This window comes from Macrobrachium rosenbergii, chromosome 36, assembly GCF_040412425.1.
Source record: "Macrobrachium rosenbergii isolate ZJJX-2024 chromosome 36, ASM4041242v1, whole genome shotgun sequence".
Classification (NCBI taxonomy): domain Eukaryota; kingdom Metazoa; phylum Arthropoda; class Malacostraca; order Decapoda; family Palaemonidae; genus Macrobrachium; species Macrobrachium rosenbergii.
In genome coordinates, this window is record NC_089776.1 from 4,036,882 (window position 1) to 4,089,381 (window position 52,500).

The 52,500-nt window shown below is 35.6% G+C and overlaps 1 long non-coding RNA gene across 1 annotated transcript; it reads right to left on the bottom strand.

Moving 5' to 3' along the window:
• Positions 1-2,481: 2,481 nt before the first annotated feature.
• On the bottom strand, positions 2,482-39,798 carry LOC136856460 (uncharacterized). Its single transcript, XR_010858343.1, has 2 exons — positions 39,678-39,798; positions 2,482-3,110 (listed from the first exon to the last, which is right to left on the bottom strand). It is a non-coding gene; the product is annotated as an uncharacterized lncRNA (long non-coding RNA).
• Positions 39,799-52,500: the final 12,702 nt, after the last annotated feature.

Consider the following 52,500-nt stretch of genomic DNA (forward strand, 5'->3'; position numbering starts at 1 on the left):
TTTTTAATCTTGTAATTAAATTTTATCATTACTTTTATTTCTCCTAAAAATTTCCATTTGTTGTCATTATTGTTTTCATTTTATTATTCATTTTCATTCTTATTCTTTCCTATTACTTTTATTTTCTATTTATAATTTTCATTGTTATAAAACTATATATAAATTCAATGTTATCATGTATAAAGTACCATCATTATCTTTATTGTTTTCAATATTTTCATGGTTTTTTTATATCTTTTTATTTACATTTCTTTATTTCTACTAATATTTCTTTAAACAATTTTTATAATTTTTCTATTTTTCATAGTCGTCGTTTTTATTTCATTTATTTTTAGAAATAGTGCTATTTTTCTTTTATTTTGTTTTAATTTTTTTGTATTAATTTATATTTGGAAGTTATTTTTGCACTAAATATACTTCTCAATTTTATTTTCTATTTTTATTCTTTTTATGTTCATATTTATTTTTTTTATTCTTATTATCTTCTTTTGTCTAATTATGTTTATATCTGTTGTTTATTTCATCATTTCTATTTTTATACCTTAAATATTTAATATTTATATATTTATTTGTCTTCAGTTTTATATTTTCATTTTAATAACTTTTATTTTTTCAATTCTTCTATTTTTCTAGTTTTATTTATTCTTTAATTTTAAAATTTCATTACTTTTCTACTTGTATTAATTTTAACTTCTATCATTTCTATTAGTTTAATGTTTTTATCTTTATCAATGCCATTTGTCATTTTCTCTATTGCTGTATCTTATATCTATTTTATTTAAGCCCCCATTGACTCTTTCGTTGGTAGGCAATGGTTGTACTTAATAACAAACCTATAAAGTAAACCCTATATTCACGTTATTTTGATTTATTGGACTCACCAATTCGTAGATTTCTATGAAGTATATATATATACACACATTATTTGCGGAAAATTCACCTATTTGCGTTATTTTCCACTGAGAAATATTCACTAATTACCGTATTTTTTTATATAATTTTCATGACTAAATGCAATTTTTATGATAAAACTATTAAAATACTCAGGTATAAGCATTTTTAGAGCTTTTTTTTGTGTTTGAACTATCAAAATAGGCAGTTCTAGGTGTTTTTGGAGGGTTTAAGTATTCACAGACTTTAGCTATTCACGGGTGTGGTACACATCACCCACGAATACGGGGTTTACTGTATTTGGTATGTTAATCATTTAGGAGATTATGCGAGAACCAATTATCTACTAGGTTACTCAGAAAGGTCACCAGTATAAGAAAAATATTTGCCCTGTAACAGATTTATCCTTGGAATCAAGCCAACTTTTGATAGCACCACATGGTCATAGGGTAGTGGTATGCTGGTCAGTCGAGCGTACGACCAAGACCTGATGTCAAGTGATGCACGTGGCTGGAAGCTGCCCCTGTGGATTACAAGCCTTATCTGACAACTCTGGGAATCATGCTGAATCATCATTATTCATTATCACACAATAATCTTTAATTATAATAATAGAACAAATCTCCATCACAATACAAAAATACACACATAAATAGCTCAACATAAAATAGGAGATATCTGCAAACATAAAGAGCTAAAGTAAAATATCTCATCAAGTGTTAATGCAAAGCAAGAAAGCTGCCTAAATTGCACAAAGGGTGGACAACATGAAAGCACAGTGTAAATTAATAAATAAAAACATTGTACTATTTCATTTACACACCATAGTATTTGTATCATAAATGGTAACACATACTCTTTTTGGAAACTAAACAAGCATGAACACCCCTACAATATTCCTGTTAACTTTATACGAAAATATAAGCCAAGCCAAGAAAATACAGAATAAAATATAGAATAAACACTGGTGATTTTCCTGGGATGGAAAATCTTGTAACTAAGATCATTTAGCCATACCGACTGAAAGGAAACCAGCGATACTGATCAAAATAAGTGTATTAGAAATTATCAAATGTGAAAAGGTAAACAATCTTTCATAAATCTTTGACAGGTCAGGGAACTGAATTGCAGGCGTGCGCACCCTAACAAAGAATGAGCTAGGTGGACAGCTGAAACTTACTGGCCCTCATATTGCAGATTTACTAATCACCTATTACGAACAGTTCTTTCTTAAGAGTAAGTTTATTTGGGATCGTTTTACGTAAAAGGCAATGGTCACTAAAAGATATAGGTCTGTTATTAAACATGATTAATGTCAAGAGTACTTATAATATTATAAGAAAAACAAAATCCAAAAAAGGCATTGCAAGGTTAAGTTTTGAATAGAGTAAGGAATTATTTTGCATAATCACCAACACGTTAAATGAATGCTACAGGTTGACAAATTTACTTCTATTTTCATCACGGGAAAAAAATCTGTTTTCATATGGACTTCGTGACACATTTAAAAGAATATTCACGTTTGTTCCAGAACACTGTAATTCTATATGTGAGGCAGCTTGATTTTTAAAAACTAGGCCAATTAAACAATTTATAGGTTGTGAGAGTTTTATTCACCATAAAGACACAATACTTACGAATAGTAATATCAGCCTACAATTCCAACAGTCATCAGGATGATAGCAGTCATTATTTTTTTTTGCCAAAATAATGTTCAGATTTTACCCTAGTCTATTACAAGAATAAAGCTGAATAATTGGCTGCAAAAATGTATCTATTAGAAATGCATTCATATACCTAATGGCTACTTAAAACATTGAAAAAATGATACACCTCTTCTTTATCATAAACTGCAACTTTGGTATTACAAATACTACATAAAACTGGATGGAAAAGTTCATCATCCCTATCACCTACATTACTTGAATTACATACATATTCATGCTCCTCTCCTACACAGTTTGCTTTAGAAGTAATGTCTTTTTGCAAGAAAGCTTCTTTCAAGAACTTCTTCAGTCTTTTCTGATGATTTTCCATCAGCTACAGAATCAACCTGGTGTCCTGTGGAGCTCAACAATTCATGTTTCTGCAAAAGTTTCTTGCTTTTGGAACTTTTTTTTTTCTTCCCGTCCTTCTTAGGAAACTTTAAAAGCTCATTCCATTTCACCCTACAATTGAAGACAAACATGGCCCGATACTGATTGTGATACACCTCATGTCTGAAATGGGAAATGAACTATTAGCCTACTTAGTAATTAATCATGATAAAGAACAAAGCTATCAAGTTTCAACATGAAGTAATTGAGATTGAAACATCTATCCTACCGGAAATTCTCAGAAAAATGACTAGATTTAAAGGAATATTTCATTACTTCAAGAGCAATATTCTAGAAAAATCTTGAACAAGGATTCTCCTGAAAAAAGTATTTTAAAAAAACCATGAAACTACAGAAAAATTAAAACAGTAGGAAGTACTACCTTAAAAGAAGAAAAAGTAACTGGTTTAAAATAGTATGACTGGAAAACAACGAATTGAATCAATGTTAACTCTTTCACCATTACTCAAAGGGAGGACATGCTGTAAATGATTGAGCCAAACTCAGTGTTCCCGAGTATTTTGGCAAAATATTTCATCAACCTATCATAATGCAAGACAACCTATTAATTTTGCCACCTGAATAACATAACTTTCTCAGTGTAGGTTACAGCTGGCACAAATAAATTTTCTTGCGTTTAACATGTTTGTAGAACTAAGATTTTGATTTCTTTATTTATATTACAAAAAATGGCATTACAACTGTTACAATTACTTTTGTATTTTGGGAAAATACAAAAACTTCTTCACAAAAACAGAAATCATTTTCACATATTCCACATACACATTCTTTCAGATCAAGTATCATAAAAACCTGAAAATAAAAATCACTAATGATTAAAAATGCTTCTGCATCTGATGCAAGCAATCAGCTTTATAAAATTTTTCATTACAAAGTAATGTCTTTGGGACGGGGAGATCACACTGTCCAGACTGCTAAATCTGACACTTAATTATTTAAAGTAATGTTTAGATGCTGCAAAATATTTTCTTCATCTGTTGGTTAATGGAGCTATATACTGAACTTAACTCATCCCTGTTTGGAGTATTATCCTCATATTTGGGGTGACCTTACATAACTGATTGACCACTGTATGAAAGTTTGGTCTGGTGACCTTATTCAGTACAGGTAGTCCCCGGGTTACGGCGGCTCTGACTTACGCTGTTCTTTACTTACGGCGCTTTTGCAAATACATTAATCAAAAAATCGGTTCCTGGGTTATGGCTGATGTTCCCAAATTACGGCCCTGTAACCCTAAAGTTACAACTCCATAACTTGGATTATGGTGTCGTGAACAATATAACTAGGTGAGAAAACCACAGTTTAGGGTTCACTATAAGGAGGTCCCTCCTATACGCAGGCGAGAAAAGCAGTTTAGGGTTCACTATAAGGAGGTCCCTCCCTATACGCAGGCGAGAAAAGCAGTTTAGGGTTCACTATAAGGAGGTCCCTCCTATAAAAAGGGGAGAAAACTGGTTTATTAGCAGGCAAAGCTTAAAACCCGTTTCTTTCCCCTGCCTTACAAAACCTCTCTCTCTCTCTCTCTCTCTCTCTCTCTCTCTCTCATTTTCATAAATTTTTATTATGATGTTCTGAGTTATGGCATTTTCCGATTTATGGCACGTTGCTGGAATGGAACTATTTACAGTAACCCTGGAACTGCCTACAATGATTTAAAATGGTCTGAGAATTAAACTGATAAATAAATTACTAATAATCCAGTAATAACTAAAAATGGTTAAACATCACAAAAAAAAGTCATTAGTTTTTAAAAGGTCGATGACATTGATAACACCATCACTTAAAATTTTTGTATGGATGATCCTGAAATGTGATGTTTCCTTCAGCCATCTACATATTTGGGATAGTTCACCAATAATGAAGACATCACAGTTCACACATTGTGCATCCGGAACATTCGCCGTAAACATTTTTGCTGTAGGACAACTCGCCTCAGGAATTTTCGCTGTAGGAAACTTTGCCATATAGGATTTTTGCCGTAAGACAATTTCGCTGCATTTGTTATCAAGCTTATATGGCTGACACTATTGTTACTTGATTTAAACATTTTAATTATTTAAGTCTCTCGTTATCAAGTATAATTGTAACCTACTATGTTACATTTTGATTGACAAAGTACCTTGTTATATAATTAAAATACCCAAATTGAATACCTAATTTGAACGCTCAAAGAAGGAGTAGAGTTAAACTCTTTAAATTCTCTTTATTCATTCGACAATATTTTTTTGTGCAGTCAACCCATAACAATGGTCTATCAAGTGGAAAGTGGCAGAGGCCGTGTGACACTAGTTGACGATCTTAACTTTGTTTACAGAATAGATAGAAAATACAGTGAAAAACATATTGGAAATGTGAAAATAAAGAGCGTAAAGCTAGAGTGCATACAGTGCTGGAAAATGATAATTTATCTATAGCCTATGTAAAACATTTGGTGAGCATCGCCATCCATCTCATCCATCCAAACCAAAAATGTACGAAGAAAAAACAAAATTGAAGTCACTAGCCACTAATTCACAAACTTCTGCAGAAATTTCATCTAGTTTAGATGATAATGCATTGTCTCTGCTACCGACTCCATCGCATTTGTCTCGCGATATTAGAGGTTGAGGCAGAAGAAAAGCCAAGCCCCCACCCCCGATCCCAACCGGAAGAAGTGGATATACAATACCTGAAGAATATAGATTTCTTGAAAATGGTGAGAACTTTTATTGTAAGATAGTGGTGAAGATGATCCGGATAGAATTTTAGTGTTTGGCACTCAAGCTGGGTTAGAGGACCTTGCTAATAATAAAGATTGGGCTTGTGATGGCACTCTTAAATGTAGCCCAGATATACATTATCAGTTATTCACGTTACATATTATCATAAGACATATTAGCGCATCGCATCTTTTTGTTTTGCTACCTAGTAAATCACAAGTAACCTACAGCAGATTTTTTAGCGTTTTGAAGGACTTTACACCATCATTAGAGCCCGAAACCTTAATGGTTGATTTCGAGAAAACAATTATCAATGCTTTCTGTGGTATATTTCAACAACAAATATAACAGGTTGTTTATTTCATATGGCTAAGAATATCTATCGCCACATTGTGGATATAGGTTTAAAGTCACGCTGTCTTACGGACGCAGAATTTAACAACAAAATCATATGCTTTTACTGCATTAGCATTTTGCCAGTGTACAAGTATGTGATGTTACTGATGGATAGACAGATAGATAGATAGAGAGATAGACTATATATATATATATATATATATATATATATATATATATATATATATATATATATATAAAGAAAATCCACAAAGGAAAGGGAAACACTTTGAGTGTTTATTTAGGCCTTTCGATCTTTTTGTCCTTATTTAGCAGACTGAAGAAATATGTTAGCAAGTACAAAGAAAGCTTATATATATGACAGATGGGATTATAAAGGAAAAATATGTACCTGTTTCAACACAATTGAAGAATTAGTAGAACTGCCAAAACAGGGTTAAATATTAGAGGTTTTATTCAGTGATTAGATCAACTGTCAGAAGTTAGGTTGTCCTGTCCTGCTTCTGAATGGTTGATCCTATTCCTTTGTAAAACCTCTTAAATATTTAACCTTGTTTTGGCAGTTTTACTAACTCTTCAATTGTGTTGGATTCCAGGTATATATTTTTCCCTTATAATCCTCATCTGTCATTTATATGAGCTTTCTTTGTAAACTTACTTTTTATATTTCTTCAGTCTGCTAAGTAAAGGACGAAAGAGTCGAAAGGTCTTGCAGCACTCCAGTGTTCCCTTTCCTTCTTGGATTTTATCTTTATTTATACATTCATCACGTTCCATATTTTCGTGATTCAGTTATACATATATATATAATATGTATATGTATATATACAGTATATATATATATATATATATATATATATATATATATATATATATATATATATATATATATATATATATATATATATATACTGTATAGTCAAACTCCGAACTTACATGAGGTTAGGTTCCAGAAACCCTTTATGCTGGGTGAATTTTTCTAAGTTTGGGATGGTCCCTAAAAATGCTAATAAAAGCTTATTTCTAAAGTTTAAACACTACATATGACCCTAATCATGCTCCCAAATTATTAAGTTAACTTTCAAATGAAATTAAAGTTACTGTAACTTCATTTAAAACTTAGCTTAATACATTACCCTTAAAAAAGAGAAATAAATGGTTTACATAAAAATTGAGAGTTATAAGAGAATTTCTCTCTCTCTCTCTCTCCCCCCTTCCAACCGATCTATTTTTAGAATCGTCTCAACCTCTTTTTAACAATTTTTTATTCTGCGTCTCTTTCTCTTTGTTCTGCAATGCTTTTTCATGAAAAAACAGTGTTTTATATTTTGACTAATACAACTCTTAGTTATTATGTCTCTATGTTTTAGAACGTATTTGCAACACTCAGCGCATTTACACTTTGTAAACGACACAGGTCAAATTAGATCAATTTAAACTATCTACTGTACAGGTTTTATTACAGAGAATTAATAAGTTTAAAAATGTGTGAGCGCTTAACTATGAACCCGAGAGAGAGAGAGAGAGAGAGAGAGAGAGAGAGAGAGAGAGAGAGAGAGAGAGAGAATTACATGAAAAATTTGACCACTGACATGTCTGACAGCTTTTGCCTTCCACCTTCTCACAAAAGATGAAGGAAGAATGTTTTTGTTCAAGATAATATTAATCTTGTATTACAGTTTTTTATTATTATTATATTATTATTATTATTATTTAATTTTATTAATCTTATTAATATTTGAAAATTAGTACTTATTTTTACATAAAAAGTTTATTTTCATACAAATAAACATTTTTGGATGTTACATGTTATAAAAATTCATCTCACTAAAAGAAAGAGAGAGAGAGAGAGAGAGAGAGAGAGAGAGAGAGAGAGAGAGAGAGAGAGAGAGAGAGAGAGAGAGAGAGAGAGAGAGAGAGAAATTATTATTTTAATAATATTTAATGTTATTTAATTTATACATAAAAGCTTGAAACTTATAAATTACATAAAAAATTAAATATACACTTTTGCAGGGTTTCTCAGTGTTTGGAAATGTTCGCGTGTCTGTGAAAAAAAACTCGTGTATGACCATTAGTTAGGTTCCAATGAAAAACTCATGTGTCTGTGAATTTGCAACTCAATTTTATTTAAGTTCGAGGTATTACTGTATATATATATATATATATATATATATATATATATATATATATATATATATATATATATATATATATATATATATATATATATATATATATATATATATATATATATATATATATATATATATATATATATATATATATATATATATATATATATATAGTATATATATATATATATATATATATATATATATATATATATATATATATATATATATATATATATATATATATATTCAGTCTTGTTGACAGTGTAGAACTATGTGCTGGCCTGTCAGTGATGCTTCATGGCTGCAGGTGCATTTCTGTCAACGTTGGAGGTTTGCACAGTTGGATACAGCGAGATGTCTGATGCATGCATTTGTGCTTGCCTGACAATGACCAGGATTTAAGTGCACTGAGACAGTGTGAGTGCATATGTGTGTCGCACTCACTTTACGGTATATTAACAGGGGATAGACTTTGCACAGGGACTTCATTTTTGAGACTGGGTCTGTTTTGGTTAGTGGTGAAGTGTTGGAAGATTGCTGCTGGAAAATCCGTTATTTGTCACCATAGAAAGTGAGTACCATAACTCACAAAACACTTATATCTTTTCCAGACATTTGGTGGAAAGACCTAGTAGTCCTGCAGTGATATCTCACTGTGTCTCCCATATGCATTTTCCTGTTCTATTTGCCATTGTGCATTTTTCTGTTTTGATGTTTTAATGTATGATATGTTTCTTTCAACTGAATTCTGGTTTCGTCCTGTGTGGACGAATATTTTTTGAAGCTGTGTTATTCTTTTACATACTATATGACATTTACTGTGGTCTAGAATAATTATGACCTTATTACTTTACTTGGTGAACAGGGTGTTAGTCACCAGTATAGCTGGTTTAGAATCATTAACCTGAATGTTTGTGAATCAGAATTTCCTCTAGTGATGACTTTCATTTATAGGGGGTGAATACACTCCATTTCATGATCGTAACTTCTGCTGAATCACTTTCGTTAAATTTGCAAATAAAGTCTAGTTTTGTACGTCAGTGTTTAATTCCAATAGGCCTCTGTTTAAGAATAGGTTCAGTGAGAGAAGAGGAAGAGGAAGAAGGAGTTTGCTGATCCAGGAAGGTGAGGGGCCACTGCTACCAGAGACATCTAAGGAAAGTAAGATAATTGATTGTTCTTGAACCAGATACAGGAATAAAAGATTTATTTGACCTGGGATAAGTCCATTTATAACACACACACACACACACACACACACACATTTACACACACATATATATATATATATATATATATATATATATATATATATATTTAAAGGACACATACATGCATTTCATAGCTTCAATGCTTTAAGATGTTATCGTGGAAAGTTGGGTGCGAGAGGTGGTACTGATGGAAGTCGTCAGTTGCAAAATCTTTGTATTCAGCAAATAGTTTGATTCCTCAGCTCTCTGCGCGAGAAGCTCAGCAATATTGGGGTCAGGTGATCAGAGGAATATGGAAGCGTTATGTATATTCGTGAGTACGCGTTACTTTGATCTAGATTATGCCAAAACCTGCCCTAAAAGTGAGTTTGATCGTTCATTAACGTGATAGAACTGCAGTTGTCCAGTCATAGCTTTGGAGTGGTTCCAGGCTTTGAAAATCGGCAGATAAGGTAGAGTCTCAGATCTTTGTTTTTATGGGAGAAAATTGAACTTGTGATTTTTACCATGACTTTCTAATCGTTATGAACTTGTGAACTGATGTGGGAAATTTAATATGAATATTCATACCTCTTTTTATATTATTATTTTGTTGTGTTACGTTTTGCCATATATCTTGCTATATTATGCGTTTTACACTTTCCATTATTGTGTTTTGTATTTCATGTGTTTTGGGAGTTTTCTATCATGTTTAATGGAATGACAGATGTCTCACTTGGGAGTTTGATAAAGACATGCAAGTCATTTGCAATATCAATCTCTTTATGTGGTAGACTTTTTTTTTTTTTGGACATGACTTTTACTTATTGATTTGGGAGTATGTGTGATTTTGGGGATTTCAGGTTATTAGCCATAATGAGACTTCTTTAATCAGAAGTATTTTTTGCAGTTTAGAGTTTAGTTATCTGACTCGATAATTCATTTATTATGCATTTTAATCTTTGCTTTGTTTTATTCATTTCTTGTTGGGTTATTTGAATAATAAGCCTATTTTTGTAGAAACGATAGTTTCTTTAAATAGTCCATTTAGTTGCTTTGAGAGAATGAGTGAGGTTAGGGTGGATGAGCTTTGGTAAACGATCTTGATGAGAGAGAGGATTCAGGTGGAGAGAGAGAGAGAGAGAGAGAAGGGAAAAAAATGCAAGTGTGATCATGGGTTGAACCTTCACGTCTTTTTCCTGAAAAGAGATCGCTTAAGATCACGCAAGACACTTCTAAACAAAGTGTTGATCTGTTCCCTGTAACATATATATATATATATATATATATATATATATATATATATATATATATATATATATATATATATATATATATATATATATATATATATATATATATATATATATATATATATATATATATATATATATATATATATATATATATATATATACACATATACTGTACTATTATAATGGTCTATTATCATCTGTAATATGTATTAAAAACTAATCGTCCCAACATTTTTTTATTGTTAAACCGATGTAAACAACTCATTTCAGCCCCTTCACTCTCTCTCTCTCTCTCTCTCTCTCTCTCTCTCTCTCTCTCTCTCTCTCTCTCTCTCTCTCTCTCTCTCTCTCTTACTGAGATAAGAGAGAGATATTTAGACATATGTAACATGTATCTTTTTATGATAAATAATTTATTTACTAAATTTTCAAATATTAATAGTAATGCAAAAACAGCAAATTATCAGTCAAATATTAATGGAAAATCCCTAAATATCAATCTATTACCAAGTTATATGTACTATATAAAAAAAATGTTAACCCCCTCTGTCTGTCCCTTTCCATGACGACACGCTATTGGCTAAAAGAGTTGGAAGTAGCCAATGACAAAGCTTGTAGCTTGATGCTTTGGTTTGTACTGTCACTAGTGTGAGTTGTATTTCTCTCTCTCTCTCTCTCTCTCTCTCTCTCTCTCTCTCTCTCTCTCTCTCTCTCTCTCTCTCTCTCTCTTACTCTTACGAGAATTTTTATGCATATGTAACATGTAGTTTATTTGTTTTGTATGATATATAAACAATTTACTAATTTTCAAATATTAATATTAATGTAAACACAGCAAAATATCAATTCATTAGAGAAAATATAATGAATTATGTTAGATTTGAGCTCAATAAATTGTTTTCCCTCATCATTTCTGTCTCCAACTTAGGGGAAGTGATGAAGGTATAACTGTCAATCATCTTGACATATTGACCTGTGAAAGGGTTAGCACCTGGGCAAAGTATCTTTCTCTTCTTTCTCTCTCTCTCTCTCTCTCTCTCTCTCTCGCCAAAGGATACTCATAGAATGTGAGATGGATAGATAGATAGATAGATATAGATAAAGAGATAGAAAGGGAGAGTGGTTGATAGAAAGATATACAATATATATATATATATATATATATATATATATATATATATATACATATATGAATGATGAATATATAAATGAAGGCAATGCCAAAAGGGAAACTGAAATAACAGATTGGTGCTAGGCCTTCGACTTTATATATATATATATATATATATATATATATATATATATATATATATATATATATATATATATATATATATATATATATATATATATATATATAGTCACGATGCATATCAAGTACCTGGTTATTACACAACTAATCTCAAAATTCAAAGATATACCTCACTTCAGCCATATATCTGAACTCTCATAACATTAATAATTACGATTGAGTACTCTAAAGGTAACAGTGATCCCTTAAGAAAAACTTATTTATCACTTGAAAAATCAAATTAAGTTTATCAGAATAAGTATGAGGTATCAAAAATTAAACTAGAAATATTCTAGAGTAAAAGAGCATCACTCCATTAAACAACTCTGTTTCCCTGGTCTTAATTCACTTTAGCAAAACTAAAAGAACAAAACATGTTTATCACTTTGCCTTATGCACACACAATCAATCCTATTCACTGGTGATCAATAAATGAAACACTGTTTTTCTAACAATGTTAAATACAAAAATTTATTTTCAAATTCAAAGTTTATAACTAGAATTCACAATCTGAAAAATTTATTATTACTTGAAAATAACACAACACTTTATTAATTCTTGAATTAAATTATGAAACAAAACTAACTCACAAAAAACTTTATCAGGAATTTAAATTAATTAAGCAAAATTTAAACTATCAAGAATTACTCAAGATTTGAAAAGAAAATCTTAATAAATGAAATATTAAATCAAGTATGTAATGTTAAATTACCAAGAAATATTTAAAGTGCTACGTAAATAAATGTTACATTACAAACATAAAAAATGTGAAAATATGAAGAAATTGCAAACAGAAAAACACACAAAAATACACATAAGATTTATCAATAACAATTTCACTTGGTCAAAATTTCCTAACTTATCATACCATGGTATTAATAAGTAAAATTCACGTTACCTTACACAAACTTGTGAAAACCTCTGTAAAATCTCTTGCTGCAGCTGCGTTACCACAAAACACACTTTTTTACCAGGCTGCGATTACAAACTAAATAACTTTACTAAATTCAGATCTCAAAGTTAATGCTAATACATGACCACAAAACACTATGTTAAAGTAATCTCTTCTTTTAAGAAGAGAGAGAGAGGGAACCAAACTAATTGGTTTCCAGAAATCAGAATGAAACAGATTTTTGAAATCCAGTAACTCGTGAAACAATTACATGATGTCATTAAAGCATTTTTGGGTGCAGAGATACAAAGGGAAGTTCTAGAAGTCAGGGAGCTGATGTCATTATAGTTACGTCATCCCAGCAAAACTTTTGAATGCAATCTTACAAAACATGGTGTAACTGATCAAGACATGTATTCTTTCTCTCAAAGTGGCGTACGTGACTCGAACAATGCATGTAACAACATGAAGTCACTCGTCTTGAGCTCGTATGGGACGAATCGGCATTTGTTATTCCAACCTGTCATCACAACCCAAAACAAAGCATTCTCTTATCTCAACTGATGACGATTGAAATGATACAAGTCTTTGCTGGACACACACATGTTCATTTACTACGCTTTTATCAAGAAAGATATTATTCATTCTAAACTACGTTACTATTAAAATTGTATTATCAATTCTAAATTACGCTATCAAGTTATTTAATCATTAGTTCTTTTGAGACCTGATGTCAAACTAAATACAACACTTCAAGAATCATTATCATTACACATAAAAGATGAAAAAAAAGTAAATATGTCAAAATTATAGGAGGATATACTGTACGTATTACAAGGCAACATCATGAAATTCCTCCCCCCAGAAGATTACTTATCCCGGATTTGAATCCAACGATTCACAACGTGATAAATAATCTGCTATGACATTATCTTTTCCTGAAATGTGTTTAACTTTTACATTATACGGTTGCAGGCCTAAAGACCACCTGGTCAGTCTCATATTATTATTTTTCATCTTACTGATGAATGAGATTGGGTTGTGATCCGACAACACTAAAATTTCTTCATCCCTAGGTCGGTTCACATACACTTCAAACTTTTTCACTGCTGTGATTAATGCTAACATTTCTTTTTCGATTGTTGAGTAAGTTTTCTGATATTTTTTCAACTTTGAAGACATGAAACATACTGGAGGAAGATTCTGTTGTCATCTCCTTGAAGTAGAACAGCTCAATTCCACAGTCGGATGCATCAACTTGTATCACAAACTTTTACTGAAGTCTGGAGCTTGAAGCACTGGTCTTGAAGTTAATATGGCTTTAACCTTCTTAAATGATTCTTGACATTCTGGAGTCCAAACAAACTTTCTTTTCGGACTGGTTAAGTCAGTTAAAGGGAGCTACTATGGCTGAGAAATTTGGACAGAATCGGCGATAAAATCCAGCCATGCCCAAAAATCTTTGTAGCTGTTTCCTCGAGCAGGAGGGTAGCCTTACGGATACCTTCTACATTAGCATCAATAGAGAGAGAAGGCCTTTTCCAACTTCAAATCCTAGATACTATACAGTTGCCTTTCCAAACTCACTTTTTTGTAAGTTGATTGTTAGTTCTGCCTCCCGTAGTTTCTTGAACACATTCCTTAATATCTTCAGATGTTCTTCCCATGTATTAGAGTAAATCACAATGTCATCAAGGTATACACCCACTCCTTCTATTGATCCTAGTAGTTGATCCATCACTTGCTGGAATGTTGCAGGTGCATTCATCAGACCAAACAGCAAAACAGTGTATTGATACAGTCCAAAAGGAGTAATGAAAGCTGACAGCAACTTAGCATTCTCATCTACGGGAATTTGATAATATCCTTTCAACAAGTCTATCTTGGAAACAAATTTGGCTTGCCCAATATTATTAAGTGATTGATCAATAAGAGGCAAGGAATAATTGTCAGCCACACTGATGGAATTCAATTTCCTACAATCAGTACACATCCTAAACGAGCCATCTGGTTTTTTCACTAACACACAAGGAGAACTATAATGACTTGAACTGGGTTCTGCTAATCCATGCTGCAACAAATATTCAACTTCTTTCTTCAAAACATCTTGATGAAAATGTGATAAGCGATAAGCTCTCAGTTTAAAAGGTTTTCCATCTCTGATCTTTATCTCATGCTTTGTCAGATTGGTACGCCTAGGTACATCTGCAAAAATTTCAGGGAAACTTTGAATCACTTCACTTAATTCACCACTTGCTCAACACTCAGGTGTTTTAGTTTATCTTCCAAATTTTCTAATATTGAAGAATTGTTCATCTTGCTTTCAGCTCCCAATTCGTAGCCGTCATCGTCCTCTGTAGATGAAGTTGTCTTTGTTATTGACACTGTTTCAGTTTTAGTCTCTGAGAAGTAAGGTTTCAAAAGATTCACATGTATCTTCCTCTGTCGTTTTCTTCTTCCTGGTGTTTCAATCACATAAGTTCGATCACTTAACTTCTCTATTATCCTATAAGGACCTTGAAACTTATTGGTAAGGGAAATCTTTTCACTGGTAAGAACACTAGAACTTGCTGTCCAATACTAAAATTTCTTAGCTTAGTTTTAGCATCATATTTTCTTTTCATTTTCTCTTGACTTATTTTCAAATTTTCTAAAGAGAATTTTCTAATTTCTCTTAACTTTTCCTCAAGTTCTTCACATATTCTCCTTGGATTTCCTCTTGATTTTCTTCCCAATTCTCTGCAAGAATCTTCAATGGACCTCTAATGTCTCGACCAAAAATCATTTCATTTGGTGAACATCCCATACTTTCTTGATAAGCAATCCCAACTTCAAATAACATTAAAGGTAAACCAGCATCCCATTCTCTTCCTGATTCATTACAATACTTAGTTAACATACTTTTCAGTGTCTGATGGAACCTTCCAAGGCTCCTTAAGTCTCTGGATGATAACCAGTTGACAACTGTTGTTTTACTCCTAACAAGTTCATCACATCTTGGAATAATTTTGAAGTAAAGTTCGTTCCTCTATCACTTTGCACAATTTCTGGTATTCCAAACTTGAGAAAAAACTCCACCAACTTCTCAGCAATTACCTTTGCACTTATACTTCTTACCGGAATCGCTTCAAGATACCTAGTCACTGGACACATTAATGTTAACAGATATTCATTTCCTTTCTTTGTTTTCGGAAGTGGCCCACCCAAATCTATAATTACCTTGCAAAAGGGTTCTCCTCTAACTTCTGTGGGTTGTAGGGGTGCTTTCTGAATGGTTTCATTCGGTTTTCCAACTATCTGGCATGTGTGACACTCTCTGCAAAATCTGCTAACATCCTTGTGAAGTCCAGGCCAGAAAAAATACTTCATAATCTTCTCAACAGTCTTCCTAATTCCCATATGTCCAGACTTGTGTGCTACTGCTACAACTTGTTTCCACAATGGATATGGAATCAAAATTTGATGATATTCACCCCATTCAGCATTTCCTGGTATATCTGCAGGTCGATGATTTCTCATTAGCAATCCTTCCTTTTGATCATAACAGGTGGAGGTTTGTTGCATCTCTTCTTGATCAACAACACTGAAGAACAGATCAGCCAACGTTGTATCCCTCTTCTGCAGTTTCATTAGCTTCTCTCTAGTAACTTGACCAACTTCAAGGGCTGAATTCTCCATATCTGCTAACTCTGCTTCTGTAGTTTCACTACTATCTTCAGGAACACTTTGACTACTCGGAGTCTCTTTAATAACAACAGGATTCTCTTCTTCTTGGGAAATCTCTTCATTACTAACACTAGGGGAAACTTCACTTTCCTGGAACAGCTCTTCTAATCTTAAAGATCCTTCACTTGATCCTTCTGGTGCAGGTAAATCCTCAGTATCTTCACTTGCGAACATAGTTCTCTTCATACTCCTGGTAGTTACAATACTTGGAAACAGGTGGGGGTTATTCTTCTCTAAATCTACTGTAGGACTAACCCTTAACGGTTTGTCTGTCACTAAAGGACAAGGAACAAATGGTACACCACCAACTTCATTACCCAGTAAAACATGTACACCTTCAACAGCTAGTGAGTCATTTACAGCAAAATCAACATTCCCTGTCACCAATTCACAGGACAAATGTAAGCGGCATATAGGAGTTACCTCTTCTCCTCCTATACCCTTCAAAATAACTGAATCTCCGGTGAGATTTTTCTCCAGCTGCGGGTGAGCACCACGAACTACCACAATATGGTTACTCCCCATATCACGTAATACTTTGACTGGTACCTGCACACTTCCTCCTTGAGTTGTCAGCGTGCCTTCATAGATATATGTCTTAAAAGCCTCCAAGCTGCTCAGCCACTCACTGCTTGAAGTTACATTTCCACTGGTTGCTAAACACTCTGCTTGTTTAGTCTCAGTCTTCCCCACACTGCTCTTCGTAGTTTGCTTCATCTGGTTACCTTTAACCACTTGACCAACTGGTTTGGTCTGCTGTTGTGTCTGATAACAATCTCGACTGTAGTGCCCTACTCTTCCACACTTGTAGCAGACAACATTAGTCTTCTGTATCTGTCTTGAGAACAGACTGGATGATGAGGATTTAACATTCAATTGCTGAGGGGTGTTACCTGGCTTTGTATTGGCATAACCACTAGAAGGATTTCCAGTTGTAATGTTCCTGAAATTTGGATGAGACCTGAAACCTGTGCGTTGTTGGTTCTGGTACTTAACATTATAATTTCTTTTGCTACAAATGATATTGTAGTCTTCACTCAATGTAGCAGCTTTGTCAAGTTTATTCACCTCTCTCTTTTTTAAATAGGCTCTTATATGTTCAGGAATTCCTCTAAGATATTGTTCTAGGACTACTAACTCCTCAAGTTCGTCCATAGATTTAACTTTAGCAGCCTCCAACCATCGTTTAAAACATCTTCTTACTTTGTAGGCATAATCCAAGAAAGTTATCTTGTCATCCTTTCTCAAAGATCTGAATCTTTCATTGTAATATTCAGGGGTCATCTGGTAAACTTGTAGCACATTGTGCTTAAGTACCTTGTACTCTTTACACTGATCAGCTGATAAGGCTAAATAGGCACTTCTTCCTTTACCTGAAGCCACTTTTTCAAAGTGATAAAAAAACTCATCGGGAGCTTCTCCTGTAAACTTTGGAATTAACTTCTGCACTCTTACTACATCAAATACAGGGTCTGAATCACCTTGAGTAGGGTTAGATGGTATTACAGGTAATGTAGATCAAGCTTTTATTAACTCCATCTCCCTTTCATGTCTTGCTCTTTCTCTTTCCTCTTTTGCTCTTTCTCTTACTTCTTTTGCTCTTTCTCTTTCTTCTTCTGCTGCTTTTTCTTCTTCTCTTTCTTTTCTATCTCTTTTCTCTCTGTCTTCTCTTTCTCTTTCTGCCTGCATTTTCTCTCTTTCAGCCTGCATCTTCAGCTTAATCAAATTTTCTTCTGCTTCTATTCGTTTAAGTTTTGCTTCTGCATCACTTTTCTCTTTCTTTTGCTCATGTTTATTTATAAATTCTGCCTCAGCTGCATTCAACAACTCTTGTGCCTCTCCTAACTCTTCATCTATTTTACCAGAGTCCATCAATGCTTGGATTGCAATATATTTGATTTGTGCCTTAATCATACCACTAGACACATTACCCCCACATGCCACTGCTAAAGCAATCCACTGTGCCTTAGTCAGGTTGGATTTAGATAACTCTTGGATGGAAGGAGCTGCTAAAAACTTCTGCACATTGAACAGAGCCATTTTCTCTAAGTTACTCAACTAAATAATTCACAATACAAAGCAAAAAATAACTATGTGCTCACTCTCCTATCAAAATATATCCCTAACACCACCAGTGTAAACCATAAAACAGAGTGATATTTTGTTTTGTTCCGGGTCTCTTGGCACCAAATAATATAGTGTCACGATGCGTATCAAGTACCTGGTTACTACACAACTAATCTCAAAATTCAAAGATATACCTCACTTCAGCCATATACCTGAACTCTCATAACATTAATAATTATGACTGAGTACTCTAAAGGTAACAGTGATCCCTTAAGAAAAACTTACTTATCACTTGAAAAATCAAATTAAGTTTATCAGAATATGTGTGAGGTATCAAAAATTAAACTAGAAATATTCTAGAGTAAAAGGGCATCACTCCATCATACAACTCTGTTTCCCTGGTCTTAATTCACTTGAGCAAACTAAAAGAACAAAACATGTTTATCGCTTTGCCTTATGCACACACAATCAATCCTATTCACTGGTGATCAATAAATGAAACACTGTTTTTCTAACAATGTTAAATACAAAAATTTATTTTCAAATTCAAAGTTTATAACTAGAATTCACAATCTGAAAAATTTATTATTACTTGAAAATAACACAACACTTTTTTAATTCTTGAATTAAATTATGAAACAAAACTAACTCACAAAAACTTTATCAGGAATTTGAATTAATTAAGCAAAATTTAAACTATCAAGAATTACTCAAGATTTGAAAAGAAAATCTTAATAAATGAAATATTAAATTAAGTATGTAATGTTAAATTACCAAGAAATATTTAAAGTGCTACATAAATAAATGTTACATTACAAACATAAAAACTGTGAAAATATGAAGAAATTGCAAACAGAAAAACCATACCATGGTATTAATAAGTAAAATTCACGTTACCTTACACAAACTTGTGAAAACCTCTGTAAAACCTCTTGCTGCAGCTGCGTTGCCACAAAGCACACTTTTTACCAGGCGCCATTACAAATTAAATAACTTTACTAAATTCAGATCTCAAAAGTTAATGCTAATACATGACCACAAAAACACTACGTTAAGAGTAATCTCTTTTTTAAGAACAAGAGAGAGAGAGGGAACCACACTAATCAGTTTCATAAATCAGAATGAAATAGATTTTTGAATTCCATTGCCACATGAAACAATTACATGATGTCATTAAAGCATTTTGGGTGCGAGATACAAAAGGGAAGCTCTAGAAGCAGGGAGCTGACGTCATTAAAGCATTTTGAGCGCGAGATACCATGGAGAAATTTCTAGAAGGAAAGTTACGTCATCCCAGCAAAACGTTTTGAATGCAATCTTACAAAACATGGTGTAACTGATCAAGGCATGTATTCTTTCTCTCAAAGTGGCGTACATGACTCAAACAATGCATGTAACAACATGAAGTCACTCGTCTTGAGCTCGTATGGGACGAATCGGCATTTGTTATTCCAACCTGTCATCACAACCCAAAACAAAGCGTTCTCTCTTATCTCAACTGATGACAATTGAAATGATACAAGTCTTTGCTGGACACACACGTGTTCATATACTACGCTTTTATCAAGAAAGATATTATTCATTCTAATCTATGTTACTATCCCTTTAACGCCGACTGGATGTATTTTACATTGACAAAAGTTGTCTGTCAGGTGCCAAGTGGACGTAAAATACGTCGACTACAAAAAGTTTTTTTAAATGTTCGCGGAAAAATACTTATAGGCCTCGTTTGCGAAAAATTTTAAATCATGGGCCTTGAGGGATGCTTGGAGTTCACGGATCATGCTGTTGTTTTGTTTACAAGCGTGACCCACCTGTGCATGCGCGAATTTCTTTCTTATCCCAAAAGAAAGCATCAACTAACTGCTGAAAATCTCAGAAATTCTTTAGTCACTTTGTCGTAATTTTTGCACCGTTTTCTATTAGCCTTTACATAAAGTTTTATATATGAAAATATGCGCAATTTCATGTAGAATACAACAAAAAATAAATCATGGTTGTAGCTTTTATCAATTTTGACATATTTTCATATAAATCACGATAAGTTCAAAATTTCAACCTTTGGTCAACTTTGACTCGACCGAAATGGTCAAAAAATGCAATTGTAGCTAAAACTCTTACATTCCAGTAATATTCAATCATTTACCTTCATTTTGCAACAAACGAGAAGTCTCTAGCACAATATTTCGATTTATGGTGAATTTTTGAAAAAAACTTTTTCCTTACGTCCGCACTAACTCAGCTGAAAATCTCAGAAATTCTTTAGCCACTTTGTCGTAATTTTTGCACCGTTTTCTACTAGCCTTTACATAAAGTTTTATATATGAAAATGTGCACAATTTCATGTAGAATACAACAAAAAATAAATCATGGTTGTAGCTTTTATCAATTTTGACATATTTTTGTATAAATTACAATAAGTTCCAAAATTTCAACCTTCGGTCAACTTTGACTCGACCAAAATGGTCGAAAAATGCAATTGTAAGCTAAAACTCTTACATTCTAGTACTATTCAATCATTTACCTTCATTTTGCAAGGAACGAGAAGTCTCTAGCACAATATTTCGATTTATGGTGAATTTTTTAAAAAAACTTTTTCCTTATGTCCGCGTGCGCTAACTCTGCTAAAAATCTCAGAAATTCTTTAGTCACGTTGTCATAATTTTTGCACCGTTTTCTATTAGCCTTTACATAAAGTTTTATATATGAAAATGTGCGCAATTTCATGTAGAATATAACAAAAAATAACTCATGGTTGTAGCTTTTATCAATTTTGACACATTTCCATATAAATCACGATAAGTGCCAAAATTTCAACCTTCATGATAACTTTTGACTCGACCGAAATGGTCGAAAAATGCAATTGTAAGCTAAAACTCTTACATTCTAGCAATATTCAATCATTTATCTTCATTTTGCAACAAACGAGAAGTCTCTAGAACAATATTTCGATTTATGGTGAATTTTTGAAAAAAACTTTTTCCTTACGTCCACGCTAACTCTGCTGAAAATCTCAGAAATTCTTTAGTTACATTGTCGTAATTTTTGCACCGTTTTCTATTAGCCTTTACATAAAGTTTTATATATGAAAATGTGCGCAATTTCATGTGGAATACAACAAAAAATAACTCATAGTTATAGCTTTTATCAATTCTGACATATTTTCGTATAAATTACGATGTTCCAAAATTTCAACCTTCGGTCAACTTTGACTCGACCAAAATGGTCGAAAAATGCAATTGTAAGCTAAAACTCTTACATTCTAGTAATATTCAATCATTTACCTTCATTTTGCAACAAACGAGAAGTCTCTAGCACAATAATTCGATTTATGGTGAATTTTTGAAAAAAACTTTTTCCTTACGTCCGTGTGTGCTAACTGCTGAAAATCTCAGAAATTCTTTAGTTACGTTGTCGTAATTTTTGCACCGTTTTCTATTAGCCTTTACATAAAGTTTTCTATATGTAAATGTGGGCAATTTCATGTAGAATATAATAAAAAAATAACTCATGGTTGTAGCTTTTATCAATTTTGACACATTTTCATATAAATCACGATAAGTGCCAAAATTTCAACCTTCGGTCAACTTTGACTCGATAAAAATGGTCGAGAAATGCAATTGTAAGCTAAAACTCTTACATTCTAGTAATATTCAATCATTTACCTTCATTTTGCAACAAACGAGAAGTCTCTAGAACAATATTTCGATTTATGGTGAATTTTTGAAAAAAACTTTTTCCTTACGTCCCTGCTAACTGTTGAAAATCTCAGAAATTCTTTAGTCACTTTGTCGTAATTTTTGCACCGTTTTCTATTAGCCTTTACATAAAGTTTTCTATATGTAAATGTGCGCAATTTCATGTAGAATATAACAAAAAAATAACTCATGGTTGTAGCTTTTATCAATTTTGATACATTTTTCATATAAATCACGATAAGTGCCAAAATTTCAACCTTCAGTCAACTTTGACTCGATAAAAATGGTTGAGAAATGCAATTGTAAGCTAAAACTCTTACATTCTAGTAATATTCAATCATTTACCTTCATTTTTTTGCAACAAACGAGAAGTCTCTAGAACAATATTTCGATTTATGGTGAATTTTTGAAAAAAAATTTTTCCTTACGTCCCTGCTAACTCTGTTGAAAATCTCAAAAATTCTTTAGTCACTTTGTCGTAATTTTTGCACCGTTTTCTATTAGCCTTTACATAAAGTTTTCTATATGAAAATGTGCGCAATTTCATGTAGAATACAACAAAAAATAACTCATGGTTGTAGCTTTTATCAATATTGATATATTTTCATATAAATCACGATAAGCGCCAAAATTTCAAGCTTCGGTCAACTTTGACTCGACCGAAATGGTCGAAAATTGCAATTGTAAGCTAAAACTCTTACATTCTGGTAATATTCAACCATTTACCTTCACTTTGCAACAAACGAGAAGTTTCTAGCACAGTATTTCGATTTATGGTGAATTTTTGAAAAAAACATTTTCCTTACATCCGCACTAACTTTGCTGAAAATCTTATAAGAGCCTGGCGCCATCTCTTCCAAACACGCGTGTGTTCGTGTGTTCGTCGTCCATCGGAGTGGACAAGACAACAAGAGGATCTCGTTTTCTTTCTCTAAAGGAACGCGATTTCAACCATACAATATTTCCGTCTGTTTCTCCCTAACCATTGTTGTCTTGATGTCTGTACAATCACCACTACTTGCATTGCCATGCAAGCATTCTAATCATGTACTCATAATGTTCCAACGAATCTTCTGTATCAAACTGTGTGTATGTTTCTGTTTGTGAAGACACCAAACGTCTCGCCACTCCGATAGACGACGAACGCACGAACACACACGTGTTTGGAAGAGACGGCGCCAGGCTCTTACAATCTCAGAAATTCTTTAGACTCTGTCGTAATTTTTGCACAGTTTTATATTATCCGTTACATAAAGTTTTATATATGAAAATGTGCGCAATTTCATGTAAAATACAACAAAAACATGGTTGTAGCTTTTATCAATTCTGACATATTTTCATGTAAATCATGATAAGTGCCAAAATTTCAACCTTCAGTCAACTTTGACTCGACCGAAATGGTCGAAAAATGCAATTGTAAGCTAAAACTCTTACATTCTAGTGATATTCAATCATTTACCTTCACTTTGCAACAAACGAGAAGTCTCTAGCACAATATTTCGATTTATGGTGAATTTTTTGAAAAAACTTTTCCTTACCTCCGTCTTGCTAACTCTGCTGAAAATCTCAGAAATTCTTTAGTCACTTTGTTGTAACTTTTGCACCGTTTTATATTAGCTGTTACATAACGTTTTTATATGAAAATGTGCGCAATTTCATGTAGAATACATGAAATGGCAACATCATGAAAATATATATATATATATATCCCCACGAATAGCTAAAATCAGCAAATACTTAAAACCTCTCTAAAAACACTTAGAACTGCCTATTTTGATAGTTCAAACACAAAAAACCCTCTAAAAATGCATATACCTGAGTATTTTAATAGTTTTATTGCAAAAAGTACATTTAGTCATGAAAATGATATGTAAACACAGAAATTAGTGAATATTTCTCAGTGAAAAATACCGCAAATGGGCAAATTTTCCGCGAATAATGTGTATATACGTTCCACAGAAAAATTCGCGAATAGGCGAGTCCGCAAATCGTGAGACCGCAAATACAGGGGGTTTACTGTATATATATACAGTGACCCCCGTATTCGCGGGGATGGTTCCCCCCCCCAGCAAATAGCTAAAACCTGCGAATGCTTAAAACCCCTCTAAAAACACTTAGAACTGCCCGTTTTGATAGTTTAAACACAGAAAAACCCTGTAAAAATGCATATAACTGAGTATTTTAATAGTTTTATCACAAAAAGTGCATTTATTCATGAAAATTGTATGAAAATACAGTAATTAGTGAATATTTCTCAGTGAAAAATACCGCAAATGGGCGAATTTTCCGCGAATAATGGCTAGATATGTTCCACAGAGAAACCTGCGAATGCGTGAGTCCGCAAATCATGAAAACACGAATACGGGGGGTTTACTGTACTGTATTATTATACTGATTTGTTACCATCATATGTATTAAAAAACTATCGTCCCAACATTTTTATTGTTAAACCAATGTAAACAACTCATTTCAGACCTCTCTCTCTCTCTGTGTGTTTTACACTAAAGGATGCTCAAGGATGTGAGAGATGGGTAGATAGATAGAAAGGAAGCTATTGGCTGAAAGGGCTACAAGTAGCGATCACAAGGCAGGGTATGTTACCTCAATGCTGATCGGCTTGTAGGCTTGTAGCAGAGACGCTTATTGGCTGGAAGGATTAGAAGAGCCAATCACAGAGCAGGATATCAGCTCTGCTAGTTGCTGATTAGCTTGTAGTTCCGATGATTTGTGAAGAAGTTTCCCCTCTTATTACAATTGATTTTAGTTTAATGTTTACTGATACTGCATATTCTTAAAACTTAGTTTTGCGAATTAATCTTTATTTACCTTTGTGTACGTACTGTCACTGGTGTATTAAATATTTTTAATGTGCATATGTATTTTTTGTCTCTCTCTCTCTCTCAGGGTAACTTTATTAGTTTCACGTAGCTGTGAGACATTTTTAAGGGTGATGTTGTATAAGATGACTTTAAAATGATATAAAGGTGTTTCAAGATAATAGTTTGAGGTATAATTTTGTTTGAACTATTAAAATAAGCTATTATGTGCTAGGGTTGGAACCAGCCAGTCACACAGCAGGGTACCATCTTTCCTCGATGCTGACTGGCTTGAAATAGGCAATTACATATAAGCATTTTTAGAGGGGGATTCCAATATATCACGAATTTTCAGTATCTGCGGGTGACTGTGGTCCTTAACCCCTCAGTACGGGGGTTGGCTCTATATGTCCCACATTGGACCCCATACCTCTCTTTGAAGCCAAAGCCTCCCACCGTTTGCATGCTTAGTTAGTTCAGATTAAGAACTGTTCTAGTAAAGTGTCTTTTGACTGGCTGTGTTGTCCATGTGCCGCCTGATTGGTTAGAGCAATCTTTAAGCATTTGGGCGTGATATTGTGGTGAGTTAGGATAGCTCGTTGATATATATTTAGGACCTTAATGCATGCTATTCATATAGTTAATTCACCACCTCTCTCTTTCAGAGGGTTGATTTTTATCATGTGTGACATTGGACCACCTCAGCTTGTACACCATCACCCGTCTGTGCTCCACGTGTGATGAAACAAGGGATTTTTACCTCTCTACGGCACTGCCGAAAATTTACAATTTCATTTCACATATTGTATCAACACGTGTGCCAATTGTATAAGTCTTTTGTGAACAATTGTTATTATTTGTTAAGTAAATGTAGCTAATTGTTAACTGAGTATAAGGTTAGTATTCCCTGTCTTTACATTTCTATGTTTTTTTTTTGGTATTACTTGTCAGCCATTTACAGCATTCCGTTGCCAAGGCCAAGGCTGGCAAGTAAAACTGATCTGGCCAAAGATCAATTAACATAGAAATTCCCCTAGTAAAAATGCGTACATAAATTAAAAGCGTAAAAACACAAGATGAGATTCAACGTCACAAATGATACCCTTAAAACCCGTGCAGTTCTGACTAGGAAACCTTAGCGCGTCGTAATGATAAAAATTTTAAAGATTTTGCACTTATTTACAGTGTCTAAGGTGTTCTGTTTGCAATTAATGCGTGCTCTACTTTGATATCTAGAGTAAAATCTGTTTCACTGCACAATTTAGGAAAGTTAGTCCATTTCAGCCAAGCACGTGTCCACGTAAACAAAGGACAAACCTGTTTTAGCTCCACGTTCGGTCGGTAAAGCCAACAGCTAGAGCTAGATTTTGTGTCCGAGCCCTACGCAATTTCAGTGAGGGAAATTTCAGAATTTCGCTGAGCCATGTTTTACATATTGCTACATTGTTAGGCTGTTCTTGTATGCCACAACTTTAAATAGGGTTTGCAAAGTTAGCATTTATTTGCTAGGATTGAGTGTTTGGATGAGCATTATTTCATACAAACACAATCATAATAAACGGTTTCCACGGAGTCTGGCCTTAAAGGCAAAATTTTCTCAGTGCTAGCAGTTAGGTAACGTAAATTTATACATGCTATTTATATTTTGCTTTCTGTTTTAGGGGGATAAGCATATACAATTGGCTAGGAAACATATTGTTGTATTATAATAGAATCATTAGACTGAGAGAGAGAGAGAGAGAGAGAGAGAGAGAGAGAGAGAGAGAGAGAGAGAGAGAGAGAGAGATTTCTGTCTTCTTAAATTTTACCTAGGGTGTTAGCTATTACTTTCAAGGCGGTAAATTATTTAGCCCATCAGAGGGTTATAGGTGTTATACTGATTTCATTTCACAATAAAGAGTCCTTTATAGAATTACATACCGGTATTCTCAGACTAATTGCTTAGCGTACCCCTTCTGTTGTTAACATGCCAATTTAACAGTGCAGACAACATATTTTCTGGGCTCGTAAGTCCTACATATATATTTCAATCTTGGATTCTACAAACCCATTAACTGCCTTGCACTTCTTAAACAAATTGCACTCACATGCTACTCCATGCCTGTGTCCTTACACACCTATTTGTAATTATTGTACCTAAAATTTGTACATATGTGCCCCTTTAACTTTGTATGTTACTAGCACAGCACACCCTTGTGGTGCCTATTGTTGCACTGAATGCATATGATTATTTTTCTTCTGTTCTTTTTGAACAATAACTCTGTTCCATGTGTTCCCCACTGAGTCTGTGGGCAAGTTGAGCCTTACTGTTCCTTGCAACAACTACTGTTCTTCGTGCACAAGCCGCACATTTTGTTCCCATACACCTCTGCTTTTGAGTGCCATTCTGCACCTACAAGCCAAATTCTGTAGCGTGCCACAAATTTAGTTCCTAGGAACTCTCCCTCACCTGCAGGTTATTCCGCAAGTGTGTCATATTTCCATTCTGCAAAATCCATAACCTCTGCACTATAGCCTATACCATTTGCACTTTGTGTGTTCCCTAGCTAGTGCCTAGTACAGTTATTTACCTTTTTATGTACCTAGCCTATGCCATTTGCACTTTATGTGGTACCCTAGCTAGTGCCTAGTACGTTTACCTGTGCCTCTCCACTTTATGTGTAGACAGCCCACACATTTTGTGCCATCTGCACCCATGTGCCAATCCCATGGAGTGCCAAATACTTACTTCTTTGGAACCACCTTGCACAACAGTGCCAGCATTACCCTTATCACAGGGACATTTCCATTCCAGTGTAGCCTATCAAGGTACACAACCATTTAGAGTCACCTCAGGGGTGCTATCCAATTTAATAAGTGTAGCCTAGACAAGCCAACTTCCTTATTTTCCACACGCTTTGACCAGTTCAGAGTGCCATTTCAGCCAAGGATTATAAATCCTTCACCAACATAGAGAAGAAAGGTATGGCCCTGAAGGGGACAGAGCTGACCAATGGGTCAGCTCTGTCCCCTTCAGAGGGTCCCAAGATCAGGTCACTGCCACTAGGAAGGAGAGACAAGAAAGGAAGGGAGTGTCAAGAGAAAGAAAGGGAGCGCCAAGAGAAAAGAAAAGCAAGAAATGGAGCATCAAGAGAAAGAAAAGAAGTGACATGAGGCAGAGAAGCAGCGACAGCATGACCCAGCCCTGAGACAGCAGGAGGTAGCCTTGAAGGAGAAGGAACTCGAGCTCGAGAAATTAAAGTAGGATAGTGCCATGGCACTGGCCCATCACTGGGCCGCTAATCCATCCCTGGCCTCTGCTCCCTCCATTATATCCAACATAAGCCATCTCATGCCCCGCTGGAATGATGCAGAGCCAGAGTTGTGGTTGGACCAGGTGGAAACCCTTTCTCGGAGTACATCCCGACTGACACATAGAAGGCCATGATCCTAGCAAAACCCATGGCTGCAAAGGGACAAGACACCCTGAACTCCCTGGGAAATGGTGAAAAGGGAAAACCTTGAGGCAGTCAGGAAGGCCTTAGCAACGGCATATGAGATTGCACCTGAGCGTTTGGAGGCAAAGATGTCGAGGTCTTCTCAGGAGGTTGGTCAAACTTGGTTTGATTGGTGCTACAAAAGTCTCACACCTAGCAGAGGTGCGGTGGATCGATGCTTTGGAGTGCAAGGAGTTTGAGGACTTATTAAATCGACTCCAACTTGAGGACTTTCTCCATTATGCACCTAGCCCCCTTGGCTCTATACATTCCAAGAAGCAGCCAAGAAATTTCATCGGGAGGCTGACCCTCCCGATGGTCTGACTGAAAGTCACTATGCCCCACAAAAGTAGGATTTGTATGTTAGTAGTAGCCACTAAGATTCCTGGAGGCTATGACCTCCTCCTAGGAAAAGCTTTCTCTCCTGAGCCCCTTCCTGGGCATTCCATGGGTCCTGCCCCTCCCAAGTCTCCGGCAGGCGCTGGTGATCACTCCAGCCCTGCCATTGAGCCATGAACACTGCCTGTGCCTGGCCAGTGTAGTGCTCTGCCCAGTCCGGTCGTTAAGCCCACTCCAGAGCCAGACCCTGGTTCTTTGCAAACTGTATCAACTTGGAAGTCCGACAATCTCAGCCCCGAGATCACTGATGTCTCTTCTCCAACTCCTGTGCCTGAGTCTGCCTCAGTGCCAGTGCCAGCGCACAATGCCAATCTCCCAATCCAGGCACCCCCCTCATCTACCAGTCTGGTCCCGCTACCAGTGTCCAGCCAAGAGCCAGCCCGGTCACTGATGTGGAGGTCATGCTGCACAAGCTAGCAGAACTAGTTGGAACCACCTCTGCCCAGGTTGATACAGCAGCCGAGGCAGTGGCCAACTCAGTTCCTGTTTCATCAATTGACAACAACCACAGTCAATCCAGGTCTAGGTCCCAAGGGTAGTTGTATTGCGGGCCCCAATCTAGCCCAAGAGTCTTCTCGGCCTCCTCTGGAGCCACATGCCCCGGTTCCAGCTAGGAAGCCTAAGCCTAAAGGGTGGAAGAAATCAAGAAGAAAGAGGAGTAAGGGGTGTAGCAGGATTAGGTAGTAAACAGAGCCACCAAGCATGCATGCCTTATTTTAGGAAAGCAATACTGGCACCTTGCCGAGAGAAGGATGCCTAGGTTGTCTCCTGATGTGTAGCCCTGAAATGACCTGTATCTAAGAACCATTTTTATTTTCGTAATTAGCCAAGTCTATTCTTTAGCACACAGCTGAAGACATGTCCTAGCTCCATATATATTTTGTTGCATTCCAGCATGCCCATGTTTGAAATAGTTTATTTGCCTACTTGTGTAAGATTCAACTGCTATACGCAGTTGTATTATATTTGACCTGATTTTTATTATTATTACTAAATTTTGGGATGCAACTCGATATTCCCACATATATTTAACATGTTCATTTACCGCAGGGATATATTCACATGTGTGCTAGTTTATCACTTCGATAGTGCGGCATTAGCTTGAGTCTATGTGGAATTCAGTTAGTTCAACTTTGTGACTTTCGTGTCGAGTTAACTTAACCCTCTAACGCCGAGCCTCTATTTACAAAAGTGTCTGTCGTATGCCGGCGGCGTTCGGGAGTCAGCACCGAAGCGGAAAAAGAGTTTTTTTCAAAAAATCACAGCACACTTAGTTTTTTGATTAAGAGTTCATTTTTGGCTCCTTTTTTTGTCATTGCCTGAAGTTTAGTACGCAACCATCAGAAATGATAAAAAAAATTTCATTATCATATATAAATATTGAAATATATGACAGCGCGAAAAAAAAATTTCATTTATAACTGTATACAAATCGTGCTGTGAGCAAAACGGTTAAAGCTAACTAGTTATTTTTTTTCTTTGTATTGTACACTAAATTGCAATGATTTTGGTATATAACAAATTGTAAAACGATCAAAGCAACACAGAGAAAATATTATCACAAAATGATGCATGAATTCGTAACGCGCGGACGTAAAATATATTTTTTTTTTAAATTCACCATAAATCGAAATATTGTGCTAGAGACTTCCCGTTTGTTGCAAAATTAAGGTAATTGATTGAATATTATTAGACTGTAAGTGTTTTAGCTTACAATTGCAATTTTCGACCATTTCGGTCGAGTTAAAGTTGACCGAAATAGAATTTTTCTATTTATTGTGATTTATATGAAAATATTTAAAAACTGATAAAAGCTACAACCATGAGTTATTTTTGGTTGTATTCTACATGAAATTGCGCACATTTCCATATATAAAACATTATGTAACGACTAATATAAAACGGTGAAAACATTACGACAAAGTGACGAAAGATTTTCTGAGATGTTCGGCAGAGTTACCGCGCGGACGTAAGGAAAAAGTTTTTTTCCAAAATTCACTATAAATCGAAATATTGTCCTAGAGACTTCCCGTTTGTTGAAAAATGAAGGTACATGATTGGATATTACTAGAATGTAAGAGTTTTAGCTTACAATTGCGTTTTTCGATAATTTCGGTCGAGTTAAAGTTGACCGAAGGTTAAAATTTTGGCAATTATCATGATTTATATGAAAATATTTCAAAACTGATGAAAGATACAACAATGTGTTATTTTCTGTTGTATTCTACATGAAATTGCGCACATTTTCATATATAAAACTTTATGTAAGGACTAATATAAAATGGTGCAAACATTACGACAACGGGACGAAAGAATTTCCGAGATGTTCGGCCGAGTTACTGCGCACGGACATAAGGAAAAGGTTTTTTTAAAAATTCACCATAAACCGAAATATTGTGCAGGAGACTTCCAGTTTATTGCAAAATGAAGGTACATGATTGAATATTACTAGAATGTAAGAGTTTTAGCTTACAATTGCGTTTTTCGACCATTTTGGTCGAGTTAAAGTTGACTGAAGGTTGAAATTTTGGAACTTATCGTGATTTATGTGAAAATATTTCAAAACTGATAAAAGCTACAACCATGAGTTATTTTTGGTTGTATTCTACATGAAATTGCGCACATTTCCATATATAAAACTTTATGTAACGACTAAAATAAAACGGTGCAAACATTACGACAAAGTGACGAAAGAATTTCTGAGATGCTCGGCAGAGTTACCGCGCACGGACGTAAGGTTAAAGTTTTTTCAAAAATTCACCATAAATCGAAATATTGTGCTAGAGACTTCCAATTTGTTGCAAAATGAAGGTACATGACTGAATATTACTAGAATGTAAAAGTTTTAGCTTACAATTGCGTTTCTCGACCATTTCGGTCGAGTTAAAGTTGACCGAAGGTTGAAATTTTGGCACTTATCGTGATTTATATGGAAATATTTCAAAACTGATAGAAGCTACAACCATGAGTTATTTTCTGTTGTATTCTACATGAAATTGCGCACATTTCCATATATAAAACTTTATGTAACGACTAATATAAACCGGTGCAAACATTATGACAAAGTGACGAAAGAATTTCTGAAATTTTCGGCCGAGTTACCGCGCGGACGTAAGGAAAAAGTTTTTTTCAAAAATTCACCATAAATCGAAATATTGTGCTAGACTTCCAATTTGTTGCAAAATGAAGGCAAATGATTGAATATTATTAGAATGTAAGAGTTTTAGCTTACAATTGCGTTTTTGACCATTTCGGTCGAGTCAAGTTGACCGAAGGTTGAAATTTTTGTAGTCGACGTATGGTACGTCCACTTGGCACCCAACAGACAATTTTAGTCGACGTATGATACGTCCAGTCGGCATTTGGGTTAATATTCAGGTTTTAAAATTTATTCCACAGACAGTACTTCATTTAAACAAACACAGGCACATTCTCCTTAGCATTAAGTACTGTTATTTATGTAATTGAGAGAGAGTATTCTGCAATGGCCACCCAGCCAAAGCTCCCTTTACCTTGCTTTGAGTCATACAGGTTAAGCCTGTTCTAACAGAATTTCCATCCCGTTTAGAACAGAATCTCTGCTTACATGGTGGGGCTATCTTACGGGCACTTTGGGTTTAACCTAGTGACTGAATTCATGTAAGAAGGGTGACCAGTGCCATGGGAGTGCAATGGTGTCCAATCAGCATTCCTTTCTCTCAATAATTCCTCCTTTTACCCACTCTCTGTGCTGCTGTATCTCTGTGCTTTTACGCTTATGGGTGCAGCCTCCACCATCTTGTGAAAGTTGCACTGAGGTGACCCCACCCAGTCCAAAGAAGCATGGCCCAGGAGACTGGTCATTCTGCTACTAGGAGCCGTTTGAGAGGACGTATATTCCACCTCTACCTCACAGAGACCACCATTTGCCTCGTGCTATGTGACACCAACTCTGGGGCTCCAACTCATAAAGGAGTGATCTTTCTGGATACCCACGGTAAGTCTCTAAAGTGTACATGGTGGGAATACGGCAGCCCATTTTCCTTTAACTATATCCTATTTTCCTTACTTTCCATCAAGAAACCTTCCCAAATTCCCCATGGTCTCCCATGTGTATCTCCTCCCTCTGTCACTATATATCCCATCTTAGACCCCATACCTCTCTTCAACACCAAAGCCTCCCCCGTTTGCATGCCTTCGGGCATGAAGGGTGTGGTGAGTTAGCATAGCTCGATGATATACATTTAGGGCCTTAATGCAAGCTATTCACATAGTTAATTCACAACCTCTCTCTTTCAGGGGGTTTTTATTTTGCGTGACGTAGAGCCATCTCAACTCGCATATCGTCACCTGTCTGTGCTCCACGTGTGACGAAACAAGGGATTTTTACCTCTCTACAACACCACCGAATATTTAAAATTTCATTTAATATATTGTATTACCACGTGTGCCAATTGTATAACCCTTTTGTTAATTATTGTTATTATTTGTTACGTAAATGCAGCTAATTGTTAACAGAGTATAATTATGCCTTACAGTAACTTGACAAAGGGAAAATTCAAGGTTAGTATTCCCTGTCTTTTCATTCTTCTCAGTTTTTTTCTATTACTGTAAGCCATTTTATAGCATTCTGTTGCCAAGGCCAAGGCTGGCAAGTGAAAGTACATATTTGAAATCACTAATTATAAGAATTACCGTACCAACTGTATATTGTAATCAGTATTTCTAAGATTTTAATTTGCTTGACAAACTTCACCATTATTAAAAAGTACTTTTTATATTCCTGTAGGAAAAGAAGTGTGTCATGACAATTTTTCTCAACACTTTGCAACATCATTATCGGCAGAGTAGTACCTGTTAAAGTAGATCTGCATGATTGTATTTCCTTCTATATTCTTTCTATTCTTTAACCCCAATATTAAGGATAACTGGGGAGCATTCTATATCACAAAATCCATTAAGTATGATTATAAATATTACAAAAATATTGCTCTTTAGTAAACATCAAAGGGTGACAAGTCTAGTACAATTGGAAACTGCTAGATAGGAAAAAATAGCACACCAACTACAGAATAGCCTAGTGATCTAATCCTATCTTCTTACCTTTGCAGGAGACCTACTGGCTCCCAAATTTTAACAAAAGTAAGCCTACCCATTAAAATTTTAAAGGACTAAAACCTTTCATTGGGTCTTAAGTCTATGTCATCTTTAAAGTCTTCAAGACAATAAAACAATTGCAGTCAAGAAATTATTCGGTGAAGTCAAGGGGGCTAGGTGAGCTTTGGGGCACACTAGAGTGCTATGAAGAAGTTAGTTAGCTGACACACGCACTGTTGGCACATCTGTGCAAGTAGGATGAGAGGAAAACTAAAGTAGTCACTGAGGACAGGAGACAGACCCCTCTCGTCCTGAGTCCTTTATATTCTATCACTGTGCCAAGAAGCACTGTTCTGGCCGAAACCAACAAGAGAAAATTCTTTGATATTGGCTGTTCTGTCTTATGGAGCCCTGGGGATACCATGAGGGTGTAACTCCTTTGATGAGGAACAGCAAGTAATGTCAAAAATAAAAATTTAAAAATACCACAAAAATAAACTGCCTGAAGAGTTTAAGAAGACACCATACACTTTTCACAATGTTACACTGAAGGGATAACATTAAAATAATAAGAGGGACCCTCTTGCTTTAACTCAGTGTATTACAAGAATACAATCATCCCCAAACTATATACTATATAAAAAATGTATGAGTGTATGTGTTCCAGCATAACTCTGACATGCATTGAGCATTTTCAACCAAACTTGGTATACATATGATTTACTATCTGGAAAAGAATACTGTTGGGGTAAGACATCACTAGCACCAAAGGGCACCAAAACGACATATATTAAGAGTCTAATTCATAGTTTTTGAGGTTGCTGAATTGAGTAGTGACACTCCCAATGCCCTTCAAGTCCAAGTTCAACCACAATAGGAAGAAGGGGGAGAAGGGGTGAAATATAAAATGTCAAAAATGCTGGGTAATGTAATTGAAGCAACTATTTTAACAGGAGAAAGAGAGAGAGAGAGAGCGAGAGAGTGTGTGTATCGGTTGTCATTCAGAGTTTCCTGGGCAGGTCCGGGATGGTCAGCAGTTTTATTATAACAATGGGCACAAAATTAGAGAAAATGCCAAGAGTCCTACCAGAGAATCAGCCCACCCCTGAAATTCATGGACTGAAATATTTTGACAGTACCATCTTTCAGGCAACAAAATGGCTGGCATATTGATATCTTTCAGGTTCCAACAGTATTAAGTGGTTGACAAGGCCACCACAGCTCTATTGCTCACAAATATGAACTCTAATCCCAGCAATGGTATCCTTTCTTGATAATAAAGACTGAGAAGACAGAGTTGGAGTAGTGACAAAAAGATAAAGAAAACCAGAGTACTACAAAAATGATAGAGGTTGGCCAGCAAGATAGGAGAGAGCTGATATAACACATGAAAAAGAGATGATAAAATATGAAAGAGAACTAAGTAATAACGAGACAAGGAAAGAGTAAAGACAGATAATAACGAGACGGGGAATTAGTACAGACAGATTTAGAATCAAGCTGGGTGAAGAGAGATTCCCCAGTTTGAGAGGTCTTTCACCTGCCAAATGGCTTCCACATAGAATATTATATGGTCAAGATTTCGACAAAGAATTCTTTCATAGTCCAATGACTTTGGCATATATGTGCAATACATTACAAGCATATTTTCATTTATGCCACTAGTAAACTGCACCATCCTGATGTCCCTTTAACCAGGTTTGGCTGAAGTCAATAAGAGTTCATAAATGTGTTAGGGTCTTGGCTGGGGTTAATCACCTAAAAAGGTGTATGGGTGGTCAATAGTGTTAGAGGGGAGCCAGCAGATCCAGGGGAGGGGGATATTTTTCTGGATGGATTCATAAAAAACTTATATGAAAAATATAGATGATCAACACCTGAGAACATTAAGAAAGCATCATTAGCTGTTAAAAATATTCCCATTTTTCATGACTGGCACAGTGCGAGGAAACCTCCCCATGATCCATTATATACTCAACCCATGCAGGATAGCACAAAAACATAATGCGGCACAAGTGAAAGCTAAATCTTCCTGTTGGGACTGAGACTATGTGAACATGGATTCTGATGGGTCAGTCCTTGAGAATAGTTCCAAACTCGTTTCCAACCTTGACTCCTTCTCCCATTCATCAACATAGTACAATTTGACGAATGTGGAAATGTCCACACTATTTACATCAAATTGTACCCAATATAAGTGCATGGCAAATGTGGTTATAGAGTTTGGATAACAAGATATAAGAAAGCAAATAAAAAATGATAGACTGAAGTAAAATGAGAGAGAATGAGTATGGAGAGAGACATGGAATCAAACTAAGGTATGGGAAGAGATTTCTGAAGTTTGAGACCCGCCCCGCCTGTCACAGTTTCAACATGGAATATTCTATGGTGAAACCATGTGACTTCAGCAACCCATTTTCTCAGTGAGATGGTTCTAACTACTCTGCTTGTTCAATACCATTCAAAAAGAATTTATATACAGTATCTCCATATCACTACTGATACCATACTTGTTTAACAAAATAGTCCACATTTCTTCTTGTCAGCATTTCCATCACTTCCTGCATTTTCCCATCTTTGTTTCCACATTTATACTGCCCATCTTATATATCACTCCAGGAGATTTTAGATTCTTCACCACTGCATCACACCTTCAATACCGTCTTCCAGTGAAAAATGTGCCCAATAATCTAAAAATCTTTCTTTTCCTTTCTCTCCTTCCTTATAGATCAAGACTGACTTATTTTTAATCTGCAGGCAGATATGGGTCAACTGTTATTCAGTGACAACTTCAATGCTAAGGTTGTCAACACCAAATGGCACAACATTAGTGGAGACATTCACAATACATTCAATCTCCATCAGGAAACCCTGAGTGTTAGGAACAATCGTTTGCCGATTGTTCCCTTGGTGGGTTGTTGCCTCCCTTACCTTCAAGTTTTTTTGTGTGGGCAATTTTGATGTCTGTCGCTTTGTCTCTGACGGGCGTCAGTCAGGTTAAAGCAGCAACAAGTCAGGTTCGAGCAGCAACGAATCGGGTCCAGGGCAGCAGCGAGTCATTTGGGGTAGCAGCAGCAGGTATTTGTACCTGAGGGTCAGGTCCTGGCAGCAGAGCAGCAGAGAGTATTTGATGAAGAGATGGTTGCCTTGTTGGCTCTGTCACGGTCGTCAGTATTGGAGGAGGATGTCAGTACATTTTCTTGAAGGACGAGATGGTTGCCATGTCGACTTTTGTCATGGTCGTCAGTATTGGAGAAGGATGTCAGTAGGTTTCTTGAAGGATGAGATGGGTGCCGTGTCGGCTATGTCATGGTCGCCAGTATTGGAGGAGGACATCAGCACGTTTCTTGAAGGAAGAGATAGTTGCCGCGGTCGGCTCTGTCATGGTTGTTGGTATTTGAGGAGGATGTCAGCGCTGTTTTTTAATAACGAGATGGTCGTCGTTTCCACTCTGTCGTGGTCGCTCCTTAATGTTGCCTGATTTTGCTTTTTTTTATCTTTGTTATTTAACCATTTTTTTAATTATTGTATTATGTTTTGAGCTGCTTGTTTTTATATTTCTGAAGCCTGTTTATTAATGTATTTAATTTGGCTGCTAAAATTGTTATAAATAACTGGATTTTTAACCTGACTCACTGTATATTATGTATATAACTTATTGTAAATAAATTAATTTTTTAAGGTTACTTTTTGGTTTTGTTCTGCTCTCTCTCCTTTGCTTGTCACCTCTCATCAGTCATTACAGCCCAATTGCTTTTTTTTTTTTCAAGAACCTGTCGATCTCGGAGAGGCAAGATTGTAATATTACAACCTTGCCAGGATTGGTTCTGTTTTTGGCTGGCGGGTGGCAGCATCGGGGAGAGTATTTGTTTGTAAAAAAATTTTTATTGTACATTTTTTCTCTTAGGTGGGGAGATGTTAGGAACAATCGCTTGTCGATTGTTCCCTTACTTCAAGTTTTTCTCAGTGGGCAAGCTGATGTCTGTCGCTGTCTCTGACAGCGTCAGTCAGGTCAGCAGCAACAAGTCAGGTTCGTAGCAGCAACGACCGGGTCAGGGCAGCAGCGAGTCATTTAGGGTAGCAGCAGGGTATTCGTACCTGAGAGTCAGGGTCCTGGCAGCAGAGCAGCAGAGAGTATCTGAGGACGCAGATGGTTGCCGTGTCGGCTCTGTCCGCGGTCGTCAGTATTGGAGGACGCCAGTACATTTCTTGAAGGACGAGATGGTTGCTGTGTCGGCTCTGTCATGGTCATCAGTATTGGAGGAGGGCGTCAGTAGGTTTCTTGAAGGAAGAGATGGTTGCCGTGTTGGATCTGTCATGGTCGTCGGTATTAGAGGAGGACGTCAGCACTGTTTTTAAGAACGATGGTTGTCGCTTTCACTCTGTCGTGGTCATTCCTTTAATGTTGCCTGATTTTGCATTTTTTTTATGTTTGTTATTTTACCATTTTTTCATTATTGGTATTACGTTTTGTGCTGCTTGTTTTTTTATATTTCTGACCTGTTTATTAATGTATTTAATTTTGGCTGCTAAATTGTTATAAATAACTGGATTTTTTAACCTGACTCACTGTATATTATGAAATAATTTACTGTAAATAAATTAATTTTAAGGTTACTTTTTGGTTTTGTTCTGCTACTCCCTCCTTTGTTTGTCACCTTCGTCAAATATTACAGCTCCAATTGCTTGTTTTTTTTTAAGAACCTGTCGATCTCGAGAGGCACGATCATAATGCTGAGATTTAGAGTTTTTTCCACAAGTAATGGTTATTCTGCAAGGTAATAACTGAATATGCAATGACTGACTGCCTTTTATGTTCGTTAGTCCACCAACATGAAACACTATATCAAGAGCCTTCTGTTACATTAACCATCATTACAGACTCCATCCCCCCAACCTCTAACAAATCCAGTCTTCACATCAGATTTTTTCATAAGGATATTACAAAGCAAACCAGTATAAAAAAATGAGAATGTGGGGAAAAATCTAAAGGTTTTTGACATCAATCCGACAGACAATCAGCTTGAGTTAGAGGTTAAAACTATCTTGAAATTCTGGGTGTAAAATTACTAGTTCAGCAAGGTGGTCTTTGATTTATTCCATAGGAATGCATACACACAATTACTGAAAATAGAAATTTACAAATGAAATTTTTACTCATTTACTCATCTATGAATATATTAATGTTATCTTTCAGCATCTATTCCTTACTTAAAATTTGTGTCATATTTCAGATTTTCTATCACCCAAATTTTATGTTCGTATACGTACATCCAAAACTTTGATTCTGATGGTCAGAATAAAACCTGACTCTAGTCTCGTTAAATTGCAAAACCCATTCCTCATGAACTGAAATTCAGAACTTATTCATAATATCTATATGAATTATGTTTCCTATGCCTCCCTTTCTTTCACTACAACCCAAAACAGATACAGCATTACAATAGATGCAAATTATGAAACCATATTCAATATTGACGAAACATTACAACTAAGTCTACTAGTCAATAAACTTTCATTACTACAAAATTCTTCATCCAGTATTTACAGATATAAACTCCAAACAACATTAAATTATCATTCCTTACCTCTGGCAATCCATACATAGCATTGTGAGACAAGCAGGGCAATTTAACACTGCATCACTGGAAGGTGTACCATTACAATTCTTGGTGCCTTTAGGAACACAACCTGATCTGAAAACAAACTGTCAATGAACCTCCAAACTCTGGATTTTTATCATATAAAACACCTTTACACCTAAACATGTGTGAAAATAATGAAAAATCGCAAAAAGCCGCTATCTTAAACTTGCCTCTACAATCTTCTCTCCAGATACCTGTTATCTACAGGTACCTTATCAGACTTATTTACAATACAGCCCAAGACATAGGACAGTTCAATCACTCTGCTAATTCTCTGTGAGGTGGCAAGTCTGTTAGATAAGATGAGAATCTTGATCACACACTCAGCAGAAGCCAAAATGAATAAAAATAGCTGTTTTGAAGATGAATGATAAAAAAGCTGTTTTCAGAGATAGGTCCTTCAATGAAAGTTAGTTCAAAGGATTTGTATAATGAGCTGCATAAATACTTTCAGACCAAAGAAAGCCCTAACACAATGGCTTAAGAATCCAAAGTCTATGTCCTTGCCTCACATATTTGTAGATCTACAGATTTTGGTGGCAAAGACAACAAACTTCTTTGAGCACTTTAAACACAATACAAGTCCACTACTGTACCTCATGGAATAGATGATACAAGCAGATTAACGCCTCCTCTACATCAGCAACAGAAGATACACCACTGGTACAATTGCCAGCTAACTTCTTGACAAGGTTACTGATGACCTTAGCTGCTGGGATCAATAAGCCTCTCCTAATGAGTCATAGTCTAACAGGTAATAGTGAAGGAAGTGAGGCAGTTCCTGCCAGCTCAGAAGGGCTCTTAGTGTCCACTTAGAGAGGGAAAGTCTGGATACCACTCCTGCTGAGCCCAGAAAGGAGCCAAAAGGGCCATCATCACGTTGGCTGACATATGGACCTTGTCTATGGGCACATCACAGAGAATGGAGGAAATGTATATCTCGAATAGTCCCAGAATACCATGAAAGGATCCATTCCTGAACCTTGGAATTTGCATTACATTGTGATGTTCTGCCCAAATAAATATTTGAATGGCAAGATGCTTATGGACTGACTTTATCAACTTCATTTCATCAATAACTTTTAAGATAATTAGGCTAATTGATTGAGCAAATAATAATTCATTTGTTGCCACAATAACAAGGTTATCGACATAAAAAAATATGTTAGTCAAAGTAATTTTTTCGTAAAGCTAACAAATGATAAATTTAAAGCACCAATACACAAACACAACACACACACAGTAGAGGCTGGAGTAGAAATGCTGGGTCATTTGTGCATCGACAGTAATAATTACAGGGTACTTTGCGATAACGCTATTGATATTTTGCACATTGTTAAGCTTTATATTTTATTGATATTTGGGTGTGTCATGATGATTTTTGAAATACTAAAGTGTTTTAGAATGACAGTAGAGCATATCTAAAATATGTTGGTAGTTTGTAGAATGACAGGACTACAGCTGTTCTCTGATCGAAATGTTAGGTTTGTTTATGTCTACAAAACCTGTCACTCATTCTATTTTCATGACCAAATTTTATGTTAAAAAATTTACTAATTTTCAAATACTACAGTAATATTAATGTAAAAACAGTAAAATATTAATAAAAAGTATTTTTTTTAAATGTTCACCCCAAAACCACATCAGAAATTCCAAACCAAGGCTCTAACGAAAGGAAATGATACTTGGGAAGCTGATATACCTAAGCACAATGCTACCTGACATGCTATTAGCTGGCATTTGCAAAGCAGCCAATACAGGAGCACCATTCCATTTCCTTGCCCATTGGCTGTACATTCACTAATTGGCTGTGTATCCCCAAGACTTTCTCTCAGTTTAAAGCATTTACTTAGCCTATGAGAGTGTTTCGCTTGTATCTGTGTACTTTCCGTGTCTTTCTTTGCAGTGTTAACCTATATAATTCTATCCTAAGATGCCTCCTAAATGCCCAACTCCTTCTCAAAGGCTTCTGGCAAAGAGCCTAACACCACAGGAGGTCATGACGCTCCACAAGAAGGTATGACTTCTGGATATGTTGAAGGAAGGGAGGAGTTACGCAGCTGCAGCCTGCATTGTGGCATGAGAGTACCATCCGTCTGGCATATCAAGAAGAAAGAGGCCAAAAGATAAGGAAGGCCAAGTGGTGTTAGCTTCACAGTAGTGCTAAAGGTTTCTACTGAGAGTGAAAGACCATCATGAGGATGGAGTCGCCCTTGGCATATTGGATCACAGACTGCCATAAGAGGAACATTCCCCTTGACACCAACATAAATTGCAAGAAAGCACGACAACTCTATCAGCAGTTTTTGAATGGCAGCGATGCACAGGAAGCATACTTAGTAGGCTTTGACAAAGCCACTAAAAAGAAGAAGAGGAAGAGCCACAAGGTTTTCAGGCCAGCAAGGAGGGTTCACCATTTTTCGGAGGCAGTTCCCACTCAAACAAGACCTTCAAGAAAATCATCATGGACAAGGGCTCCCCATCCACACAGGTGTCTGAAGTAAAGCCAGAGCCTCAGGGTTCAAGGCCCAGAAGGATAGGGTTACCCTTATAATGTGTGGCAATGCTGCTGGCTTCATGCTGAAACCAGGCCTCATTTACAAAGCTGCAAACCCTAGGCCCTCAAGAATAAGAACAAGCATTTGCTGCCTGTGTTTGATGCACAACCTGAGCCTGGATCACCAGTCCTCACAGATCACTGGTTCATTCACAGATTCATCCTCAAGTTAGGCAATACTTCAACAACTTGGGCATGGAGTTCAAGGTGTTGTTGACTATGGCTAATGCTGGTGGCTACCCTCTGATCTCTTTATTACAAGGGGGTCCAGCTCGAGATCCCTCCCTGTCAACACCATCTCTCTCCCAGCCTATGACCACGGCATGATCCGTGCCTTCAAGGCACTCTTCTTCACCCAGAACTCCCTCAAGCACCTTGAAGCAATGTACGCTGACAGTGAATTTTATGATCAAGGCTGTGAAGGAGGTGGTTTTGGCATGGGATCCTCATACGGAATGCTCCATAAAGTGTTCAAATGCCCTTGATGCGGCAATGGTGCCCCCATAACGCCCCGCCAGCATGAACAGGCAGCGACAGCAGCTGCTCATCACCATGTTTCTCAAGCCCATGAAGAAGGACCTCCAAAGCCTCCCAAAAGCCCTGAAGAAGTGCCTCCCAAGCCCCTGAAAAGTGCCTGAAGAAGTGCATGGAGAAGCAGCTGAAGAAAGAAGCACCCCCAGAGGAATTGTAACTCCTTTGCTTTGCTGTGCAGTCATACTTCGTCATTATTCATCAGACTGCAGAGCCACCATCATCATCATCTTTAATCAACATTCATCACTGGTGAGTACCAGTATGATTTAGCATATATTATTATTATTACTATCATATTATTATTATTATTATTATTATTATTATTAAGATAGTTTAACAGATCCACTGAGCTGATTATCTGGCTCTTATAGGGCTGGCCTGAAAAGATTAGGATGAAATACCAGGTCTAGGGCCATAGGCCTAGAACTGGGATCAAATAGGTAATTCGTGTGATGATGATGAATGAGAAAACAGTTTAAAAGAAAAAACTGTATAATAAAAAATGCTTTTAAAATGAAACACATGTATCAAATAAACACATTTTCGTTTCCATACATACAAAGCAAATTAAAGGTTAAAAAGAATAAAATAAGAATTCAAAAATTTTAAAATTAAAATTCAGAATAAATTACATAATTTTTTTATTCATTAAACACCTCTACAGACTTCTGTATTTTCATTATTTACTTGGTTTTATATTTTGTCTATTAAGTTACACTTCTTCATGCATGTTAAATTGGGATGATTGAAATGTATAAGATTCCAACAAATTCCTTATCCATTTATTTCCACAGGTTGGTATATACACGCTGTTGGTTATATTTTTGGACAGTCACACAACACGTTTGACTGTTATCAACACTTTGCATTCTGGGCATTTGGGAGGAGGGCCATGTGGACTGTTCATCAAGTGACCATGTGTCAAACGAATATGGCCTGTTCGCAAAACGTCAGAATTACTTTTGTGTGCGTCTCTCTTTCATATGACGAACTCCATTTTTTAACATTAGGTTTATTTGTTTCAGTTTATTACTTTCTGTTCTTCATTCCATATATATTGACATTTATTTATGAAACCCATTTTTGTGTGTGTTACATAATCAGTAACAGGGATATTCACATTTGATCTTGTCATGGGAGTTGCTTCTTTGGCTGCTGTGTCTGCCTCTTCATTTCCTTTGATCCCTACATGGGCAGGGATCCAACATATTTCTGCATTTTTTTTCCATTATTATATGTTATTATGGAGAAATAATTAAATTTTTTTCACTATATTATTCTTTGACTTATAACTGAATAGCTTTATAGCGCTTCTTGAATTACTAAAAATCACAAAATTATTGAATGATGCTTCTTTAATTATTTTTACAGCTGATGCAATTGCACACAATTCTGCTGTGAATATTGAAGCATTATTAGGTAGAGAGAACTGATACGTTTTGTCTTGGGACACTGCATATCGACTCGGTGCTCTGATTTAGATCCATCTGTATATATTATGTAATGGACCTTCTCGGTTTATACGCTATTCTATCTATGGTATTCTGGTGTATATACTTTTTTGAGAGTTACTTCTGGTGTGTACAAATTTTCATTTTACTCATTGTCCAGGGAGGAGGTGATTTTACTATTCAAGGCACTTGTATATTTATATTCAGCAACTCAAACAATCTTTTAGCTCTAACTGGGAAAGGTGGTGGATGGTTATTTATAAATACACCTCTTAATTCAAATAATTTTTTTGTTGGAGAATCACTTGTTTGCATTCTCAGAGCACTTTTCATTGTTACTAGCTCTATGGAGAGACAGAGGCAGCTCACCACATTCAACTTGCAAAAGATAATTTTGGTGATGATCTGAAGGCTCTGAGCATATTCTAAGGCCTTCATTGTGAAAAAGGTCTAACATTTTCAGCACTCGCGTCGTGGATGCTGAGCCATATACTTCAATTTCCATAATCAATGATGGACAGAACTGTTGCTTTATACAGCACAGTAAGGGTATGTCTATTGGCTCCCCAAGTAGTAATCTGGAGTAGTTTTAATTAGATTTAATGATCTTTACATTTAGATTTTACATATGTGTGGGCTTTCCAGTTCAAGTGAGTAATCAAATACTAATCCCAAAAATTTTTGTTTGGCCAATTGGTGGAATACTGCAGGATTTTTTAAATCTATTTCTTTTACCTTTTTCCACTTTTTTTTTTTATAAAACATGATTGCTTGAGTTTTATCTATGGAAAAATTAAAGCCTACAGATGAGGCCCATTCTTCTATTTTTACTATGCTTTATTAATGATTTGTTCTGGCATGTTTTATTCGAGATGCTGAATAATACATGGTAAAATCATCCCATGTATATGTTACTTTTAATGCCAATAGGTAGATTTGTTACTGATATCATTAATTATTTAGTAAACAGTGTGCCACTAAGGACGCTTCCCCTGTGGAACACCATTTTCAAGTAGAAATGTTCTAAACAGAACATCATCAATTTTCACCTAAAAATTGCGATTTGTCAAAAGTTTTGTATAAACCCAGGTAAATGTCCACGGATGTTGTTGTTTTGTAAAGTTTTTAATATAGCATACCCCATGTAGTATCGTATGCTTTTCAGTGTTAAAAAGACAGCTGCAGTAATTTGTTTTCATTCAAAACCTCTACATATGGTCTTCTCCAAGTTACAGAGAGAATCTAATGTAGATCTGTTACACTGTTACCCAAACTGAGTGGGGAGTTAAATTTTATTTTTCTTGAATGTGCCATGTTAGTCGAAAGATTTACTTGTATTTTTCAGCAATTTTGCATAAGCAGCTTGTTAAAGAAATTGGTCTGTAATTATTTACATTACTGGGATCCTTTCCAGGTTTGGGGATTGGAATTATTATAGCTTTATGCCAATCATCTGGAAATATATTTTGAAGCCATAAATGATTATAAAACTCTAATAAGTATGACTTTGCCAAAGGTGCTAAGTGGCAGATCATCTCAAAACCATATTGTCACCTAGGCAGATTTATTGTTGTTCAAGAGAGCATATTCCAACTCTGACATTAAATTTTCTATTATATACATATCGTCTATTGTTTCAAAATTTATTGTTATTAATTCTATTTTATTTTTGTGCAGAAGTCTTCATCTAAATTTTTATCACTACTTACATTTGCTAAATTTTCTCCTATTATATTACTTATTTTTTGGATCAAGTGTTCTTTTCCCATCTTTTGATATGGCATGTCTAGGTGGTTTAACATGGGTATCATTTATTTTCCAGAATTTTTCCCATATTTTTTGTATGGGAGTATTATTAGAGAGGTCTGATACGTATTTCCTCCATGAAATGATTCTTCCTTGAATTATATACTTCTTTTTTAAATTTTCCAGATATTTTGTTGCATAGAGGTTTTAAAGTATCAATTTCTAGTAAAAATATAGTTATTTTTTGTAAAGTTCTTCTAATATTGGTAGTTTTATTTATTGTATGAACTTTCTATTCAAATTATCTAATCGTCTCCTACTGAGTGTTTTATATTTATTAATTCTGTTAACTTATCAGAACACCGTGGGGGTTTTGCATTTTGTTGATGGGATTTTGAGTTTGGTATTGCTTTATCAGCAGCATTTTTAATGAAATCAAAGAAATTTATTAGTTTCATTATGGTCTTTAAATATTGGAAATGGTGGGATATTTCTAGTATGCATTCCATATCGCTCCCAATCTGCTTTATAAATGTTATAGTGATGGACATTTTTGCAGGATTATTTTGTAGTAATGAAATTAATATTGGGAAATGATCACTGGTGTGCAAGTCATCAACTGTATTCCAATCTAATCTTTCAACTATACTTGTTGTACAGTCAGTCTACTTGGGAAATGATGTTACCCCATGTGTTTTGAAAATATGTGGCAATTTCACTTTCATTTATGCAGTTAATGTATCAATACTATTAGCTGTTTATATTTGATGGACACTTTGCAGGGGATTATTTTGTAGTAATGAAATTAATGTTAGAAATGATCACTAAAATCAAGTCATCAACTGTATTCCAATTGGTATCTTTAACTATACTTGTTTGTCAACAGTCAGGAAATGATTTCTTTACCCCCAGTTCACAAGACATTGTAAAATGGTAAACGCCACTTTTGTTTATGTAGTTAGGTATCAATACTTGACATTTGATTGGTGCAGACATCTCCTTACCAGTTAACATATATTTACTTACATTTTAGCAAAAACTAAAATACGTTGGTAAAAAAATGTGTGCACAATCTGCAAGTGAAATGGGACTTTATAAGTATTTTTTGATTATATAAAACATAATTTAGAGGAGGGAAATTATTTAGTAATATCATCATGCATTTTGGCCCTGAGACTGTCAGGAGATGGATTTTTAGGGTGAAAGGTATAAGAAATTATTGGGAAAAGGGTATTTGAGCTGTCTAATCAAACCATTCAGAGCTTTGTTAACTTTTGCTTATAAGTCCAAAATCTTGGAAGCTACTGAGGAATTTCCATTTCATACATTGATACTGTTTTACAGTGACTAAAAATAAATATTGATTCAATTGCTACAAAATCACATTCATTGTCTACAACCTATTTTTTCAAGACGAGTAGAGAGAGAGAGAGAGAGAGAGAGAGAGAGAGAGAGAGAGAGAGAAGAGAGAGAGTTAGAGAGAGAGAGAGAGAGTAAATGTAATGAAACAATTACATCACATAAATTTATTTTGCTCATCTACTTTCTTGCATTGCCAGGATTCTTTTATGATATTAATGAATGAACAGCCAAGCCATGCCATTGCTCCAGCATTTACATGGAAAACAAGTTCTTTCCTCATTATCTCTTTGGAAGTTTGAGAACCACTGGTCAGCACTATTCTATCAAGGAATGAATGCTGAAAATATATAGCCTGTTAAATATTGTCTAATTAATATATATATGTATATAAATGCATATATAAATAAATAAATAAATTTTTTAAATATATATATATATTTATATTTATATATATATCATATATATATATATATATATATATATATATATATATATATATATATATATATTATATATACTGCATATACATACATACATATATATATGTGTGTGTGTGTGTTTATATATATACAGTCTTTTAGGGGATTTTTCCAGACATCTAATTTTGGAATAGCTAAATTTGTGAATGCTTACAACGCCTCTAAAAATGCTTATACCTGTCTACCATGAAAGGTCAAACACCAAAGTTATGCCTAAAAATACCAGCCTACATCAAATATATATTAAATATTACCTTATTACTGTATTAATCTTTGAAATGATACTATTAATATAATTTCAAGCCATCTTATGCATTTTATCATTACATTTATACGTATGTACTGTATGGCTTACAGCTGTAGGTGAAAATAATCCAGTCCCCCTACAGATGTATTCAGCCCCACACATTTTCATTTTCATACAGTTATAAGTGGTCCTGTTTTGGTTTCAGGGGAACCATTGGTATTTACGTATATAGTATGTAATCCACAAAAAGACTTAAAATTAAAAAATGTATGCACATTTTTAAAAATTTAACACTACTTAGTATTTTTGTACCTGTCTACCATGAAACGTCAAACACCAAAGTATGCCTAAAAATACCAGCCTACATCAAATATACATTAAAATATTACCTTATTATTGTATTAATCATTTGAAATGATACTATTAATATAATTTCCAAGGCATCTTTAAACATTTTATTGTTACATTTATACGTACTTTACTGTATGGCTTACAGTTTTAGGTGAAAATAATCCAGTCCCCTACTTATTCAGCCATGCACATTTTCTTTCATACAGTTACAAGCCAACCTGTTTTCTTTTCGGGGGAATATTGGTATTTATTTTTGTATAATATGAATTACAGAGACAAAAAATAAAAAAAGTATGCACATTTTAAAAATTACTTATGCAGTATATTCTCCGTTACTACATATGTAAATCATACGTGTACTCATCAGCGAAAATGTAGATTAAAGATGATGATGAATTAGCTGTGCAACGTTGAATGACGATGGAGATATGACTGCAGAGCAAAGCAGAGGAGTTAAACTCATCTGACCAACTGCCTCTTTCAAGGTCAGGAGGCATTTTGAGAGGCACTTTCTTCAGTTGGATTTGGGAGGCACTACTTTAGGCAGTTGGGAGGCACTATTCAGGCAATTGGAGAACTTCTTCAGGCGAATCAGATGAGGCACTACTTCAGGCGATTGGGGAGGCACTTCTTCAGGCGATTCGAGAGGCACTATGGCCTGGTGATCTGGGAGGCTTTGGAGGGCTGTCACTGGTTTTTCATGGTGGTGAGGGCTTGATTATAGGGCTCCCATGCTAAATCAAGGATGTTTGAAAACTTTAAGGAGCATTCCATACAAGGATCTCACGTTGAAACATACTCCTGCAAATCCTTAATCATTCTTCATGTGGGACAGACGTTCCAAAGTCAGGCTGCTCTCTCCTCCTCCTGCTCCTCCCTGAAACTAGTGTATCTTCTTCCTCACTGGAATACTTTGTCAGCTCTTCCAAATCCTGGTCCGTCAGGGGATCAGGAGTGAGCATCAATAAGGGTGCTGATTTCATCCTCGGTGATGTCCTCGAAGCCTTCCCCACTTAGAATCCTCACCAACTGGACAGCCTTATTAATGGCCGAATGTTGAATTTCTTGACGGAGAGAAGCCCCTGTAATCATGAACACACTCTGAAGCCACAACTTGTTCCAGCATGCATTCAGGGTCTCCCTTCTTCATGTCATTCAGTGATTGGCTGATGATGGTCAGACATGTGGCAATCGTAAATTTATGCCAATATTCTTTTAGCGCTTTTAAATTCACTGTCACTTTCCATTGCATTTACAAGGTGCTGGAGGGAGTTCCCGGTATAGAGTGCCTTGAAGGCATGGATCACGCCCTGGTCCATAGGCTGGAGGAGAGAGGTGGTACTGGGAGGGAGGAACTCAAGCTGGACTCCCTTGTAAGAAAGATTGAGAGGGTGGCCACCAGCATTATCCACAATCAGCAACACCTTTGAACTCCATGCCCAAGTTGTTCAGGTATTGCCTAACTTGAGGGATGAAGCTCTGATGGAACCAGTACTCTGTGAGGACTTTGGTGATCCAGGCCTTAGGGTTATGCATCCAGAACACAGGAAGTAATGCCTTGTTTTTATTCTTGAGGGCCCTGGGGTTTGCAGCCTTGTAAATGAGGCCTGGTTTAAGCATGAAACCAGCTGCATTCCCACACATGATGAGGGTTACCCTATCCTTCTGGGCCTTGAATCTGGAGGCTTTAGCCGTCCTTCATAAGGTATGTCCGGGAAGGCATCTTCTTCCAGAACAGCAAGTCTCATCCATATTGAACACCTGTTCTGGATGGTAGCCCTTCTCCTCGATGATCTTCTTGAAGGCCTCCGGATATTTCATAGAGCTGCTTTAATGTCTGCAGATGCTAGTTCAGACTGTAGGTGTAATAGACTTTTTAGGTGGAACCACTTTGAAATCGGTGGATGATGGTCCTGCTTGGGGTTCTTCCACTCTTCTTCTTCTGCTGGTTCATCAAAGCCTAAGAATTCTAATTCACCTTCTTCAACACCTTCCTCTGCCTGTACTACGTCATAATTTCGCCTTCCTTACCAGTTGATAACTGCTGGTGGAGTTATCGCACTTTCTCGCAAATGATGTTGGAGTCCATTTTTTCTTTCCAGATTGCCAGAACCAGAGCTCATCTCATTTTCACGATTGTTTTATACACTGTTGAAACTGTCTTTGCACTAAGAAGTAGCTCATACTCACAGACTTGCGTGATATCCACCTCTTTCTTCTTGATGTATCTCACTGTGCCCTCATTAACACTGAAATGGCAGCCAACCGTGGCAAAAACTTTGCCCTCCTTTAACATGTCAAAGTTTCACCTTCTCCTCGAGTTTCATAACAGTCTTCTTTCTTTCAGACTCTTTGCCAGAAGGCTTTGAAGGAGCAGGGCATTTTTAGGAGGCATTTTAGGGCCGAATACCGCTGACAAAAAGATAAAAATCAAACGGAAAGACGCATGTTTCACACGGTAAGAAGATGCTGCCAACTACGCACAACTAAGAAGGATGTCGTGGATGCGGTCTCCCAAAATTCCATGTTCGCGAGTTGGTTGTGAATGTTCAGCCAATCAGAGCCAAGTGAACAGCCAATGAGCGCCAAGGAAAATGAATGGTGCTTCTGGATTGGCTGCTTTGCAGATGACAGCCAATAGTGTGTTGAGTATCACTGGTCCTGGGTACACAGTGTCCAGCATCACGAGTTCTTTATATTTGCAGAGAGGTGACTTGGGTGAAGCACTTTTAAGAAAAACAAATATATGGTATTGAAATTTTGCTGTGTTTACGTTAATATATTACAGTACTGTAATATTTGAAAATTAGTAAATCGTTTTTATCTTACAAAATGTACTTACAGTAGTCATTAATATACTGTACTTTAGTACACATGAAAATGCTATTGCACTGCGTAGATGTAAACATACCTACCCTGCAGTATTCCTGTTGTCTTTGTGATTTTAGATATGCTCTATGTACTACCCATAGTACTGTACTGTACTATGTATCATCCTAAAACACTTTTTGTATGTAATATTTAAAAATCATCCTACAACAAAACATTTTATAAAATGTACTTACTGTATGCACAAAAGATCAGTGTTAGTATATATTTGTACAACCAGTAGTACCATGTGTATACCGTGAGCGCAAATTATCGCAAATGACCCAATATAACTTGTTTTATTGCTATCTCACGTTTATGTGTTTTTATGTGTACAGTACTATGGCCTAAAAATATTTTTGAAATCGTGCATTAAGATGTCCTCTGAATGCTCTGCTTCTTCTAAGGCCTCTGGCCAATAGCCTACAATTACTGTAATGACTGATGAGAAGAAAGTACTGCAGACATGATTGTTTTGTTAAGAGAGGACAAAAGTCACGGAGAAGTAGCAGCCCATTACAGTATAACATTAATTGCAGTCGCCTGCAATGAGCATGAACAAGGTAAAATACTCATGCAGCCCTACTGTACCACCTTTGTTGCCATGTTCAAATACCTTAACATGACAGCACCTCCGTCATTCAAAACTGCACAGCTAATCATCATCATCATCTACAGCATACTGAAATCAACAGTCATCACCAGTTACTACCCATATGATTTAACTTTATTATTTATTATTATTAAGGTACCCAGGTAGTATTACATAACATTATTACAGGTTGACCATCACTTCCGGCAATCAGTTTTCGAACAATCAGTAATCCGCACAAATTTCGGCTAGAGTAATTTCTAATGTTTCCACACTAATTTTCAAATTTAGGTCGCTGCACAAATGTTATTATGGCAATAAATATCAACAAACTGGTACAGCCTACATTATACTGTTGCTATTCAGATATTAACAGTATTATAAAAAACATCAACATAACGAATGTGCATCTTTTCATGATCTTTGACCAAAAGTTATGCTTATACATTGTTTCCATGGAAAAACTTATTACTTTTGTATTATAAATTGCAATCAATGTTTTTGTTTTGGGAATCGAATCGCAGTGTGGGTGAAATTGTATTTCACGAATTTAACCAAGTTCAAAGCGGTTTTCTTGCT